The sequence below is a fragment of the Vipera ursinii genome, assembly GCF_947247035.1.
Source record: "Vipera ursinii genome assembly, chromosome: 2".
NCBI lineage: Eukaryota > Metazoa > Chordata > Lepidosauria > Squamata > Viperidae > Vipera > Vipera ursinii.
In genome coordinates, this window is record NC_139513.1 from 7,806,249 (window position 1) to 7,878,337 (window position 72,089).

The window sequence follows — 72,089 nt, forward strand, 5'->3', positions numbered from 1 at the left end:
GACTTTACACAGAATTCAGTAAATACACAGTTGTAAAAGGGGAGGGTTTTTTAAATCTTACTTCCTATGAGAGTTCTGTACATTACAGAGTATATCATTCATCTCTTAGGACTTCCTCCAATTTGATAGACCTTAGCAACGTCTGTGTACACACACACACACACACACACACACACACACACACACAGAATTATATTCTACCTTTTTTTTGGTTGTACCATTGACAAATGCTTTTGTGAAAGTGCTCATAGTGTCACCTATTAATCTACAAAGATTAACAGATTCATTACCTCTAATAATGCAGGCTTAATATGAAGGTTCTGCCCATTAGACTGGAACTCACCATGATCCCAGAACTTCTCCCAGTTTCATAGATTATTAGAAATATAGCTTTTTTAAAAGAAAAAAAGAAAATGGCATTATTTTCTTTCTCTGGAGATGATAAGAAATGCATCTTAAGAAACTTCCAGTTATCAGTTGATGTCCAAAGAAAGTATTTCTTGAAATGTAAAAGCACAGAATATTAAAGATTTTTTCCCCCTCAGATACAGAAAAATGTACCAAGTGTCCAGATAATAAATATCCAAATGAGGACGGAGTCCAATGTATCCCCAAAGTTAAATCCTTCCTGTCTTATGAAGAACATTTGGGCATCATCCTGGCCTCTATGGCACTACTCTTGTTTCTAACCACAAATCTTGTCTTAGTCATATTCATTAAATACAGAGAAACTCCCATTGTCAAAGCCAACAACCGGGACCTCTCCTACGTCCTCCTTGTCTCCCTTCTGCTTTGCTACTTGTCCTCATTTTTCTTCATTGGCCAACCAAGGAAAGCCACCTGTGTTCTCCGACAAACAATGTTCAGCATTGTCTTCTCAGTTGCCATTTCTTCTCTCTTGGCTAAGACAGTCACAGTGGTGCTGGCTTTCCTGGCCACAAAACCAGGAAACCGAGTGAAGAGATGGTTGGGAAAGAGCTTGGCCAACTCCATCATCATTTCTTGTTCTGCTATCCAAATTATCATCTGCTCCATCTGGCTTGGAGTATGTCCCCCATTCCCTGAATCTGACCACCACTCTCAGCCTGGAGTGACCATCCTGCAATGTAATGAGGTTTCTGATGTCATGTTCTACATTACCCTCAGCTACCTGGGCTTCCTGGCTGCCATCTGCTTCACAGTAGCTTTCCTAGCCAGGAATCTCCCTGGAGCCTTTAATGAAGCCAAGCTGATCACCTTCAGCATGCTGGTCTTCTGCAGCGTCTGGGTGACTTTTGTGCCCACCTACCTGAGCACCAAAGGGAAATACATGGTTGTTGTTCAGATCTTCTCCATTTTGTCCTCCAGTGTTGGCCTTCTAGGGTGCATCTTCATCCCTAAGTGTTACATTATCATTCTGAGGCCAGACCTGAATACAAAGGATCATCTTACAGCCAGAAAAAATGTGGGAATGTGAGATAGAGGCATTTCCAATAGGCCGGACCTAAAAAATGAGTAGGCTATCCATGAGTAGGCCATTAATTTTGCTTGAAAAAAAATTAAAGATTGGCTGGACAATCATATCCTCCATCCTTGTACTGTAGAATTGCAAGATGGTCACTGAGTTCTTTTGAGCAGTTGAGGTATCATATCTGTCCTGTGTCCTTAGCTTACCTGAGCCCTGAAATGCCCCCAAGATATTTTAAACAGGATACTTATGCAATTGGGGTTATGTGATGGGGGCTGTAAAAATGCCATTATGTTAGTTGCATGATAGTTTATCTGCAGTGTGTTTTTTGTGATATGGGACTCAGGTTCTTAGCATCATCAACATATGGAGAACAGGGAAACACCCTGTTTCTAGATTATACAACTGGTAGACTAAATTATTATGTAGAAGTTAAACAAGAGAAGAGCTAAAGTACAGCCTGGTAAGATTTCTAGAAAAGAATTCCTACAGAATGGGATGATTGACTATCTCATGAATGTGATGTAAGGAAAATGGGTGAGATTGGGCATGAACACCCAGTGAGAAGTTGGGATATATCATACATCTTCTGCTTGTGGACACCCCAAAACTATCTGGGTAGTCATTTTGATATGAAGATGGACACTGGCCTGATCCAGAAGACCTTTTCTTATCTTCTTAAAAAGGAACTTTTCAAATAGATCCTATTCACAAAAAGAAGTCATCTTGAATTCATCACATTTACTCTCAAATATAGTGGAAATATATGCGCCTGTCTATATCTTTCCTATTGGCTATATCTTCCTAACATCGAAGAAATTCTCAGCCTTTCTCCTCCTCCTCTTCTTGGACCTGTTTGAATTGCTGCATTTAATGCCCATGCCACAATCCACACTGTGAAGTTAATGAATTTTTTCAGGGGATGAGATCTTTTTAATTTCCTCCACTGTGGCCATTTTGTACAGCCAGCCACTGAGAATTAATGAAAGGAAAAAGAAAATGGAAATACTTTATCTGCAAATTGGAGAACAGAAGCAGAAAGGGCCTCAGTGACACCAGAGCAGGACTACAGGGCTGAATTTCTGCACAAGGTATTTTGCTGCCATATGTCCCTGTACAAGCAATGATCCCATCTCCATCTCTTTGACTTCTCAGCATCTTTCAAATGAGACCCTGTACCCAAAATTCTTCATGGGTCCCACAGAGGAGTCTTTCTCTCACTAAACATGGGTGAGGCTTGGCAGGCATAATAACAGGTTTGTTATAGGCTCTGGCCTTTTGCTGTTATAGGTATCCAGCTGAGTTACTCCTTGTATTGTGACCAGACATTCAATTTGTATTAATTTGTGAAGAATCTCACCTGCCAACCTTTCCTGAAATTAGTTATTCAGGGCAACTTCATTCTGCAAAGGTTGTTTTCCGAAGAAGAGTGTGCAAAAGAGCTCCATGGCTCAAGAGCAAGATCATAGTTCTCAGCTATTCCAATGGCCTAAGGGTCAAGAGAAAAATTCATACACACGGATCACACTGGAGATAAAGGTTGTTTCCAGCAAAGAGAAGAGAGGGAACAAAATCTCTTCTACAGGCTGACCCTCCTTGGAATGTGGCTGCAGCCAACTGTCACTGACCATAATCTTGACTGTGTTGCTAGGCAACTAACCTAATGAAACCTCACCTGCTGTTTTTTTTCTCCTGGGCCATGAAAAATCAATACCTCAAGAGCAAAAATAAACAATAAAGGGGACAAAGGACAACCTTGACTTGGCTCCTTCTAGATATCACACGGCTAATTTAGATCACAATTAACCATAATTTGAGCCTTTTGACACTAAATTTGTTGAATAAAATTCTCAGTAAGGTTATATTTTACAGAACCTTAAGCAAAAAAAGCCAATCCAAATTATCAAAAGCTTTCTCTGAATTTGAGAAGAAAAGTTGTGTCTTGTTTTTTTGTTACGTTATTGTAAAAATACTGACATCCTATGCAGCTTTCACATTGTTTTTTGTCATTTAAGTAAAAAAACAACTACATTGATCGTCTTGAACAAACTTTTGCTAATTGTTTTTAATCTACCAGCCATATTTCATGTGAACACTTTATAATCAGCATTCATAATTGAATGGTGGTTATAAAGATGCAATTAACATTTCCCTGGAGGCAACTCTCTAGGTTTCTGAGAAAGATCCATCCTTAGGGTCCCTTATGGCCCCTCCAGATGCTCCGGCTGGGCTCTCCCCAGCAGCCACTGCTCCCATTTGCCCCAAAGCCTCCACTTGAGGGAATCACTTCACGGCAGCCATTTTTAGATGTGGGAGACCTTCCAAGACTTAAGCCTCCCCTCCCTCTGGATTTCTGAAATCTTTTAATTTTATTCCCATCAGACTAAAATCTTTTAATTTTATTCTTTATTTTGACACTTCCTCCCCTCACCCATGCTTTTATTTTGTTTATTCAACTTCTTCTTCATGACTGGTGGCTGAGCTACCAGGCAAGCATTGACTTTTCCCTCCTGAATGATTGCTAGGTTACTATCATGACAGGGGCAGGCCAGGAACAGAGGCAGCCACTAGGGCAGGGGTGTCAAACTGCTGGCCTGTGGGCCGGAAATGTCATCAGGAAGCCGCACTCATCCCATTACTGCAATGGCAAAACCATCCGGATACATTGAGCGACATCACGTGACATCACGAGTTTGCCATGTATGCACTAGGGCAGGGGTAGGCAACCTCGGCTCTTTTATGACTCATGGACTTCAACTCCCAGAATTCCTGAGTCAGCTATGCTATTTATTATCAAAATACAACATGTATACATTGAGATTGGCTGAGCCTCCCTTCGTGCCCCCCCATCACAACTCACAGTAACAACAAACCCACCATCTTGTTACACCATGTGAGCTAATTGCACAACACACCGGCCTCGCAAGTCAATTATACATAAAGTTATTTCCCGTTCAAGAACCTGACAGTCCATGGATAGAAGCTGTTCTTCAGCCTGTTGGTACGGCTGGCTATACTCCTGTATCTGCTACCTGATGGTAGGAGAGTAAAGAGGTACCGAGCAGGGTGTGATTGGTCCCAGTTTTCTCCACTAGGAGTTTGTGATGCACTAGCAGTTGTGATGCAGCCACGTAAAAGACAAGCTTGAAGCTTGAGACTGGAAAAATTCTCTATAAAGTTTGGGGGATATATTTTTACTTTCAACCCATACAAATCTCAGGTCCAGGGAGAGATGAATTCAGTTCTAGGATGGTGAAGGAAATGGACTGACTGGTCATGCAAGACTATTCATGACAGACAGGGTTCATTGTTAGTCCAGCCATCCAAAACCACTACCAAGAAAGTGTTACAGCAAATTTTGTAACTGGGTAACTTTCCTAGGATGGACAGATCCTCTATATGGGCCCGGGTTATTTATGGGAGCACCTCTTGCCGGCGTTAACTTCCCATCGCCCTGTGTGCTCCCACAGAGAGGGCCTCCTCAGGGTGCCGTCGGTCAGGGAATGTCGACTGGCGGCTCCCAGGGGGAGAGCATTCTCTGTGGGCGCGCCTGCCCTGTGGAATCAGCTTCCAGTTGAGCTTCGGATGGCTCCCGACCTTCACTCGTTTCGCCGCAACCTGAAGACTTGGTTGTTTGAACAGGCTGGCCTGGACTGAGGGATTGGATTTTAGAGTTAAAATTTTAAAATTTTAAATTTTAGAATTTATTTATTACTTAGGGCTATTGATTTAATCTTATTTTAATTTTTATATCTTGTGTGTTGTTAGTGTTTTTGCCCTGTACACCGCCCCGAGTCCTTGGAGAGGGGCAGTATATAAATCTAATAAAATAAATAAATAAATGAAATGTATCAGGCATGTCAAACTACCAGCCTGCCGACCAAACTTGTCATCCCGAAACCGCACCCACCCCATTGCAGGTAATGGGGGAAAAATTGCAATACATAGCACGATGTCACATGATGTCATTTGACATTCCTGCTCTATATGTAATAAACTTTTAATTGAGTAACCCCAATATTCTAATTAACAAATGTGGAGTGGACAATAAGCTGTAGTGGTTATCAAACTGGCTAATAAAACACAGCCAAGGAAGGCTCATCAACAATTCCTCTTATAAAAACCATGAACTATTGAATTTGGCCACAATGATCTACTCTGGATATTGGATTGACCAACATTTGAATAAATGACTTCGATTAAAGGAGAAAGAGAATGCAGCTGTCAGAATCCATTGATATCACATTCATAAATGTATGGTTAAAATATTGTGCCTACCGGGATTCTGCCATACTTGTAGAAGGAGGGGGGGGAATTGTTTATTCCATCTAGCTGTAGCTGCTTTCAAAGAACCTTTGATCTGGGGGAATTAAGGGGGAAAAGTGATCTGTCTGTTTGGGGCTGTAGGAAGAAGGCAATCAACAAAGGAATGCATGAAGTTCCTTACTTCCCACGGAAGGACCTGACAACCAGTAATTGATGGGATCCTAACCAAATGGAGTTTTGAGGGGAGGGGCAACTGAGTCTGCAATGTAGTCATCCCTTGGGACACCATCAGGGTCCTGATTACCAGCCAGATGTTGCTCTGGAGACATATTTTGAGGCTTTTCAGGTTGTCTCTTCCTCAACTAGTCAATGTGTCTCCTCACCTCACGACCTTCCTCCACTTCTACAATGTAAAATACAGGCCCCATTTTGCCCACTACCACCCCCTAGATCCAGGTAGGCCCTAGACCATAGTTCCGGGCCCAAACCTTTTTACCAATGTGCAATTCTCAGGTGGTGTCTGGTTGCTCCTGTTGAGCTGATACTCTGTCTGGGTGTAGTCTTAGTAATGAGGCACTGTCCCCAATGCAACTCAGCAGGGCTCTTGCCCGTAGCTGTACATGGAGTGGTATGTTGTGCCAAAAGAAACTGAGCTAACCGGTGATGCCAATCTCCACTGATGATGTGCCTCACCTTGGTTGTCCTCTCCATTCGTTCTGCCAAACCATTAGTCGACGGGTGGAAAGGCGCTGATGTGACTTGTCTAATCAAGTTGGCTCTGGTAAATGCCTGGAAATCAGCAGATGTGAATTGTGGGCCATTATCAGAGACCAAGACATCAGGCAACCCATGAGTGGCAAATAGCCTCCGCACCACTTGAATTGTCTTTGCAGTGGTCATGCTTCAGACTGGGACTACTTCTAGCCATTTAGAGTGACTGTCAACCACTACCAGGAATGATTGCCCCTGAAAAGGCCCAGTGTAATCGATGTGTATCCTAGACCATGGGGTATGAGTTGCTTCCCATTTGTGAATGGGAGCCTGTGGCTGTTCTGGCCTTGACCTCTGGCACGTGTAGCACCCCACTACCTGCTCCTCTATGGCTTTGTCAAGACCAGGCCACCATAAGTAGATCCTAGCTAGTGCCTTTGTCCTTACTCTGCCAGGATGTCCCTCGTGTAATGATTGTAAGACCCTTTCCCTCAATTTCTCTGGAATAATAACTCTACTACCCCACAGCAAACATCCTTTATGAGAAGACAACTCGTGTCTCCTCATAAAATATGCCTGGAATTCCGGCCCATGGACTTGTGGGGTAAAAATGTGTGATAGAAATTAAATAACCCCAGAAAAGCTTGCAATTCAGCCTTATTTGTTGGGGTTGGAGCCAGCTTAATTGCTTTCACCTTAGAGTCATTGGGGTGAATACCCTTGGCATCAATCCTGAACCCTAAGAACTCAGTGGATGCCACACCAATGCTGCACTTATTTTTTTTTTAAGTTTAAGCCCAGCAGAGCGAAATCTGCTTAAGACAGCTTGCAACCTGTCAGCCAAGATCTCCTCAGATTCCCCAGCAATGAGGACATTGTCAAAATAGGGACATACACCAGGAATGCCCTTCAGAGTCCTCTCCATCACTTCCTGCAAAATCCCAGGAGCTACTGAGATACCAAACTGTAACTGGTTAACTTGCAAAGCTCCTCTATGTGTCACAATTGTTTGAGCATCAGCTGCTTCCTTATTCACTGACAGCTGCTGATACGCTTGTGCCAAATCAAGTTTTGCAAAGAGCGCGCCACCTTGGACAGCGGTGAGAACTTGCCGGACCATGTGAACTGGTTAAGCATGAGGATTTAAGGCTCGGTTTACCGTAGCCTTATAATCAGCACATATTCTAATTTCTCCATTTGCCTTTAATGGAGTCACAATTGGAGTTTCCCAGTCTCCCCCATCCACTGGTTCTAACACTCCCTGCTCCACCAGTTTGTCCAGTTCACTCTCAATCTTATGTTTGAGGGCGAATGGGACTCTTCAGGGCATGATACGAACCGGTGGGACGTTTGAGTTTAGTTTAAATTTAATGGGAGGACCCATGTACTTCCCCAGCCTGTCATCGAATACATCTGCAAATTCATTACAAATGGATTCAAGATGTTTGTGCTGGATGCTATTCACTCCCCCCAACCAAATGCCCAGGGCATCAAACCAATCCAGCCCTACTAAACTAGTTCTCTGCCCATCGGTCACCAAAATCTCTAAGGGACCCTGGAAGTCCTTAAACCCCCAGACACAATGGCCTTTCCCCTGATTTTAATAGGGGTGTGCTGAAAAGCTGACAGCTGTAAACTGGTGGGCTTTAAAGGAACCCTCTGCCTGCTCCGATCACAAATTCTTTTAAATGTCTCATAGGAGATTATTGAGACTGCAGAGCTGGAGTCCAGCTCCATTGTGCATGGTACCCCTTGCAGATGGACCTGTATTGTTATTTTTGCTTTGAGCAGCTGATGGACTTCCATGTGAGACACGGTCCATCTGCTCTTTCCAGGGACTGAGGGATCGTGCTGGGGTTTGTGCCGAGGGAAAACAGTACCTTCAAGCTCCGATGCCATAGCTTGTAATTTGTTCAGGCTGTCTCTGCTCCGATTCCGGCAGATGGCTGCAATGTGCCCTGTCTTGCCACAGGAATGACACTTTACAGATCTAAACCAGCAGGTTGCACGCAGATGGTTTCCTCCACAGCTGGCACATTTCTGATTGGATGTGTTGGCTCCCCTCGGTCCCTTGCATCCGCAGCTGCATGCTGTGATCTTTGTGGCTGATGATTGTCTCCGCTGGCCCCCATCATTGTCCCGCCGCAGTGGATGCTTCCCAGGTCTGTGCTGTAACACATCTACCTCTGCCTCTCCATCCAGGTCACCGCTTCCACCGCTCGAAGCACACTCGTGATGTATGGTCACTCCTAAGCTGCTGCTATTGCGGTGTGTGTGTTTGTTAGAGTCATTGGCTGCCTCGTAAGCCATCACCTCATCTAAAACCTTCCACAGATTCATAGGTGGCTTTGCGAGGATCCTTTGTCGGCATTGCTGGTCTCTCAGTCCAAACATGACTCGATCCCTGATCCTGTCTTGCAGATCAGGAAATTTACACTGGCGAGCAGCCTGTCTTAGCGCCGAGACGAATTGTGAGGTCGGCTCACCTGGATGCTGGCTGCGCTGGATGAATTTATGCCACCAATAGATTGGAGCTCTCGCTGGCATGAAATGCTTCTCCAGCCTCCTTTTTAAATCAGCATAAGAGACGTTTTCAACGAGCATCGGCGAGCACAGACCAACAGCCACATCATACACGTCCTGACTGCTTAAGCACAGAAGCGCCGCTGCTTTCATTTTATCTTCTGTGATCTTGTTGATCATCAGGAACCCTTTGACTCTTCCCAGATGCGCTCCGGCTCATCGATGTTGAAACGAAATTCGCTGGTCACTCCAAATTTAGTCATGTTGCACCAGTCTTAGAATGCTGCTTCGTTAGGAAGGTCTCAGATTTTTTTTCCCTGCCTTTCCCGCTTCAGAGTGACTTCAGCTCTGATTGAAACAGCATCCCATCCTCGTCGCCACTGTTAGATCGTGGGCTCTGGACCGCATGGCCAAGATGGACGATGCAGGACAACAGGGTTCAGCATAACTTCCTTTATTGATGTAGCACAGACTTGGCAAACAAAGGGGCAACTGCCCCTTTTATATACCTAGCCAGGTATACTTGGAACCAATCCCATTCTCCGGATTTCCCACCAAAGACTGCCCTGCCAATCCTGACAGGGCACCCTGCCACCTGGTGGTGTCAGTGGCTATCTCTGTGAACATCTCCTATATACATATATACATAACAATTATTATTATTATTATTATTATTATTATTATTATTATTATTATTATTATTATTATTATTATTATTATTATTATTATTATTATTTTCTTGCCCCCAGAATGATTCAGCCTGATGCAGAAGCCAATCAGAGCCAGACAGGAGTGATGGACTTACAAAACTTTTAATGAAGTGCTTCAGCAAAACGGTTCCAGCTACTAAGGGAGCTGAGATCCTGAACAGAAGTATAGCACAATTTTTTATAGAGTTGATTTCCAAAAATAGGGAAATAAAATTTCACAGGGCTATTGCCTTTTTTGGAGTCCTACCTTGCTTTTAGTCTACATGCCCATTTGTCTATGGGGTTGCACCTTATTTGAGCATACTTGTCATCTTGCTCCTGTAGAGACATGCCTTGGTTAGATCTACACGTCCTTTTGTTCCAACTTGTGGATTCTGCTGCTTATCTTCTTGTTACCAAATCTTGTCATTTTATCTATTTGAGTAGGTATTGTTACATTTCCTTTATTTCCAATTGACACATTTATCCAGTTACATTCCTCTCAGTTATCAGTCCCTCCCAAAATAAGAATATATTGTTTCTTAGTAGGTGATCCATCAGTATTATTTACAAATATGGACTGATGAATCATTTTCTCCTTTTGCATCATTTCCCCTCTTTTTTGAAATGTATATTTATTTAATTTATTTAATAAACAAATTTATATGGACACCCAACACACATAGGTAACTGTCAAAGTTGAGTTACTAAGATGCTTGCTAACCTCTGTTGCTACTCAACTTGCCCTAGAAATGGGGGGAGGGAGAACCTGGGAAAGAAATGGGAGTTTCAAGAAGCCATCCATGGACAGTGAGACCCAAGGACATCCAAAGCAGGTGTCGGACAGAGAAGTGGACCATTCTCATAACAAAGAGAAAGGATGTGATTGGGCAACATGAATAATGTGGTAGGTGTGGGTTATGAAAAGGTATTGCTAACTAATCAGATTTTCAAGTGGGAAAATTAGAGTTGATTTTGCTTCTTCACTGCCAGGATGTCTATTCAATAAAGATTATCTTGTATGGCACCCCAAGACCGTACTGAATTCACCAGCCAGATGCTTGACAATTATTTTGGATGGCTTATAACTTTAAACATAACAACATAAAAACTCATGAAAAACACGTCACATTATGAGTGGGATGTGAGAGTATGACACGAGTTTATCTCTTTGTTTGAAGGAGTTTCTCATCACTATTCTTTTGAAAAATAGTATTTAAAACTCAAATACTTTGGCCACCTAATGAGAAGGAAGGACTCACTAGAGAAGAGCCTAATGCTGGGAAAGATTGAGGGCAAGAGAAGAAGGGGACGACAGAGAATGAGGTGGCTGGATGGAGTCACTGAAGCAGTAGGTGTGAGCTTAAATGGACTCCAGAAGATGGTAGAGGATAGGAAGGCCTGAAGGAACGTTGTCCATAGGTTTATGATGGGTCGGACACGACTTCGCAGCTAACAACAACAACAATTCGTTTGAAGAAGACTCCGCTCCCAGTATATTTTTCTTTTTTTCAGCATCCAGCCAGATTTGACTCTATTTGTTTAATGTTAAATTTATTTGATACTTGGGTCAGTGTATTATCTTTTTTTGTTGATGTTAGTGCTGGATGTATCTTTTTTGTTTTGTTTTTCTGTTTTGTATTTTATTTTTTCATGATAAAACAAAATAAATATATTGCACAAAGAATTATAAACTAAGCTCCAATTTAGGATTAATATATGGAGATCTCATAGAAAAGAAAAGCATAAAAAAGACCCTACTCTTAACATTAGGGAGGGTTCAAGGATACTGATTACCTCCTTTGCAATAGAAGACAGGATGGACTAGATTTGTGTCATCAATGTAGAGTTTAATTAAATTCCATATTTCAGCAGTGTCTGGAGACAAGACACCAAGGATGAAGGACAGCAGAAGTCAATACCCTGGGTGTTGAACTATTTTCCCCCAGCATCATTTTCTGCACATGTCCTGACTGGAAGGACTACAACACCTCCAGAGATATATGTGACTTTTCACTTATATTCTATTCTCCATCTGATCCTCCACACATGGAGTCTTGGAAGAAATTCAGAATCCCTATAGAGGAGAAGTTGTTTCTCACTGTAATTATCACCATCCTGGATTTTCAGACCTCTTCTGTTGCTTCTCTATTAACTGACTTTGATGTAAATATCAGACTGCAGCAACATGAAATGATCCTGTATCAGAAAAGTATAAATGTCTGAGGTCACACTGTATGGCACAAGTTTATGAGGTCACACTGTATGGCACAAGTTTAAGCCACATATTATGCTTCAGACTGTACCTTTCTTCTCTTTCCAGGTGAGGATTGATTTATGTCTGAATCAGGAAACTGAGGATGATTTGAATTCTTCTGATCCTTCTTTTTGCTTTTGTTTAGAAACAGGAAGGGGATTGATTCAGCCCTATACATTATGAAGCTTCTGCTTCTGATGGTTCTGGTGTCCCAGGGAGTCTCTGAGAAGCTTAGAATGAAGTGCCCACTAAATTTTGAGATCCGGGATGAGAAAAGACCATGGATCTATTACAGGCCAGGAGACCATCTCATTGGTATAGTCACCTCTATGACAAGAGGATTGCATGAAATGTTGCCTTTCAGCCTGGCTCCTACTAATCAGCCTCATTCGTAAGTTATTCAGTGTGATGGAGTTGCATTCCCTCCATCACATTGCAGTTCTAACACTCTTATTTTCTTTTTATTTTACTTATTCCTATGTTACAGGACCTGTCTAATTTTCTTGAGTTGTTTTGATTTCTATGGCTTTCCTCTTTTGTGGAATAGACTCCAAATATGAGGCATATAAAACCTGAAACTCATCCAGATTATTTATCCATTCCCATCCAATACTGAGTTCATCACTTGAATTCTGAGGTTCGTTTAAAGTAATGATTGAAAGCCAGCCCTTTTCCATATTTAAATAACTACTCATTGATATCCAATGCCTGATCCTTGAAGGAATAGACTTTTTTTTACAGTTGCTTTTATGCTGGTTCTACTTTAATAACTGAATGATTTTCAATACAGATTACTGGGCAAATGAAAATGTAGGAGTGCTACAAATAATGATGTATTTGTGATTCTTAATTGTGGAGGAAGACTATCTCCATCTCATGCTCTCAATGTTCATAAAAATTATATGATAGCAATAACACTTACTTATATAGTGCTTCACAGCATTTTACAGTCCTCTCTAAGCAGTTTACACAGAGTCAGCATATTGTCCCCAACCATCAGGGTCCTCATTTTTCTGACCTTGGAAAGATGGAAAGCTGAGTCAACCCTGAGCTGGGTTGACTCGAACTGCTAAACTGCTTTCAGCTGGCAATCAGCAGAGGTCGCCTACAGTACTGCATTCTAACCACTGTGCCACCACATCTCACGGTGGCAATCATGGGTGGTTATCATTTGCCTTTGGCTTTGGATCTGTATTGCCTTGAGATTCAGTAGGCCTGTGGAGACAAAGAGGATTAAATAGAAAAAAAAGTGTTGTTTCTTTTGATGATGATAATAACGTGAATATTTTTCACAGTACAGTAAATAATTTTAAACTGCGAATCCTGATTTTTGCCATTCAAATGATCAACAAGAATCCCCAGCTTCTGCACAATTTCACACTTGGCTACAACATCCATGACAACTATGTCAATCCTCTTGGCACCTCAGATGCTTTGCTGGACATGCTCTCTACTGGAGAAGCCAATGTTCCCAATTACAGCTGTGGAAGGAAGGAAAACCTTTTGGCTCTTGTTGATGCAGCTAAGAGGGATAACTCCATCCAGATGTCAACATTAGTAGGCTCCCACAAAGTCCCACAGGTTTGTGTGTGTGTTTCTGTATCTGGCAAAGTGAGTGGGGTTGTAGTGAGTGAGCCAACCATATTTTGTGCATAAAGAATGCTGTGGCCTAACAGATTAGTTGTTGGTCTTGTTAATTGGAAAACTAGAAGTTGGAGACCCAAGCACTATGCAGTGGAGTGAGCTCCTAAACTTGTCCTAGCTCCTGCCAACCTAGCAATTTGAAAGCATGCAAATACAAGTAGATAAATAGGTACCACTTGGCTGAGAAAGTAACAGTGTTCTGTGTGCCTCGGCTTATAGTCATGCTTGTCACAGAAGTCAGTGAAGCATCTTCAGAGAACTGTGGCACCTCTGAACAGAGGAAACTTTTACCGTTATCTTTATTTTGTCTATGGAATTTCAGAGCTACTTTTCACCAGGGCCTTTATAGGTATCATTGCTGTGGATTAGGATACACAATGGCGAGGGGGTGGGAAAGCACCCTATTGCTTTGGGAGCTTCTTCTGCACATTTGTGAAGGTGAGGAGATGCTATATATTGAATCAAAAAGATCTTCAGTAAAAAAGAAAGGTGCAGCTTTGAAGGGAAGTTTTGTACAAAATAATGATATTTCCTTGGTGAACAAATCCATGATTCATAAAAAGGAAACCCAATGATTATCTTACCTACATTTGAGAAAACACACATGACTTATGGACCTGAGTGTTAACCACTTCATTAAAAAAAAATACAAGCACATTATCCAACATGTCAACTATTTTTCACCCTAATATATTCCCAATTAAATTCATCATAAAAGACTTGGATGATAAATGGAGCCCCAAGGGAGGATTTTCCACTAGCAGATTTTTTAAAAAAAAAACTAATCCAGACTGGTGGGATCCTCCATTGGCAGGTTCATTGACAGATGCAAGCAATATCTACTATATCCAGTTTGGTGGAAGATGGCAATCCTAGTTCCTATTTTTGAAGAAGAAATAAAAAAGGAACTTGGAATTTTGCTAGTTTCCTCTTGAGGAGAGTTGAGGGCAGGTGGATGAAAAGTGCAGTCTTTGCAGAAGAACAAGCAGGCTTTAGACACAGTAGGTTCACTATTGGCAATTGCTTTGTCTTGAACCTTCTAATTACAAAGAAATGTCAATCCAGGGAAACAATTGTTTGTTGCCTTTATAAATCTTAGTACAGCTTTTGACACAGTAAAGAGAATACATTAGGGATGAAATTGGTTTTCCATAAAATGGAACTCAGACTGTTTGCTCTGATCAAAATCCTCTCCACAAGCACTTATTTGAAAGTCCAGTTTGGGCTCAATGGAGGCATAAAAAGAAGGATCAATGTTTACCAAGGTGTAAGACAATGATGAATACTTGCTTCATTTTTAGTCAGTGTACACATTAATGACTTACCAGAATTAATGAAGGATTTTGAAGTACATATGCCTAAAAATAAGGAGCTCATCCCATCCCATGATGCTACCAGGGATTGAACCACAAGAGTGTTGACTATTTTTGGTTGGCAGATCCAACGTCCTTAAGTCACTCAGCCACCATGCCTTCCAATGAAATGGATAAGCTGCTACAAATGGACCCTCCAAACACCAAGTATTCCAATGCAAAAATGTACAAAAATGGTATTTATTTGAGCAAGTTTTTTAAAAAACAAGTTTTATTAGTTTTCCAATTTAACATCAAAATATTTAGAAAGCATCATGGTGACTGGGTAATCAAAGTTTCAATAACGGAGTTTTTAGTACCTATCTCAGGTTACATTATTAGAACATCCATCTCTATTTCCCTTAACATTTAATATAACATGCTTAAAGTAGAAAATTTCTAACAATAACATGCTCAGTTAAAACAATTATCAGTCTATTTTTAGTTATATATATCCATATCCTGTTTTTAAATTTTACCTAATTTTTAATTTTGATTATAGTATTCAAGTTTAGCCTCTAACATCCATAATAGCATCCATAACCAAATTTCCCTTATTTCACTACACAACAATTATAACATCTAAAATAGACCTAATACCTATATAGGTAAATTCTAGTTTTATTTCATAAACATTTTATATTTCTCATCCTGATACATCACACTTACTAATACAATAACCTAGATTTGTCAATCTATTTTTACTTATGCATATCCATGTTCCATTTTGAATTCTATCTAATTCTTATTTTTTAGTTAAAGTATTCAAATTTAACCTTTGACATTCATAATAGCATCCATAACCCAAATTTCCATTGTTTCACTACACAAATTATAATATCTAAAATAAGCCTAATAAATAGATAAACGTATTCTAGTTTTATCTCATAGACATTTTCTATTTCATAACCTGATAGATCACTAAAGAGCTAATAATGAACTGTTAGAGAGCTACTAAAACAATAGCCTTTAGTAGCTCTCTAACAGTTCATTATTTCTTTTAAAAAAAACTAACTCTAGCTTTCTTTTTCTGCCAACCAGGTTTCCAGACCAAAAACGTTGGGTTGTCAGATAGGTCTCCCTTCATTCGAGCACATATTGCTTGAATCAAGGGAGACCATCTAGCCATCAATGATCCAGAAAAGCTAAACCATATATAATCATTAAGTTGTTGCACTGATGGCTCAAATCTCTGTATTTGCTCTAGCATCTTTATCTTCTCTTCAGTCTGGTCTCTTCCTTCCTCTGGTATGTTCTGATTTAAGTAGAAGGTCGTATCCAATTTTGTAATTATTGCTTGGTTGTCCAGGTTTTCAATAAGGTGTCTTTGTTGATATTTAGCATCTTCTATTTTGGTATTAGGGACATGGTGGCTCAGTGGGTTGGGACGCTGAGCTTGTCAATCAGAAGGTCAGCAGTTTGGCGGATCGAATCCCAAGTTCAAAATTGGGAAAGGAGTCCGGCAAGGCTGTATACTGTCGCCTTGCCTATTTAACTTATATGCAGAGCACATCATGAGAAAGGCAGGGCTAGATGAATCAAAAGTTGGAATTAAGATTGCCGGAAGAAACATCAACAACCTAAGATATGCAGATGATATTACTCTAATGGCAGAAAGTGAAGAAGAACTAAAGAGCCTCTTGTTGCGGGTGAAGAAGGAGAGTGCAAAACTTGGGTTGAAACTAAACATTAAGAAAACCAAGATCATGGCATCCGGCCCTCTCAATTCCTGGCAAATAGATAGGGAAGAAATGGAGGTAGTGACAGATTTTATTTTCCTGGGCTCCAAGATCACTGCAGATGGGGACTGTAGCCAAGAAATTAAAAGACGCTTGCTCCTCGGGAGGAAAGCCATGACAAATCTAGACAGCACACTAAAAAGCAGAGACATCACCCTGTCAACAAAAGTGCGTATAGTCAAGGCTATGGTCTTCCCAGTTGCAATGTATGGCAGTGAAACCTGGACCATAAGAAAGGCTGAGCGCCAAAGAATTGAAGCCTTTGAACTATGGTGCTGGAGAAGACTCCTGCGAGTTCCTTGGACTGCAAGGCGATCAAACCGGTCAGTCCTAGAGGAGATCAACCCTGACTGCTCTTTAGAAGGCCAGATCCTGAAGCTAAAACTCAAATACTTTGGCCACCTAATGAGAAGGAAGGAGTCACTGGAGAAGAGCCTAATGCTGGGAAAGATTGAGGGCAATAGAAGAAGGGGACGACAGAGAATGAGGTGGCTGGATGGAGTCATTGAAGCAGTAGGCGTGAGCCTAGATGGACTCCAGAAGATGGTAGAGGATAGGAAGGCCTGGAGGAACATTGTCCATAGGGTCGCGATGGGTCGGACACGACTTCGCAACTAACAACAACAACAACAATTTTAAAACAAGAGTCAGTAAATATTCACCTCCACAATTCTTAGAAGCCAAATTCATCTCCCAGCTGTTTTAAGTTTTTATATTTAGCTAATGCCAAGGACAGATCTGAGTTACAAATAGATTTATTTGCCAGGGATATTCGCTTACTGTACCATGCTTAACCACAATATGTCCCCAGTGTTATTTAAAATCCTTTTCAGAAAGAATAGGCTTTTATCAAATTTAAGTTCTTCGTTTTTTTTCCTTTTTTTCCCTTTTTTGTCAAATGCATAAAATAGCCAGATCCCGTGAAAATAGGAGCTTTTTAGGTCACCAAATGTAAGAGGGATGTAAGTCCAATTAGTTAATTATGTTTTTTCAAGGTGCTTTTTTCCCCCAGTGTGTTCAAACACTGCCATTTAAGAGGGTGGGAGGAAAAAAAAATCCATTCCCTCTCTCCTTGCAGAGGGAAGCAATTTCAGAGGGCTTTTAACAGGCAAAGAAAAGAAAGTTGGGACAGGGAGAAGGCAGTTCTCACCCAGTTCCTCTGCTGGGCTTTTAAGTGCTAGGTTGTTAGTTTGGCCTCTGCTGGAAATAGCATTAACAATGGGCCATGGGAGTGGCCAATCCTTTCTTCATTGGTCCGAAGAGCTGCTCCAAGTTGAAGGGGAGGGCTGCCACCCTCCCATGATCGATTGGAGAATCCTCTTCCCTGTTCAATGCCCCTCCAAGGTGACTTTTGACCCCCTTTCAGGGGTCCCCCGGGAAAAGAAAGCCAGACGGTGGGATGAGTGATTCCCACGTGTCTGCCAGTGCCGAGATCTGGAACCAGAAGCCTATTTGAGCAAGTTTGAGCAGTTGTGCACAATGGTTAGTAGTGGAAGGTATAACTAAATCCCTTTTACAGAATGTGCAATAGATCAATTACCTATTGGGATCCATATATAAATGTGTGGTCACAATTCAAAAACAATCTATAATAGAAGCATTTATTTGAACAAAACGGTACAGTTGAGAACTGCAAATATGGGTCTGTTTGTGATAAACTGGAGAAGTGATACAGAAATCTGAACTGCATTGTTTATTCTTATTCTTTTAACTTGTTTTTTTATTTTATTCTTATGTACAGTCTTGTTAAATTCTGTGTTTTATATTCTGTACCTTGAGAGGGTTTAATGAGGAACCAACAATAAACTCTTCTAATATGTTCATGAGAAGCCAGTTGGATTTCTTCAAATCTAATATTTTGGACTTGGTCTGACCTCAAATATACTATAGCATTCTTCATTGCTTTTTCAGATCAGTGATGCAATTGTTTCAGAGGCTCTCAGTGATAAAAGTCAATTCCCTTTTTTCCACCGGATGCTCCCCAAAGAAGGGATTATGTATCCAGCAATTGTCCAAGTGCTTCTCCATTTCAGATGGATTTTGATTGGGCTCTTTACTTCAGACACAGAGAAGGGGGAGAATTTCATGAAGACTTTTACTCCCATGCTTGTCAGGAGTGGAATTTGTGTAGTTATATCACAACGATTCTCAGTGACTGGACATACAGCACCCCTCAGTGATGCCATCACTAAATGGAGACAGGTCAATGTCTTTGTTCATTACATAGAATATACTAACATTTGGGACCGAGTTCTTTCTTTCCATTTAACGCTTGAAAGTATGCCAGGACCCATTGAAGGGAAAGTCTGGATCATGGGAACCATTGAGCATTTGATAGTGAAACAGGAGAGCCTTTACAAATATGTGCATAGTATTTGGACTTTTGCTTTTCAGGGGGGAAAAAAGGAAACAGATGATGCTTTTGGAACCCAACTTCTTGGAAAATTTGAAGATCAGTGTTTTCACTGTTCTTTTTCAAAGCACAGTTTTTCTGTCAAAGGTCGGAAAAGATGCACCCAGAAAATGCCACTTGAGCCTGAAAAGGAATGGAGGAGTACATGGATCCCATTTCACCTCCATTTACACAGTGTTATCAAGACTCTGGCCTATGCCTTGAATGCTGCGTATTCCTCCAGATCCAGGCGGAGAAGCAAGAAGGGTGAAGAGAGGTTGGGGGCTCCAAAGCTGCAGCCATGGCAGGTATGGAATCCCAACCAGGATCCATAAAACTCCAAGGGAGAGGGAGAGGAACCTTTTCAACCTCCTTGTGCTACAAAAGGCCAACGGCTTGGCCAATCTAATCACTCAGGGAATAAAGTTGTAGGGATGGGAGACAAGAGGTTTTGGCTGAACCCTGGCAAGACCAAATAGCTTTAGTTCCATGGATCTTTATGATCTGGTAATTTAACATCACTAGTTCTGAATAGCATTGCACTACCCCTAAAAGATCTGGTCCATAATTTTAGGATTCTCCTGGAGTTCTGACTCCTAGTTGAAGGTGCATCCTGTGGGTCCCATTGGTCAAGGATTTTTGGTTGGCAGGGTCCAGGAAAAGAGCCTTTTCTATCATGGATACTGCCCTTTGAAACATCCTTCCCCCTGAGATGAGATCCATAGCCACCCTTCTGATCATCCCTTGGGGTCTGAGAAGTGGCTCTGCCACGTGTCCTGGGGCCCTCCTGCATTTGTATCATGCTGGAAATGGTTGATAGATAAAGACAAGATCCCACCTTTCCCTATGACACCAATAACATCAACATATATGCTAATTTTAAAACAATGAATGCATTTGATACTGTGTGCCCAGGGAGGGGAATTCAGTTTTTGGCTTTGATTATGTAGTGCTGATATTATGCTACTCAAATAAAAGATCCTTTAAGGTAAACAATGCCTCGAAGTTCTTTTGAAGAGTTTCATCTGTCGGAACTATGACATTAACACATCTTTTCCCAACTTACAATAGTTGAAAGTTAGATAATTGGAGATGAGAGTTTCAGATGTGAAAACACCAACTGGGCTAAGAAACCAAATTTTCTGCTTTTAAAATTCCTGGATGTTTTTGTTCCAGTTCCATCCCTTTCTGAAGAAGAATAAGTTTTGCAATATTTCCCATTGGAAATTGTACTTGGATCGACATGAAGACATAACAGCAGATCTGAACATCATAAGCTGGGTGCTTATTCCCTGGCTGGATCCCAGTGATGAGCAACTGGGGAGTTTTGAAAGGCAGAGATTTACAGCCAATAAAGATACTCTTTTATTGCTAAAGTTGCTCAACAAGGTGGGAGAAATATTGGTGTCCATTTTCTAACTCCAAAAGTCTGAGCACCCATGTCAAGTTGGCCAAACTAAATCTCCAAGGTGGTTGACCTTCGCTGAGCATTTAATGTGAGGAGTAGAAATCTGAGTCTTCTTAGATTGCTTACTAGTACTATTGATCAGGGTCTTCTTTAAATGTTAAAATGTGGAGCACTGTTTTAAGCTGATTCCACACTGTCCAACATGAGGTACTAGATGACAAATTTGCAGGACACAGGCCAAGTGCTTTTATGCATCCTCTGCAATCTGGAGTTTTCATAAAAGTGGAGAAAGAGGCCCTCAAGTCTGCTGTTCGTAGTACTGATAAACTCAGATTTGCTTCTTTCTTATTCTAAAATAACAAAGGAGAATGCAATTCTGTTAAACAGTTACCAAGTTTAGGTTTTGGCTGAAGCAAATGAAATTGAATCAATATTGGATAGATACCTTCTTGGTCCCTGTGGCAAATATGCTTTGGAATTCACATTATTGTGGCTTGGGACAGTGTCTATGGAAAGGGAAGCTCCATAGTGAGTAAATAGGGTGGCCATAATTTTGTGACCACCATTATTGATAGTTTCCTTTCACCTCATTAGAATAGAGCAATAGGCCTTCTGCTCATTGCAAGGAGGTCCAAAGCATTCACTTTGCCTCTAGTCACAATGACTGACCTGAGGTGAGACAATGCCCAGACCCCAGAAAATTGGAGCACCAAAACAAGATCCAAAGAAAAGCCATTCTTGATGTTGGAAGTAAGAAGGGACAATTCAAAAGGAAATATTACTAAGATTTGGCCTTTGGTTTGTAAGAGGGCATTTCATCTGATAACCCTCAAATGATATTGTTTATTGTGATTGTTTCCTACATTAAGTCTTGCTGAGCAGAAAAGAAGCTCCAAATTTACCTAATAATAAATGTGGGTCTGTGTCAGGGCCCACTTCAAAACCTCATCCCAAGAAAGCAGAACTCATGGAAACGAACTCTTCCAAAAGGAACTTTTATTAGGAGAAGCTGATAGCAGGCATAATAGACAGGATCTGAAGTTTTCCCGCATGAATCATCTGGTCGATTCATCCTGGCCAATCCCCACATGTTAAGTCCATTGTGGGAAAAGGGAGATAACGTCAGGTCAGCTCTGGTTGTAACAGCAATGTTTAGGCGGCTCTTTGCTCCTTCTCCTGAGAGCATTGAGATAAGCCAGTTGCTGGAGGTTACATTCCTTTTGTCCTCCCCCTTCGCTAGCTGACAGTTTAGGGAGAAGAAAGTTCAGAGAGAAATAATGCAAGAAAGCAAGTGTTACATTGTAATGATAGCGGAAGTCAGGGCAATAAACCCATAAGCATTCCCCCCTCCCCTCCAGGAGTTTGGCAAAACCCAAGAAGAGAAAAGAATGGAATCTGGGTCAGGGGAAAAATAGGATCTGTAGGAAATATAGGAGATATAGGCAAGCAAGAAATATATGGGTTCTGACAGTCTGTCTTTCCATGCCAGTTGGTGTCACCTAACTGTAGTTCTTCAACAGAAAGGACCTTTTCTTGGATGTCTATCTGGGCCTTAGAAATAACCTTTTCCAACAACGGGTCATGTTCATCTCCTGCAGTGAGAGATGTTTGGCCTTTTGAGGGACATGTTTTGCACTGATGACATTGCCTAGTTTGGGTAATGAAACATCTGCAAGAAAACAAGCAAGCTCAGACAGCACCAAAGACTACTCATTCCAACTCTGAGCTACAGATATTCTCCTTTATTGGGACATGTTTTCATGACCGTACCTCTCTGTCATCTAATTGCAGTTTAGACACTAGGCGCTTGGTTTTAGTCTCACATGACTAAGATGGCAGCCATAGAAATGAAAGAAAATATATACAAAAAAACAAAGACCCTCTCTTTTAAGGTTGTCAGTTCTAATTTGTAAGGACCTTTTCCTATTTATCATAATTGGGAGACTATTTTAGATAACTTCCAAAAGGGAGGAGCTTTGCAATCTGACTGTTCTTTAGAAGGCCAGATCCTGAAGCTAAAACTCAAATACTTTGGCCACCTAATGAGAAGGAAGGACTCACTGGAGAAGAGCCTCATGCTGGGAAAGATTGAGGGCAAGAGAAGAAAGGGACGACAGAGAATGAGGTGGCTGGATGTAGTCACTGAAGCAGTAGGCGTGAGCTTAAAAGGACTCCAGAAGATGGTAGAGGACAGGAAGGCCTGGAGGAACATTCTCCATAGGGTCATGATGAGTTGGACACGACTTCGCAACTAACAACAACAACAAAGAAACCTTTGCAGAATCCTACCAGTTATAGGTTTCTTCCTTCATCACAGTTTTATTCTATTTTCATATATTTAATAGAATAAATATTTAATAAATCTTTTAGAATAAATTTTATTCTAAAATTTAACATGAATACATCACCCTACTTTAAAATAATGGTTACTCGAAGAATGGAGGAATCAATTTTAATGCAGCCATGAGAGCGAAACTGCTGATTGTCACTTAATGCTTAAATCTTTTCTCAATTCTATCCCTCCTAACTATATTAAGTAGAAAAGTCCTTTATTTTAATATGACATTCCAAAAGCAAAAGGGATGAACTAATAAAGAATCTGTCAGTACTTTTATCTCCTGCAACTATTTGGAACTAGTTAGGCAGATCACACTTACCTAAGTGAAGGCCAGAGACGCTAATGCTAATATACTTTTTGACCTTTATTTTCCATGGCTGGTGAGTACTAACATATTTTCTTTGGTATTGCTGTCTTTTCTGCTTAGACTCTGCCTCAATCCAAATGTGTGGAAAGTTGTCATCCTGGATTTGTCAAGCGGGCTCGAGAAGGAGAGCCGGTTTGCTGCTATGACTGTGTCCCTTGTCCAGAGGGGACCATCTCCACTCAGGAAGGTGGGTCACATCAAAGAAAAGGGCAGGCCTTGTGGTAGTGGACTCATACAGAGCATTTTCATGAAAGTGCAAGTTAAAAGACAAATTGAAGCTCTACTGTTTTCTATTTGCTCAATTTATTATCTAAGAGCAGGAATAGTAAAAAGAACTTGAAAGAGGGGTTAATTAGAGATAGTAAGTTTTGGAAGACTGGGCAAGCTTTACTACTACCACTTTTTAAATTTGGGTTTATTTACTGAACAGAACAGAATAGCAGAATTGGAAGAGACCTTGGAGGTCTTCGAGATCAACCCCTGCTCATTTCAGACAAGTGTCATGGTTCCGATAGATGAAACCAGTAAAAGAACTTCAAGGCAAGAATTTTTCCTTAAAGATTCCCTCCTCCCAGATACAAAGTAACAAATTGCAATTCCCACTCCACAAAAGCTGTCATAAATCACATTCCCCAATTAGCACAAAATGCAGGCTTTTCTCTCCAGCCACTCATCCCACCAAAACCTTATCAGAACATGTCCTTGAGTTCCCAGACTTCTACATTGTTATGGCTAGCTAAACCCTCAGGCATTTACCCCATCCCCTCTTCTACATCTGAACTCTAAAAGAACAGAAAGGCACATTAAAAGCAAAAGTAGAAATAGCTGCTGGTTCTCAGTTATCAGAGCAACGACATCCATTGTCACAGCATTGACAACAAGTGGTTGTCCAGTCTCTTCTTAAAAGCCTCCAGCAATGGGGCACCCACAATTTCTGAAGGGGATGAGACAACATACAGGGCAGAGGTACAAAAACTATCTATATGGTCTTGTAACAACAACTTGCACCTGAACATCGGCAAGACGAAACAGATGGTGCTACACTTCCGGAGGAAAAAGGAGGAACCTGCCCCACTTTACATCGGGGAGGACTGTGTAGAGAGAGTTTCCTCCTTTAAATTTCTGGGAGTCTACCTCTGCAAAGATCTGACCTGGAAAGTTAATACAACCCAGGTGGCCAGAAAGACCCAACAGACTTTCACTTTCTCAGGGTCTTGCGGAAGAACAGGATAGAACAATGGCTTATGATCCTCTTTTACCGGTCTACTATAGAGAGCGTCCTCTCATATGGTATTACAGAGGGTGGTGAGCACAGCACAAGACATTGTAGGCTGTTCCCTGACACCACTGGATGACATTGTCAGGGCTCGCTGCCTTGGAAGAGTAAGGAAAATTTTCAGAGATGACTCACACCCTGGATGGTATATCTTTACTCTCCTACCATTGGGTAGGAGATATAGGAGTATAGCCAGCCACACCAACAGGCTGAAAAACAGCTTTTATCCATGGGCTGTTAGGTTTTTGAACGGGAAATATTTTTTATAAACTTTATGCATAATTGACTTGTGAGGCCAGTGTGTTCTGCAGTTAGTTCACATGGTGTAATATGCTCCTTGGTGGAGCAGTGGGCTAATGCCTCCTTAAGTAACACCAGCTGCCTGCAATTAGTGCAGGTTCGAGTCCCACCAGGCTCAAGGTTGACTCAGCCTTCCATCCTTCAGAGGTAGGTAAAATGAGGACCCAGATTGTTGGGGGCAATTAAGCTGACTTTGTAATAATGCTGCTTTGGGGTGTGTGTGAAAGCCCTAATAAGCAGGCATATACATAGAATGAAGGCTACTGCTAAGCTTGTAAGCCGCCCTGAGTCTTCAGAGAAGGGCGGGATATAAATGGAATTAAAATAAAAAAAATAAAAAATGGAGGGTTTGTGTCACTGTAAGCTAGGGGGTGGGGGCACAAAGGTAGGCTCAGCCAATCTCAATGTATACACGGTTGTACTTTGACAATAAAGGTTCATTCATAATTGTTGTAACTGATAGAAAATTTCTCCTTAACTGATTTATTATTAGCCTCTAATACTGAATATTCCTATGGAGGTTCTGCATATTAAACATGAAATCCTACAGTTCCTAAGATTTGCCCAAATTCCATAGATCTTAGCTATATACTTATATATTAGAAAATGGTATTCTTATTAACTTTATTCTGAGATGTTAAAACATGCCTTTGAGAAAATATTTCTAGTACCAGTTGTTGTCCCAAGAAGCTAGCTCTTTAAATATGGAGAGATTGTTTTAAAAAAATCATTTTGATATTCTCAGATACAGAAAAATGCACCAAGTGTCCCCCTGATCAATATCCAAATGAGGACAGAATCCAATGTATCCCCAAAATTATAACCTTCCTTTCTTATGAAGAACATCTGGGCATCATCCTTGTGTCTTTTGCCCTATTCCTGTTCTTAACCACAACCCTTGTTTTAATTATATTCATTAAATATCGAGAAACACCCATTGTGAAAGCCAACAACCGGGATCTCTCTTACATCCTCCTCATCTCCCTCTTGCTTTGCTTCTTGTCTACCTTACTCTTCATTGGTCAACAAAGGAAATCCACCTGCCTTCTCCGACAAGCAGTTTTCAGCATTGTTTTCTCGGTTGCCATTTCTTCTCTCTTGGCCAAAACTATTACAGTGGTGTTGGCTTTCTTAGCCACAAAACCAGGAAATCAAGTGAAGAGGTGGTTGGGGAAGAGCCTGTCCAACTCCATCATCCTTTCTTGTTCTGCTGTCCAAATTATTATCTGTTCCATCTGGCTGGGGGTTTCTCCCCCTTTCCCTGACTCTGATCTCCACTCCCAGTTTAGAGAGATCATCCTGCAATGCAATGAAGGCTCTGTTGTCATGTTCTATATCACCCTCAGCTACATGGGCCTCTTGGCAGTCATCTGCTTTACAATGGCTTTCCTGGCCAGAAATCTCCCTGGGGCCTTCAATGAAGCCAAACTGATCACCTTCAGCATGCTGGTCTTCTGCAGTGTCTGGGTGAGTTTTGTGCCCACCTACCTAAGCACCAGAGGAAAACACATGGTAGCTGTGCAGGTCTTCTCCATCTTGTCCTCCAGTTGTGGTCTGCTTGGCTGCATCTTCATCCCCAAATGCTACATTATCATCCTGAAGCCCCACCTGAATACAAAGGAGCATCTTACAACCAGAAGAGATGTAGAAATGTGAGAATCAGGAATTCCTAGTCTCAATAGTTTCCATCATTCCACATCTAGAAGATGATTCAAGCTTCTCTCCATAAATAAAAGGGCCAATGATTTTTCTTGAAATAATTAAATGGTGTTTGGAAGATAATGTCCCCAATCATTTATTGTAAAATTCCAAAATGTCCACTGAGATATTTTTTTAATTCTCAAGGCAGCATATCTGTCTAATACCCTTAGCCTATTTAGGCCCAAGATGCTTCATCCAACTTTTTGAAATATCACACTTGTGCAGTGAGAAACTTGTTGATATGCCAGAAATATATAGTTGGGTATGGGTGGGGGCTCTATAGGTAAAGGTAAAGGTTCCCCTGCACATGAATGCTAGTCATTTCCAACTCTAGGGGCTGGTGCTCATCTCCATTTCAAAGCCAAAGAGCTAGCGCTTGTCTGAGGACATCTCCATGGTCATGTGGCTGGCATGACTAGACACCAAAGGTGCATGGAATGTTGTTACCTTCCCACCATAGTGGTCCCTATTTTTCTACTTTCATTTGTATGTGCTTTCGAACTGCTAGGTTGGCAGAAGCTGGGACAAGTAACAGGCACTCACTCTGTTACGCTGCACTCGGGATTTGACCTGCCAAACTGCCGACCATCTGATCAACAAGCTCAGTGTCCTAACCCACTGAGCCAAGACATCCCTATACATTCTATACATTCCATTATTTTAGTTGTAGTATCAACACCGCAAATGAATATGGTTGAAACCTTTTTTCTTTGTTCTTGGTTGCCATGAAATGGGAGGGGGGAGTGAGTGTTTTAGCTTAGTCAAAACAATGAATGGTTCTATGGGAACCAAGGTCATTGTTGATAACTCTTTGGTGGGCAAAGGCTTCCATTAGAAAGCCCACAAAAGCAGTTAATCGGGGAATGTGATTTGTGACAGTGTACTGGGGTGGGAAGTTCAACTTGGCAACATTGTAACCTTTGGGCGAGGGTTTTCAGTGTTGGGTTCACCTTTGTTTGTGCCGATACTATGTAGCCAAATAAAAAATGTTCTTTAAGGAAACTTTTTTGCCTTGAAGTTCTTTTGAATGATCACGTCTATCGGAACCTTGACATTAACCCAAGACTGCAAATCTACTTTAAACTTTTGGGATCCTGAGCCCCGGTTGCCTACCCTAACCTTTGGGATGATGACAAAGATTCAGGTAATATACCAAGATGGAGAAGAAGGGAGAGTCAACAGCAAGCCTTGGAGTTGCTGCAGCAAACAGAATGCAGACTACAGCTCAAACAGAAAACTTGGCTCTGGGAGCCAGTGCAAGGTCAAAAGACCAGGAAGGTCCATAGGAACCATTGCTGCAGCAAGAGGGAGCCTTATCCATTCCAAAGAAAGGCAATGCCAAAGAATGTTCAAACTAACACACCATTGCACTCTTTTCACAAGCTAGTAAAGTTCACCATCCATTGTTCCCCTGTCATGGTCTGATCATCATCTCCTGTGGCTGGTCTTCCGTTATGCCATCCCCCACCGCTGGGCTGCGGAACCAACCTGGTGGTTCCACCCCAGGCGCCTAATGGACCCGGAACAGTTCCAGATGGCGCTTGGTTCTATATCGATCGCCCTCACTCACAGCCCAGTCGATGCCTTGATGGATGCCTGGGAAAGAGCGACTGCCAAGGCACTTGACTGTGTTGTACCCTTGCGACCCCTGACCCGGCGCAGATCCCGCTGGGCTCCATGGTTTTCTGCAGAGCTCCGGGAGATGAAGCATTGGAGACAGGGTCTACAGAGCGGTTGGAGGTCCAGCTGATCCGAATCTGACCGATTGCAGCTAAGAACCTTTATAAGGTCTTATCTTGCGGTGATGAGGACGGCGAAGTCTAATTACTTCGCTGCCCTCATCGCATCTGCAGATAATCGCCCGGCCACCCTGTTTAGGGTGACTCGCTCCCTCCTTAACCAAGAGTTGAGGGAGGATCCCTTACAGGGACGGGCCGAGGAGTTTAGTCATCATCTGATGGACAAAATGAGCCTTGGTGGAGCAGTGGGCTAATGCCTCCTTAAGTAACACCAGCTGCCTGCAATTAGTGCAGGTTCGCATCCCACCAGGCTCAAGGTTGACTCAGCCTTCCATCCTTCCGAGGTAGGTAAAATGAGGACCCAGATTGTTGGGGGCAGTAAGCTGACTTTGTAATAATGCCGCTTGGGGGTGTGTGTGAAAACCCTAACAAGCAGGCATATACATAGAATGAAGGCTACTGCTAAGCTTGTAAGCCGCCCTGAGTCTTCGGAGAAGGGCGGGATATAAATGGAATTAAAATAAAAATAAATAAAATAAAATCACTCAGATCCAGACCAGCTTGGACTCTGACTGGGCGGAGTCTGATGTGGAGGAATCGGACGGTCTTGAGCATGTTATCTGGACTGAATTCGATCCTGTTTCCCCTGATGATGTGGACAGGATCATGGGGAGGCTGAGCTCCACCACCTGTTTGTTGGATCCGTGCCCTTCCTGGCTGGTTTATGCGGCCCAGGACCAGACATGAGGCTGCTTCCAGGCAGTAATAACTGCTTCTTTGAAGGAGGGTGTCTTCCCTGCCACCTTGATGGAGGCGGTGGTGAGACCCCTCCTCAAAAAGCCTGTCCTGGACCCGGCTGTTCTAAATAACTATCGTCCAGTCTCCAACCTTCACTTTTTGGCAAACGTTGTTGAGAGTGTGGTGGCGCATCAGCTTCCTCTGTTCCTGGAGGAAACTGATTATCTGGACACGTACCAATCGGGTTTCAGGCCCGGACACAGCACGGAGACGACATTGGTCTCTGTGGTGAATGATCTCTGGCGGGCTCGGGACAGGGGTTGTTTCTCTGTCCTAGTCCTATTAGACCTCTCAGCGGCTTTTGATACCATCGACCATGGTATCCTACTGCGGCGTCTCAGGGGGTTGGGAGTGGGAGGCACTGTTTTGCAGTGGTTCTCCCCCTATCTCCTGGGCTGCTCGGAGTCAGTGTTGATGGGAGGGCAGAGATCCACCCTGAGGCCTCTCGTTTGTGGAGTTCCTCAGGGGTCGGTTCTCTTGCCCCTCCTGTTCAACATCTATATGAAGCCACTGGGTGAGATCATTCGTGGTTTCGGGGTGGGGTATCATCAGTATGTTGATGATACCCAACTTTTTCTCTCCACCCCGAACCAACCCAGCGATGCCCTCGCCATGATGTCCCATTGCCTGGAGGTGGTCCAGGTCTGGATGGGGAGAAACAGGCTTCATCTCAATCCTGCCAAGACTGAGTGGCTGTGCATATCGGCATCTCGGGTTAACCAGACTATTCCACCTTTAACGATGGGGGGGTGAGGTGTTACCCCCCCATTGATAGGGCTCACAACTTGTGCGTCCTCCTGGATTCATGGCTCAATTTTGAAGACCATATAGGAGCTGTGACCAGGGGGGCTTTTGCCCAGGTTCACCTGGTGCGCCAGTTGCGACCCTACCTGGACCGAGATGCCTTACGCACAGTCACTCATGCGCTCATGACCTCCCGTTTAGACTACTGCAACGCTCTCTACATGGGGCTGCCCTTGGGGACCACTTGGAGGCTTCAGCTGGTGCAGAATGCAGCCGCGCAAGTTGTGATGGGGGTTTCCCGATACTCCCATGTAACTCCTCTACTGCGCGAGCTGCATTGGCTTCCAGTTGCCCTCCGGGTGAGATTCAAGGTGCTGGTGATTACCTATAAATCCCTAAATGGCTTGGGTCCGGGATATCCGAGGGAACACCTGCTGCCACACATCAAGTTCCCTTCGTCCAGTGTGGTCCCACAGGGAAGGTCTTCTCAGGGTGCCATCAGTAAAAGATTGCCAGTGGATAACACCCAGGAGGAGCGCCATCTCAGTGGGTGCACCTGCCCTCTGGAACCAGCTGCCCGTGTAGCTTAGGACTGCCCCCAACCTTCGTTCCTTTCGCCGGGACCTGAAGACCTGGTTCTTCGAGTTTTCCAGGCCAGGCTGAGAATTTTAATTGGGGTTTTTATTTTTTTTAGGGACTGATTTAATCTTTTTAAATTGTTTTTAACTTTTGTATCGATCTTTGTTTTAAATACCCTGTAAACCGCCCTGAGTCCTTCGAGAAAGGGCGGTATATAAATCCAATAAAATAAATAAATAAACCTATTTGCGGGACAAGAAGCAACAGTGAGAACTTGACATGGAATCACTGATTGGTTCAAAATTGGGAAATGAGTCCAGCAAGGCTGTGTACCGTTGCCCTGCCTATTTAACTTATATGCAGAGCACATCATGAGAAAGGCAGGGCTAGATGAATCAAAAGTTGGAATTAAGATTGCTGGGAGAAATATCAACAACCTGAGATATGCAGATGATACCACTCTAATGGAAGAAAGTGAAGAAGAACTAAAGAGCCTCTTGTTGCGGGTGAAGAAGGAGAGTGCAAAAGTTGGGTTGAAACTAAACTTTAATAAAACCAAGATCATGGCATCCGGCTCTCTCAATTCCTGGCAAATAGATAGGGAAGAAATGGAGGTAGTGACAGATTTTATTTTCCTGGGCTCCAAGATCACTGCAAATGGGGACTGTAGCGAAGAAATTAAAAGATGCTTGCTCTTTGGGAGGAAAGCCATGGCAAATCTAGACAGCACACTAAAAAGCAGAGACATCACCCTGTCAACAAAGAAGCATATAGTCAAGGCTATGGTCTTCCCAGTTGCAATGTTTGGCAGTGAAAGTTCGACCATAAGAAAGGCTGAGCGCAAAAGAATTGAGGCCTTTGAACTATGGTGCTGGAGAAGACTCCTGTGAATCCCTTGGACTGCAAGGCATTTGAACCAGTCAGTCCTAGAAGAAGTCAACCTGACTGCTCCTTTGAAGGCCAGATCCTGAAGTTGAAACTCAAATACTTTGGCCACCTAATAAGAAGGAACGACTCACCGGAGAAGAGCCTAATTCTGGGAAAGGTTGAGGGCAATAGAAAATGGGGAGGACAGAGAATGAGGTGGCTGGATGGAGTCACTGAAGCAGTAGGCATGAGCTTAACTGGACTCCAGAAGATGGTAGAGGACAGGAAGGCCTGGAGGAATGTTCTCCATAGGGTCACAATCTGGTACTATTATTTTTTTTGGTTTCTTGTTGAGTCACAGCACAGAGAAACCACTGAATGTCCTAGTAAATTAATTCTGGTGGAACCTAACCCTCTAGTATTGTATTCATCTTGCCTCTGCTCAAACTCAATTTCATTGAGGGCCTCATCAGGTTTGTGGTTGACCTCAGGGAGCCAAGTGGGCATGGTTGGGGTGTGTGTGATCAGGGTGGGCATGGTCGAGGTGGGCATGGCCAGCTTGACATCGCTTGTGTTGGGGGGACACCTGTGTGGTCTGGGCAGGACTGGCAGGATCCCCTGTCTCCAGTGGAGAAAGACAAGACCAGGGTGAGTGCCAAACACTTGTCCACCAGAGGAGTCTTGCTGTCACTCTCAGGCCATGGAGGACCTCCACTATGATGCTCTCCCATTGGTGCCTCAAACTAACTGGTACATGACTAAAAAGCAGGGTGAAAAGATCTTGGAGAACTAGTGATGTGCAGGTTCTGAGGTTTTGCTGGTAAAAAATACAGGAAACCAAAAGTTGCCTTCAAGCTTTACGTTTTTTATTCAGCTGAACAAAACGACAGGCTCCTCTAAATGAGAGCAGCCCCAAAAGACAAGAAATCCTTGTATTTATTCTTTCTGATTACATAAGCAGGCCATCCAGCAAAGATGACACGCATATGATAAAGATTTCACCTAGTAAGACTGGCACACTGAAGATAAGAGAGCAGAAGTAACAAACATGTTCCCTTTTTGGGTGTTTCCCTAAAGATATCATATGTTCTTTTGTTGGTTAGAACATTGAGTATTTTCCTTGCTGGCCTTTCATGACCCTGCATCCAAGACTTTGCAAGAGCCCAAAGACAGTAGGGCCATCTGCACATTCACAATTGATATTTCCTATACTGTCCCCTAATTCCTGGTCAACACTAGTGGATAACCACCTAAATATCAACCAGCAGTGTACTGCACCTGTCAGAAAACCCGATGTAGTTCTAGGCTTCAATAAGAAAGGGATAGTGTTCTGGACCAGTTCTAATTTTCAGATGGTTTTCAAGGTTAGCCCCATATAGAGCACTTTGCACTAATCCAACATCTGGGGAAGACCAATCAAATAGGCATTGTCTTCCTGCAGTGAACTGAAAGCGACCTGGAACAATCTGTCCATGGCAGGAGACTGATATTTACGACTTCATGGCAGATCATGTCTCAATTACTCTGAAACAAAACAAAAAACAAACAAAAACAGGTCTAGACAGGTCTTTTTTTCTCATAGAATGCTCAGAACAGCGTTCCGGCACCTTTTTTTGCACAAAAAACAAAAAACCTTTTGCAGAAGCTGTGCTACTCCCTCTATTGGCTTTTGAAAGCCTATTGGCTTTCAAAAGCCAATAGGAAATGCTGCTGAGTGCACCAAAAGACCTGGCCAGCAAACTTTGCACAGGCAAGTTGTCTGTAGTGAAGGAGAGTTGGCAGGAACTTTGCACCCCTCCCTGCTGCCCAACTACACCATCTCAAGTAGGTAAGTGAGAACAAGGAGTGGGAGATGGGTTCTGCAGTGTCCATGTGGACTCCTTCCTTGTGCTCACTTGTGTCAGCCAGGCTGGTGGCCTACCCAGTGCTGGACCTGCGTCCCTGCTGCTGCCTCATCCTGCGCACCTACGTGACCACCCTGGAGTGCCTGGCCCTCAACACAATGCACACTTCCACTGTGTTCTGTTCCTTCATTTTGTAGAAACGTGTGACTGCTGATTCCTGAGTGCTGAGGGAAAAAAGAGGAATCTCTAACCTTGCACAGCTAAATGTCAATTTCGACCTTAGCATTCAGCTTGAAGCAATGTCAAACCACTGCACTGTCAGGGCGTGGCTTTGGCACCCTCTCGAGGTCTGTGATGGTGGTGGCTGCCGTGAATTCCAACGAGGAGGCCATTGCTATAGCAACCCCGAGCACACTAGTTCTTTCCTGGAATCATTTGCCTTTTCTGCGCCCTCTCCCATGAGGGGCCTCGACTTGGAAAGGCAGCCCTGCTCTCACGTCAGGAGAAGTGAGAAATAGATGCCTCCACTTTCCCCCCAAAAGCAGGCATACCACTCAAAGCAGAAAAGGAGAAGAGAGGGAAATATTTGAATACCTTTTTCTTAATTGGCTTATACTCTTTGGTTGTGCTGTGCCCTGTTTGCAACTCTGCTACTTACTGAGAGAAAGTTGGTGAAATCGCTTCCCAGGGGCACAAAAGGAGGAAAGATTGTCGAGAAGTGATCTTACCTGTCTACTGGCATTGTGAAGATTCTGGATTTCCCTCTCAGCCTCCCTATCCTAGGAAGATCCAGCAGAGATTGACCAAAAAGTTCATCTCGGGTCTGAATTCCCATGCAGTGAAAAGGAGAGGGATTGCAACTTCTTGGTGTTGTTATCCACGTTTCTGCACACTGAGATAATCAGCCACTTGTACAAATACAGAGCCTATCATGCTTATGGATTACTGATTCACATTTCCCATGGATTGTCTTCTGTCCATGGGAGGGAAGCTTGGTAGCTTCTAAATTTCATAATTTTAGTTATTCCTTTGGCAGGGTATATATGAGAACAAGCTGCAAAGGTCTTTAAAAAGATGTTTCTCACACATTTATATTTTTGAATCATTTTTTTTTATTTTAATTCCATTTATATCCCGCCCTTCTCCGAAGACTCAGGGCGGCTTACAAGCTTAGCAGTAGCCTTCATTCTATGTATACGCCTGCTTATTAGGGCTTTCACACACCCCCAAGCAGCATTATTACAAAGTCAGCTTAATTGCCCCCAACAATCTGGGTCCTCATCATAAATATTAAATCTTTGTTCTTTTCAATGATCCATACTAATGCTTTAGAAATGGTGGAATGTGCTGTGGTGACTCCATATCCTGCCTCGCTTATCCCCCCCCTGTGATGAAACTGGGACCATCATAATGAAGTTCAATTGTGCAATATAAAGGATCAAATCTGATGTGTGTATGAAAGCATTATTTTTAAAAACCCTGAAGACGGTATCTGGTGGTCAACTTCCAATGCTTTTCTTTGGAACCATTGCATTGTGTCACCCCTTTTCCACTTTCTCCTCTTCTTGTGACTTTCAATTAATGCCTCACACAGACATGAGACAGACATGGAAATAGCAAACTTTACAGAATCTGGAGAAGGGGGCTTTGAGCTTGGGAAAGGTTAAAGCAAATAGGAATGAGGGGGGGGAAAAACTCTCACGCACTTCAAACAATCGAAGTGAAATATCAGAAAAGAAGGAAAAAACCCCTCTAAACCTCATACATTCGACAAAACTCAATTCACTTTTAGGCAGACTGTTGCCACACACAGCCTCATAAGGGGTTCTTATGTTTGGAAGTGGAAAGAGACGTGGGATCAACCCATCCTACAGGACACACCACCTATTATCCCTGGGGGCAGTAAGAAGATTTTGAATCTCATTGCTGACACCAGTTTATGTAAAAAGAAACATAAAGGTAAAGGTAAAGGTTCCCCCGCACATGCGAGCTAGCGTTTCCGACTCTAGGGGCCGGTGTTCATCAACGTTTCAAAACCGAAGAGCCAGCGCTTGTCCGAGGACATCTCCATGGTCATGTGGCTGGCACGACTAGACATCAAAGGCGCACGGAACGCTGATACCTTCCCACCGTAGTGGTCCCTATTTTTCTACTTGCATTTTTACGTGCTTTCGAACTGCTAGGTTGGCAGAAGCTGGGATGAGTAACAGGTGCTCACTCTGTTACACGGCACTCGGGATACGACCCACCAAACTGCCAACCTTCTGATCAACAAGCTCAGCATCCTAACCCACTGAGCCACTGCGTCCCTTTAGAAAGAAACATAAGACCCCCAAAGAAACAGAGTTATTCTTTATTCAGTGGACATTGGGGGAATTTCCCTCCAAAACATAGTGGCAGGAAATCCTACAGACAAAAGGATGCACTCATGTTGATACATTTCAGGAAAGAAGGACAAAATGATAATACTACATATTCATATTTAATCCATGATATAAGTATGAATATTCATAATTAGCAAACCTCAGCTTGTTTCCCCATCAATCTAATGTTACTATCCTCAAGAAAGTGTGATTGTCTAAATAACAAGAAACATATCACTTACATTGCCGTAGCAGTTTTGGTAAAATGCATTGAGAAACAAGGATGCCATAGTTGCCACTTGCAATCCTTCCATATTTCCAGCTTCTTAATACTCTCTCACTACTCCAAGAACTAGCTTTCCTCACAATCCTATCTGCCACTTGCCCATTAGTGATTTGAAGCAAAAAAAAAAAAGATAGCCTAGACTCCCTGCAGAAGAGCTTGGAACATTTTCCAGGTTTGGTCTCTTGGAACAAGGTGAGGGTTGATATTCCCCTGTCTCTATATTTCTGCAGTTCTTCTGGTTGTAAGCTGATCCTTTTTATTCAGGTCTGGCCTCAGAATGATTATGTAACACTTGGGGATGAAGATGCAGCCCAGAAGACCAGCACTGGAGGCCAAGATGGAGAAGACCTGAACAGCCACCATGTATTTCCCTTTGGTGCTCAGGTAGGTGGGCACAAAACTCACCCAGACACTGCAGAAGACCATCATGCTGAAGGTGATCAGCTTCGCTTCGTTGAAGGCCCCAGGGAGATTTCTGCCTAGGAAGGCCACCATGAAGCAAATGGCAGCTAAGAAGCCCATGTAGCTGAGGTTTGTGTAGAACATGACAACAGAGCCTTCATTGCATTGCAGGATGATCACACCAGGTTGAGAATGGAAGTCAGAGTCAGGGAATGGGAGAAACACTCCCAGCCAGATGGAGCAGATGAAAATTTGGACAGCAGAACAAGAAAGGATGATGAAATTGGCCAAGCTCTTCCCCAACCATCTCTTCGCTCGGTTTCCTGGTTTTGTGGCCAAGAAAGCCAGAACCACTGTGATAGTTTTGGCCAAGAGAGAAGAAATGGCAATGGAGAAGATGATGCTGAAAATTGTCTGTCGGAGAAGGCAGGTGGCTTTCCTTGGTTGACCAATGAAGAGAAAAGAAGACAAGAAGCAAAGCAGGAGGGAGACCAGCAGAATGTAGGAGATGTCCCGGTTGTTGGCTTTGACAATGGGAGTTTCTCGGTATTTAATGAATATGATTAACACAAACATTGTGGTTAGGAACAAGAGGAGGGCAAAAGTGATCAGGATGATGCCCAGATTTTCTTCGTAAGACAGGAAGGATATAACTTTGGGGATACATTGAATACGATCCTTATTTGGATATTTATTATCTGGACATTTGGTGCATTTTTCTGTATCTACAAAACCACAAAAGAAACATTTCTTTAATATTCTATTCTTTCAATTTTCAAGAAATAACTTCTTTGGAAAACAATTGATACCAGGAAGATTTTCTAAGATGCAAATGGTTATTCGCATCCTTGATAACATTCATGTAAGGAGGTACACCCATAACTGTAATCATCTCATTTTGGACCAGCAATTCCTTTTAGTGATACTCAAGGGGAGACCTATATAGAATAAATTGCAAGGATCCTTCTAATGGATTGACCTAAGACAATTCCTCAAGTTTCAAAGAATTCAGATATTCATAAAAAGATAAAGGTGGAAAGAAAGATCCAAAATAAAAAGCAGAAGTGATATTTTCTTTGGCTATAGTAAAGCATGCACCAAATGCCATAGACTCCAATCTATATCTAGCCCCTTCTTCAATGTCTTTTAGCTATTCCTCCTTTTAGGTAAAAAAACTGAGCAGTTTCAAAAGAAACAAAAACATTTGACTTAAAACATCCTTTAACATTGACTTCCATAAAAATGTTCTAGAGGAATCCCAGAAATCTTCTCTTTATAGCAATGTTCCAGTATTTGAGGCGCTGCCAGGAGGCAGAGGGGTTGTTCATCAAAGCACCAGAGGGAAGGATGAGAAACGATGGTTGGAAACTGATCAAAAAGAGAAGCAACCTGGAATTAGGGAGAAACTTCCTGACAGTGAGGACAAACAACCAGTGCAACAGCTTACCCCCAGAAATCATGGGCACTCCATCACCGGAGATTTTTAAGAAGAGAATAGACATTCACCAGTCTGAGACAGTGTAGGTTCTCCTGCTTGAGCAGCAGGCTGGACTAGAAAGCCTCCAAGATCCCTTCCAGCTCTATTCTATTCTATTCTATTCTATTCTATTCTATTCTATTCTATTCTATTCTATTCTATTCTATTCTATTCTATTCTATTCTATTCTATTCTATTCTATTCTATTCTATTCTATTCTACTCTACTCCTATTCTATTCTACTCTACTCCTATTCTATTCTATTCTATTCTATTCTATTCTATTCTATTCTATTCTATTCTATTCTATTCTATTCTATTCTATTCTATTCTATTCTATTCTATTCTACTCCTATTCTATTCTATTCTATTCTATTCTATTCTATTCTATTCTATTCTATTCTATTCTATTCTATTCTATTCTATTCTATTCTATTCTATTCCACTCTATTCTATTCCACTCTACTCTACTCTACTCTACTCTACTCTACTCTACTTCTATTCTATTCTATTCTATTCTATTCTATTCTATTCTATTCTATTCTATTCTATTCTATTCTATTCTATTCTATTCTATTCTATTCTATTCTACTCTACTCTACTCTACTCTATTCTACTCTACTTCTATTCTATTCTATTCTATTCTATTCTATTCTATTCTATTCTATTCTATTCTATTCTATTATTCTATTCTATTCTATTCTGTTCTGTTCTGTTCTGTTCTGTTTTGTTCTATTCTATTCTATTCTATTCTATTCTATTCTATTCTATTCTATTCTATTCTATTCTATTCTATTCTATTCTATTGTGTCACCCACCTTCCTGAGTGGAGATGGTCCCCTCTGGACAAGGAACACAGTCATAGCAGCAAACTGGCTCTCCTTCTCTCTTCTGCTTAACAAATCCAGGATGACAACTTTCCACACATCTGGACTGAGGCAAAGGCTAAGGAGAAAAATAAGGAATGCCAAAGAAAGTGTATCTGGACTAAGCATCCATGGAAAATGGAGGTAGATATGAAATTTAGCTGAGTCGTCCCTCTGGGCTTTACTTGAACAAATATGAATTCTCTAATTAGTTCCAAATGGTTGTAGGAGATACAACCACTTAAAGATTCTTCATTTTGTTCTTCCCTTTTACTTCTGGCATATCTCATGGCAATAAAGGACTTTTCTACTTAATAAAGTGTAGAAGGAAGGAACTGAGAAAAGATTTTAGAATTAAATAACAAGTAGTGGGTTGCTCTTCATGTCTGCATTAACACGCATTCTTCCATTCTTCACATATTCATGATTAAAAGTTTGATGAACATATTAAATTTTAGAAAACAATATTATAACACATTTTTATTGTATTAGATTTGTTAATACACAACAAATCTCTGATGAAAGAAATTTCTGAATAGTTGAATCTGGAAAGGTTTTTTCTGGAGTATATAAAACATTGCAAAGCTAATCCCCTTTGATAGATATTCAAAACTATCCTTCAATTAAGGTATAAAGGAAAAAATCCTTACCAATTAGAGCTGTTAATCTCTAGAAACTGCCTAGTTTCTAGAACTGGAGTGAGATGAGATGGAGGTGAGGTCATGAGAACATGTCCCTCAAACAAACTAACTCAGGCATATTTTGTCCCAAAGGTGTTTTCCCAAAAGGCAAATTGATTTTATTATTATTATTATTTTCCTGAAAATGTTTTGCTTCTCATCCAAGAAGCTTTTTCAGTCCTGACTGAATGGTGGGGAATGGAAATATTTCTATTCTTTGCAGTCATCTGGTCATTAACTCTCTGAGAGTGGTTGAGGTCATTTGGGGGCAACGGTGGGATTCAACCAGTTTGCACCAGTTCAGCAAAACCGGTAGCTAATTTTTTATTGCCCAGGCCCAGAATGGACTTCCGGAAGCGGCATCCACATAGAGAACCAGTTGTTCACATATTTGAATCCCACTACTGCTTGGTGTGTGTGGGGGGGATTAACCCTCAGTGTCACCTAAATCAAAGTGCAAATGGATGTGAGAGCTTCTTGGGACTGCTGAAATGACTGTGTGGTGGATAGATAGGTGATGTTGTACCTTTCCTCCTCTACTGAGACAGGGCTGTTCAGTTTTAACATAGATGGTCTCTTTGACCCCTCTTTCAAACCAGTGGTCCTCTCTGTCCAGAATGTGAATTTTGCTGTCTTCCAAAGAGTAAACTTTGTCTTTCAGATCTGCATCTTATTTCCCACATGGACCAACAGGACCTCCAACCAGTCATGATTATATTCATCTCATTCAGTCCAAACCTAATGCAGACACTGGTTAAAAGTCTTTGAGGCTATCACCAACACAAATGCCAGCACTTGAGGGTTTCTCACCAGTCTGAAGGAGATTCTAACTTATAGAAGAGATACAAAAAGAACCATGGTTTGTAACCTAAAGAATTAGGCCAAACAAAACATCTGATGTTGAACATGGCTGAATCAGTTTAAAAGAGTATTTCATATCATAGCATCTGAGGGACACCTTTGTGAATACTACTGAAGCCTTTCCTCTCTCAAGCAGTCTAAGAAAACTGTACATTTTCTCCTCCATACATTCAACTCCCACTGAAGATCATCCACCAGTGTGACTAGAATTAACCCACTTGAAATGGGTCCTCATTTTTAGAAAAAAGAGAGAACATCGCAATATTTTACCTACCCTGTTGAGCAACTTTAGCACTGAAAGAGCCCTTTGGTTGATTATAAGTTTCTGTCTATCAATACTTCCCAGTTTCCTTTTCATCAATCTCCTATTGGATGAAACCACCAAGCACTGGATGTCCATATCTGCGCTTACTTCTCCATTTTGGTCCAGGTGGAGCTTCCAATGGGAAAGATTGTAGAACTCATTCTTCTCCAGAAAGGGATGGAACTAGAATGGAAACATTCAGGAAATTCAAAAGTAGACACCTTTGTTTCTGACACGACCTGATATTTTTATCTATGAAACTAAGTTACCACTATGTTCATAAGTGAACAAAAATGTTTCAAAAAGAATTGTCAATCATATAATGTGATTATAAAAGCCAAGTCTAGCACAATATTAATGAAGAAGAAAAATAAAGTTCTCAAAAGAAACCAGCATGGCTGTATAAAGAACTCTCTGATATGTTGAAAGACAAAAAAGAAAAAAAAAACAATATAAAAAATGGAAAGAGGAGCAAATAACTAAGGCAGAATATCAGCAAATAGCCCAAGCTTGCAAAGATGAAATGAAGAAAACTAAGGCTAAAAATGAACTAAGGCTTGTGACAAAAGTCAATAATAATAATAATAATATTAGTAATAATAATAATAACAACAACAACAACCACAAAGGCAGAATATAAGGAAAAACAGCTGGATGATAGATTAAATATGAGCCTTGGTGGAGCAGTGGGCTAATGCCTCCTTAAGTAACACCAGCTGCCTGCAATTAGTGCAGGTTCGAGTCCCACCAGGCTCAAGGTTGACTCAGCCTTCCATCCTTCCGAGGTAGGTAAAATGAGGACCCAGATTGTTGGGGGCAATTAAGCTGACTTTGTAATAATGCCGCTTGCAGGGTGTGTGTGAAAGCCCTAATAAGCAGGCATATACATAGAATGAAGGCTACTGCTAAGCTTGTAAGCCGCCCTGAGTCTTCGGAGAAGGGCGGGATATAAATGGAATTAAAATAAATAAATAAAATAAATATTGACAAAATAGATATTGAATTGCAAAGGGAAACTCCTCCCCAGAAACCAAATATTCCCTCCCGTCTTACCATTCCAAAGAATCACCATAAGAATTAAGCAGGAAGCTTCCCGTCTTTTTTCCCACTAAAACAGTTTCCAGTCTAAACTTAGGGAAATTATGTTTTATTCAGAAGATACAATGTTGCCCATTCAAAAAAACCATTCACAAAATACTAAATAGTGAAGCGCTCTCCAAAAGGGCTGAGCTGACCAAATAAGAGACAGGAACTGTTGATTCAGGCTAAGGCTAAATTAGAAAATCAAAGGCACCCATATGTACACTTCCCTTTGTCCTCAAGGATCAGCTACCACACTTTACACAAGAAAAGGAAAACTTATAATAAAGGCAAGAAATACTTCCCCCAGTTCCAGAAACATGGAAAGAGCCCATCTTCACACCTATATGCAAACACTTTGGAACGAAGGACACAAAGCATATAAAAACTCAATAGGTCTCCAACCTTTTTTTTTTGCTAGTTACCCACTGTTGCTATTGTTGTTACTGAGAAAATAAATGAAACTTCTTTTCCAAACAGTAGCAAGTTGCTCTTTTCCCAGCTGATAAAAGAAATGGACCCTAAATGGAATCCACGCTCCTTCATGGGTTGATATGATGCAATTGCTACATATCTTCCTCACAAAGGTCGAGATCCTGAACCTGTTTGAAAAGACCAAGGAAATTGCCAGATGGGCAGCCATAATAACCACCGGGGCTGTTGCCCCAGTGAGAGTCACCTGGCCACTGATTCGTCCTGACTGGGATTATAAAATTGCAATTGGGATGATGAACATAAGGGAATTTATTGGAGACTTTTCAAGAAATTGCACACAAGCCGTTAAACTGGTCCGAGTTCCAGTAAATAATGCAAAAAGGGAAGGGGAAATACCAGATGCCTTCTGGGTTCGCCTCCTGGAAGCAGGGGTTGCCTCTGCCCATTGAGATATGAACAACCCCAAAGACCAACAAATCCTGGCCTCTGCCTTTGTAGACCAGTCCGGCAGTGACAATAAGGGGCCATTTCCACCAGATTGTATCTAACTGGTCTACTTTGGAGCTCCCGGAGTTGTACAGAATTGCCAACTTTATGTTCGATCAAAGGGAAAAAATTAAAGAAGGAAGATAGAGAAAGGAGGAAGAGAAAGAAAAAGAGAGGCAAAGCAAGAGAAGGACAGAAAGGAGGGAGGACTTAAAAATGTTTTGCTACCCTATAGAAGACACCATGGCTACCAGACTGACAGCCATGGTGCTTCCAAAGCAAAGAAGGGGAAACTTTTTAATAAGAACTGTCCAGATGGTTTTAAGCATGGAAGAGAGGGACACATCAGAAGGAAATGTAGGGAAGCTTCCTTTAAGCCTCAAAACCACTATGGCCCACCAGGAGCCATAGACTTTTGTCCCCCTTTTTTAAAGATGGGAACTACATTGGCCCTTTCCCAATCATCTGTAGTTCCCCACTGCTCCAGGACCTTTCAAAGATATGGTTCAGTGGTTCTGAGATTACGTCTGCCAGCTTCTTCAGTGCCCTGGGTGTTATGGTTCCGATAGATGAAACCACTTAAAAGAACTTCAAGGAAAATATTTATTCCTCAAAAAACAATTTATTCAGGAAACAAAGTACCAGCACTTACATAGTTGAACCCAAGACTAATGTTCCCTCCCCCTGCTACAAAGTAACAAGTTGCAATTCCCACCCCAGAAAGATTGTCATAAATCACATTCGCCAACTATTTCAAAACACGGGCTCTCCTCCCAACTTTTCAATCCATCAAAACTTTGTCTAACATTGACCTTGATTCTTTCACCGTTGCAATTGTTATGGCTAACTGAATTAGCACAAGCGTTCCCCCTTTTTCCCCTTCTCCAACTGTGAATACCAAAAAACAGAAAGAAGCAGAATGAAGCAAAAGGTAAAATGGCTACAGTTTCTCAGTTGTCACAGGGCTGACATTGGGTTGTAAATCATCTGGTCTTGGCAATTTGAACTCGTCTATAGTGTCGTACCATTTTCTTGATTATTTTGATTTTGCATTCCTAAACTGCATTTTACTTTTTTGGGGAGGACTCCATTTTATTATTATTTTTATTTCTAAGAGAGATGCAAAAAAATGGGTCATGGAATTCTGCTTTCTCTTTGCTCCTCATCACTGTGTTGTCATTTTCTCCCATTAATGGATCACTTGTTTCCTTGATTTTTTTTTCTTCTTCTTTTTACATGTGGACAGAAGAGGAGATTTTTCTTCTTGTTGTTGTTTTTAATTTTGGTTACAAGCCTTTGTTGATTTTGAGCTTTAGCTTTCCTGGCTTCCTTTTTGCAGGTTTGGGCTATCTGCTGATATTCTGTCTTAGTTATGTGCCCTCTTTACACTTTTTATACTTGTCCTTTTTATCTTTCAGTTTATCAGAGAGTTCTGGATTGTATAAACAGAGGCATAGAATCAAGATCACATCAAGTATTAGTACCACTTTATAAAACCCTAGTAAGACCACCAATTTTGGTCACCATGCTACAAAAAAGATGTTGAGACTTTGGGAAAAAAAAATCAGAGAACAGCAACTAAGAAGATCAAGGGCCTGGAGACTTAAATGCCTGCAGGAATTGGGTTTGGCTAATCTAAAGAAAAGAAGAAATAAGGGTGGCATAACAGCAGTATCCCAGTATTTGAGGGGCTGCCACAAAGAAGACAGGGTCAAATTATTCTCCAAAGCACCAGAGGGAAGGACAAGAAACAATGGTTGGAAACTGATCAAAGAGAGAAGCAACCTGGAATTAAGGAGAAACTTCCTAACAGTGAGGACAATTAACCAGTGGAACATCTTGCCTTCAGAAATCATGAGTGTTCCATCACTGGAGGTTTTTAAGAAGAGACTAGACCACAGGTCTGCAACCCGCGGCTCCAGAGCCGCATGCGGCTCCCAGTCCTCTGGCATGTACAGTCCCCCCCCAAAAAAAGTGGGACTAAAAAAGTTCAACCAATCAATTCAAATATGCAGGGTAAGTGCATATCTAGCCTTGGCTCCACTCTTCAGTCAAACCCTGTTCTGTGCATGCACGCATGTACGCACATGTGCACACATTTTTTTGCGGCTCCCAGTTTTTCCTTTTGTGAGGGAACCGGTTCCGAGTGGCTCTTTCACTGTTTCAGGTTGCTGAACCCTGGACTAGACAGTTACTTATCTGAGATGGTATAGGTTCTCCAACTTGAGCAGGGGGCTGGATTATAAGACCTCCATGGTTTCTGTTCTGTTATGTTCTGCTCTAATCATTACATTTCTGTTAGTGAAAGTTATGTCTGGTATGGCTGATCTTCTAGTTCCCTTCTCTACCTTTTCCTTCTTTATCTTTGAATTGATCGAGTCATGTATAAACAAGCCATCTAAAGTTAGAATTGATTAAATTACCCAGTGGTTTGTCTAAGTTTCCCCTTCATTTGCCTGTTTCCTTGCAGAATTGAGAAAGAAACTACAGATATGCAGCAGAAAACTCCTGGGAATGATAGGATTAGAAAGGTTTTGCTATCAAAAAGAAATTTTGTATAAATAGCTAAGATAATTTTTATTCAGGGCCCTTCATTTGGACCTCTGTCCCAAGTGAGGGACTCTCTATTCCTGCAGGAATAATGATAATGGCAATGACGATGACAACAACAACAACAACAACAACAACAACAACAACAACAACAATAATAATAATAATAATAATAATAATAATAATCCCCCAGTGAGGCACTACCTTGATGTGATTGTGGGGCTTATGTAGTCTAAGGAAAATGAGAGCTATGCCAGAGGTTCAACCATACTTGATAGGTCTCATCAGAGGAATCAGACAAAAAATATGGTGACAAATAAATTTCAGAAAGCCATATGGGCTCGGATGTCACCTAGGTTAACAAGGTCTGCACTAGATGTTGGAGTTCTTGGATATCTGGTGAAAAATTGGTTACAGGACTCAGGGCCAGCAGCTGCAGAACTACTGGAAGAAAAGGTGTTTACCAATCACAAATATGCAGTGATTGAAAACAAAGAAATTATGATCTGTTATTGCAGTTTAAGTCCAACAAGAAAAGGATATCTGAAACAAATGCACCAGTTCTGAAAAGAACAACATCCAGAATCAGAAATAACAGAATAGAGACTAGCCAATCAATGCCAATTTATAATATGAAATAAAGTATTCACAGAAACAGAATTGGACGAACTGCAAAGGTTTACCCAGGGTAATGAAATCAAAGCCTTTCCAGAAGTAACTCAAACCAGAGAGAGTTGGCAGTGAAGGAATCAAGCAGAGATATACAACTGTTCTCATTTGGAAACCAGGCACCTCTTCCTCAGGAAGAACAAAGCCCTCTAACTAAAGAAATAAAAGAATTGAAACAAAAAATAACTGAGTATCTAGAACAACACAAAAACAAGAGAATAAGGCTGCCTGCATTGAAGCTTGTTACAAAGAAACAGCTAGCACAAACATTAAAAGATGCAAATACTGCAATATCAAGTATAAGCACCAATTCATTTCAAGAAACAAACCAACTAATGTACAGCACAGCTGCAGTTATAACTGAGTACCTGGGATGCAAAATCAACAAAGAAGAAAAAAAAATCAAACACCAAAAAAATGGAATGTTAAACTGGAAAATAAGATCAGCAAGTTAAGAACAGATGCAAGCAAGCTAAAACAGATGAAAGAAAACAAGCTGAAGAACAAGAAAACCAAAGAATACCTAATCAAGAAATATCACTTAGAAACAAAGAAGATCAAGGAATCACTGGAAATAATAAAGCAGCAAATAACAGCTATAGCCAGGAAGATCAGCAGATATGAAGCTCAAATTGCAAATTATAGGCAGAACTTCCGATTTCAATCCAATCAGAAACATTTCTACCAATCCATCAATGGAGAAACTGCAATGAATCAGTCTGTACTTGACAAGGAAGAAACAGTGCAGTTCTGGATGCAGATATGGGATAACCCAAAGAAATGCAACAAGGACGCAGCTTGGTTAAAAGAGGTGGATGCAAATAAAACAGAAGTTGAAATGAAAGAACTAGTAATAACAACAGAAATGGTAGAAAAAAGAGCAAGAAAGATCAAGAATTGGTCAATACCAGGTGAAGGTGAAGTGCATGGGGTTTGGTTGAAACATCTAACTGTTATATACCCACTCATTGCCAAGCAGTTCAACAACATACTACAAAGGAATTTAGTTTGCTGGATCCTTGTTGGGACCCCATACCTGCCATGGTTGCAGCCTTGGAACCTCCAATGTGTCTTGGACCTTCTTCCTTCTCCTCCAGGATCTGGACAAATATGCAGCGTTCAAAGCATGGACCAGAGTCATAAATATAATGTGATCAGAGTCACTGTTTTCAATCCGGATGCTGCCCTTTTTCTCTTGAGTCTCCATTATTGCTTTTTGGCTACACCTTTTCCGGGATTTGACAGAAAATATATGTTTTGAAAAAGAACAGCGAAAAAACTGCTGTTCAAACTGTGGATCTAGAGAGAAATAGGGTTCAAAAGCATCATATTTTGGATTATTTTTTTGCAGAAAATCAAAGCTCCAGATACTATGGAGGTATTCGAGATAGTCATGGTGATACATCAAATATTTTCCCAAAATTGTGGTGATCCAGACTTTCCCTTCAATGGGTCTTGATAAATCTTTAAGTGTTAAATGGAAAGTACGAAATGTGCTTGAAACAATAACATATTCTGTGAAATGAACAAAGACATTGACTTGTTTCCACTTAGAGCTGGAACCCCCTAGGGGTGCTTGATAAAGATTCATTGGAATTTGTTGTGATATAACAACACAAATTCCCCTCCTGACAAGCAAAGCAGGAAATGTCCTTAGGAAATTCTCTCCCTTTTCTGTTTCTGGAGCAAGGAGACCGATCAAGGTCCATCTGAAATGGAGGAGCAGTTGGACAATTGCTGGGTACTGAAACCCTTCTTTGGGGAGCATCCGGTGGAAAAAAGGGAATTCTCTTTTATCACTCAGAATCTCTGAAGCAATTTTATCCCTGATCTGAAAAAGCAATGAAAAATGCTGAAGTTTGTTTTGACAAACATATTTGAATAGTCTGTTGATTAGTTACTGTTTAAAATATTAAACACAGAATATTAACAAAACTGTATATAAAACTGGAATACAAGAAATAAATTAAGTGTATTAGAATAATAATAAAAATGCAAATCATATTTCTCCACCACCCCTACAATTTACCACAAATAAACTCAAATAAGGAGATGTTAACTTAAGTACATTGTTCCAATAAAGGGCAATGTTATATTTAACGCTTGAAGATTTGCTACATCTTTCTTCACTTCTATATCCAAGATTCTTTGGGCAGCAATTTTTTTACCTTCTTCTCCAGTTGTACAAGAGACAGGGAGAACACAGCTCTTCATATAATTTGTCAGTTATATAATCCAAGAGGTCTTTAATTGAAATTCTGTCTGTTTTAACAGACACAATTTTGAGTTTCCATATATTTAACTTTACAACAATAATTTTATGCCTTGATTTTAGAAAATTGTGTCAATTACAAATTCATCTCTTATGGGAGCAGCTGAAGTCCATGGGACTGATTCCCAAGATACTTCTCAAATGCTGTCTTTGAGTTTGTTTTAAGTCCCAAACACCAGCTCAGTGAAAGAACTTGGAGGTTACCTGGGCCTTATAACCTCCAATAATTGAAAGCTGAATAACTATGAATTTTTAATTTAAACAGTAGATTCACTCATGTCCTTGCTCTAAATGAGCTTCTTCAATGATGAGGTTCTTGCCCTGTTATCTGGTAATAGTTGATCCTGTTCTTCCTGAGGAAGTGGACAGGAGCCTAGGGAGTAGTTCTCCTGGCTTGTGAAAGCATCCTTGGAGGTGACGTGTGGTTGGACTCTAGCAGAGATTAATGCTTCCTTACAGGAGGCATTAGTAGCCCAGTACTTTTAAGAAGTCTGTGGTCCACCCTCTTCTCAAGAAGCTATGGATTTCCCCCCTGTTGGATAATTCTCAAATCTGTCTGCAATCTTCCTTTCTGGGGAAGGTGGTTGAGAAGGTGGTTGTGCAGCAAATCCAGAGATTTCTGGATGAAATGGTTACCTAGACCCCTAACCAGTCAGGATTCTGGTCTGGATATGGGACAGAAATGGCATTGGTCACACTTTTTGATGATCTCTGGCGGGAGTGAGATAGGGATTGTACATCCATCCTTGTTCTACTTGACTTCTCAGCGGCTTTCAATAGCATCAACCATGGTATCCTTGTGGAGCAGGTCCTGTTGTTGAGAGTGGGGGGCTTTGTCCTATCCTGTTTTACTTCCTTCCTCTGTGGCCACTCTCAGCTGGTGTTAATAGGAGGCAAGTGATCCAGCCCTCACTCAATGCTTTGTGGGGCCCCACAGGGATTTGGTACTGTCCTTGCTTCTATTCAACATCTATATGAAGCCATTGGGTGAGATCATCCATCACCATGGACTAAGATATCATCAATATGCTGATGATATTCAGTTGTATATCTCAGCCCATGGTGAGTTAAATGATGGTGTGACCTCCCTCTCACATTGCCTGGAGGCTGTTTGAGGCCTGGAGGCTGTTAAGGAAAGGAAAGATGTTCCTTGCTCTTTTGGCTTGCCATCAAATAATCTTGAGGATTGATTACTTGCCTAAGTAATCTATGGCTATGATGTCATTTTCCAAAGGCCACAACTTTTGAATTTGATTCATTAATAATCATACAATTATTATGACAGTAGAATCTAAGTCTTCTTTACAACCTACACAATCCACATTGTGAGTGTGAGAAAATTATATTGTCAAATTACAGGAAGGCATTACAATAGGTACTTAGGGTTCTAGTCATATGTACTTGAGGTTTGTTCATTAGTGCAGGTAAATTGTTAACACTGAGATAGAATAACCATTGTTCAAGTATGAACTCTTCTGTTACATGTTGGTAAGCATAGATCCTCATTGCTCCATTGAACCCAAAACATCCTCTCTGATAAGTGCTTGTAGAGAGAGCCAGTTCCATTTTAAGGGCAATCAATTTCCTCCATAATATTTCTCTGTTTATTGTGTCGAATTCTGCACTGACATCTATAAAGACCTTAATTGTTTCCCTGACTAAAATATGTTGTAATTGGATGATTCAAGAAAAAGTAAATAGTGAATCAGCTAATAGAATCACAGGGATAGAAGGGACCTTGGAGGGCTTCCAGTACTAAATCCTACTTGAGCAGGAGACTTTATACCATTCCTGCAAGACCCTAAAGACCTGGTTCTGCCAGTTGGTTTGGTGCCCCAATGGGTTAATAATAGGTAATAATGGATCAATAGCAGAGCCTTGGTGGAGCAGTGGGCTAATGCCTCCTTAAGTAACACCAGCTGCCTGCAATTAGTGCAGGTTCAAGTCCCACCAGGCTCAAGGTTGACTTAGCCTTCCATCCTTCCGAGGTAGGTAAAATGAGGACCCAGATTGTTGGGGGCAATAAGCTGACTTTGTAAAAATGTTGCTTGGGGGGGAAAGCCCTAATAAGCAGGCATATACATAGAATGAAGGCTATTGCTAAGCACATTGATTTGTGCTTCCTAGATTGTAAGCTGCCCTGAGTCTTCGGAGAAGGGTGGGATATAAATGGGATTAAAAAAAAAAGATTCCACATTCCCCTCCCGCCCTCCCCATCTCATAGTTATAGTTGGTAAACTTTTAATTTTATTGCATTTTTAGTGTTATTACATATATGCTTTGTATAGTTTTATCACTTTTAATATTGTAAGTTGCCCAGAGTCATCTCACAGTGAGATGGGTGGCAAACAAATTAAATAAACAAATAAATAAATAAATAAAGCCTGCTTGTTCTTCAGTTACAAATTCTTTGTTCATCTATCTACTATCAACTCTACTCAAGAGGATCTGATCATTTATTTTATGCATAATATCTATTTGACCAATGGGACAATAATCACTAGGACGCTTGTTATACCCTTTTTTAAATAGAAAATATTATTCCCCCCAACTATAGGGGGGTAAATCTACCTACTAACAGTGGGACTCACAACCTGGAATATTCATTGAATAGTTCAGCTGATAGAAAGACATCTCCAGGGTCTTTATTATTCTTCAAGCCTTTTATGATGCATTTGATTATGAATAAAGGTAAAGGTAAAGGTTCCCCCGCACATGCGTGCTAGTCATTTCCAACTCTAGAGGCCGGTGCTCATCTCCGTTTCAAAGCTGAAGAGCCCGCGCTTGTCCGAGGATGTTTCTGTGGTCATGTGGCCAGCATGACTAGATGCCAAAGGCGCACAGAACGCTGTTATCTTCACACCATAGTGGTCCCTATTTTTCTATTTGCATTTTTACATGCTTTCGAACTGCTAGGTTGGCAGAAGCTGGGACGAGTAACAGGCACTCACTCTGTTACGCTGATCGACAAGCTCAGCGTCCTAACCCACTGAGCCACCGTGTCCCTTTTGATTATGAATACATTAGGGTAAAAAGTTGTTGGCTCATAGCCTTGTAACTTTTTTAATAAAGTGTTTAATTACTGATAGTGATCACTCTGAGTCTATAAGACATATTTATGTTTTATCAAGTATAGGTAAGACTGATAATCTTTTCATAAATATGGGACTTGTTCAGCATTGAAAAATATGTTTTTTCCCCTAAGATTATGTACAAAATGTGAGTTTTCCATCAGCGCTGCATCTTCCTATTGTACAGAATGGGTTTTTTTTGATTGAACAGAGAGCCTTTCCTCATCTTCACAAGTGTGCAACAAAAGCCCTCAAAGCAATGGGGATGGTGTCATGAAAAGATATGTCTGCTTTGAACCATGCTCCCATCCTAATGTTATCTCAATACCCAGCCATGATACCTACTATGGCCATAGTAAAAAAAAGTTCTTGAATTCCAGAGAAAGATATGGCTGGAGCTATCATGCACTCCCTACCATCCAACTCACTTTACCAGGTACAAAAACAAACAAACACACCTGTGGGACTTTATAGGTTCTTACTAATGTTGACATCTGGATGGAGATCTCCCTGTCAGCTGCATCAACAAGAGCCAAAATGTTGTCCTTCCTTCCACAGCTGTAGTTAGGAACATTGGCTTCTCCAGTAGAGAGCATGTCCAGCAAGGCATCTGAAGTGCCAAGTGTGTTCAAATAGTTTTCATGGATGTTGTACCCAAGTGTGAGATTATTTAGGAGCTGGAGTTTCTGGTTGACCACTTGAGTGGTGAAAATAAAGCATGCTTTCTCCCTGTTATCATAAGGTACTCTATTGTGAAAAAAGGTGCTCCAGTTAATATCAGCATAATCAATATCATCAAATATCTTTTTTTCCCAACTTCATCCCCTTCGCCAACACATGACTATAGAGTCTGAAGCAAATACTCATTCAAAACCAGAGGCAAATTACCTACCAACTTTAAATATTTGTGAATATTGAGAAATTGGATGGGAGATAGTTCTCCACTAAGGTTAAGAATCACAAATAGCCTATCATTAGTAGCAGTATCATAAGGAAGTGGGTAATTCTTAAGTGACCAAAAATATCATTCTAAATTCAAGTCATTCTCTATTCCTAAAAGAATCAGCCATTGAAATAAATATCAACAAGTGGTTATAAAAATATGGAAATGAGCTGATCAAGAGAAACTACAACAATTGCCCCTTTAAATCCTAAATCCTTTAATTTGTTGGAGAAAGGAAAATAGCATGGATTTCTTTCAGACATTTTTTATGTCCTGACTTTGCATTTGTGTCTCTTCCTTGAAGTGTTGTGAAATGCTGTGGAGATAATTTACTTGGGCTTCAGTAAGCATTTGATAAAGAAGAACACAACCTACTACTTGATAAGACAGAAAATATGGGTTAGACAGCATCACCACCAGATGGATTCATAACTGGCTGACCAATCACGCTCAACAGGTCATCCTTAATGGAACTGCATCTACATGGAGGGAAATGTGGAGTGGCATATCCCAAGGCTCTCTCCTCGGCCCAGTACACTTTAACAATATCACAAATGGTTTAAAGGAGGACTCATCAAATTTGCAGGTGACACCAAGCTGGCAGGAATAGCCAACACTTCAGAAGATAGGATCAAGATACAGAACAATCTCAACAGATTTGAACATTGGGCCCTAACTAATAAACTGAGAAAAGTAAGGTTCTAGGGAGAAAAATAAAATGCACCAGTATAGAATAGGTAGCACCTATTCAATATTAGTAACTGGGAAAGGGATCTTACACAATCACTTAAATATGATCCAGCAGTGTGCTGCAGCTGCCAAAAAAGCCAACACAGTCTTAGGCTGGATTAGAAATTGTGGCTGCTCTATCACTGGAGGTTTTTAAGAAGAGATTGGACAGCCACTTGTCTGAAACAGTATAGGGTCTCCTGCTTGGGCAGGGATTGTCACAGAACACCTCCAGGGTCCCTTCCAACTTAATTATTCTGTTACAGTATATTTCTATTTCAAAAAACAACAGAAGAGGGAGCCCATCAAAATCAGATTCAAGAAATTAGTCAATTCCTGCAATATAGGAGCAAGTGGAATAAAAAGTAAAGAAGGAGGGTGTTAGAAATGCAGATGGAGGGAACACAACGCTAGTACACTGAAAGACTTACAAGAAAGACTCACTGTAAGGAGCCATGTTGAAATTCAAAATTTTATGTCCCATAGTAAATGCACTGGTGACTATACTAATGAGATGGTCTCCTGGCCTGTAGTAGCTCCATGGCCTTTTTCCATCCAGGTGCTCCAAATTCAGTGGGCACTTCATTCTAAGCTTCCCAGAGGCTGGCTGGGATACCAGCAGCAGCAGCCCCAGCAGCAGAAGCAGGGGGTCCATAATTCACGGGACTGAATCAGTCCCCTGTTTCCAAAGGAGAGTTAGATGAATTCAAAGCACTCTCACAAAATGGAATTTTGTGGCTTTCCTCTTCCAAACAGAGACAAGCTGAGCTTCCTCCAGAAAGGAGAAACAGTGCCTTCAGCAGCACAGTCCCTGCCTCTGTCCTAAATCTTGTGCAAAACCATTCAGCACGAGTAGGAGCTTTTATCTTTCTCTTTGATGCAAGATCCATGCCATGTTGCTTCTGTCTACATCAACGGCAGTCACTGGAGAAGTTGCAGCAGATGTCTCAAAGTCTGGGATCGTGATAATTACTGTGAGTGATAATTTGTTCTCTGGGGCTTCTGAACGTCTTCTAGGTCTCCATGTACAGCTGGAGCAAAGCATGTCGCAGATACAGCCCTGGGGACCCTCTTCTACAGCGGTTGTCATCCTTCCTGTCAGAACATGTCCAGAAAGTGATGCTGGAGGAAGATAGTTCAATATCCAGAGAATTGACTTCTAAAATCTTCCATTGTGGTACGTTGTCTCCCGAAACTGCTGGGGAAGATCACCCAGAGCTATGGAGCTTTGTTCCAGTGTAGTGGTGCTCTAGTCCTCCCTGTCTTCTTAACACCAAGGAATCACCCTTGAACTCTGCCTAATATTAAGAGTGGGTCCTCTTTAGAATTTTCTTTTCTATGACATCTCTATATATTAGTCGTAAGTTAGAAGTGATTTTAAAATTCCTTCCACCCGAGGTGAAGGTTTTTTTTTATTTTCCATCTGTTCTAGAAATATAATTTTTTTAGATGAGAGCTGAAGAAGAGGCAGGAAACTGTCACTGACATATTAGGACATCATAACTGAAAACCCCTGCAGTGACCAGATAACTGAAGGTCAAGAAGGCAGGGGGGGGAAGGATAAGTACAAAACACTTCTGGGCAGGGAGGAAAGAGATAAACTTTCTTTTTTTTTATTAAAGAGTTTTACAAAAACAAAATTTTACAATATATCCCCAAATCCCCCCCATCCCAAACCCGCCCACTTCCCTCCCCCCACTTCCCAAAGCTAAATACAGGATTATAGTTATAATAATCATATTCTAAATAAAAATTATACATAATATACAATTAACCAAATTCATAATGTGCTTTAACTCCCCTTTAACATAACTACATACGAAATACCAATAACAATATCCTACTAAAATCTACTCATAAGATAAATGGAACTTTTTAGTCCCATATTTGTTCTGAATATAATTTATCCATCTCCTCCAAACTGAAATATATCTTTCCTGTGAATGATCTTTCAAGTAAGCAGAAATCTTAGACATTTCTGCAAGATTCGAAACTTTAAGCACCCATTCTTCTATAGTAGGCAAACTATCCTTCTTCCAATATTGTCCCACCAGTAACCGTGCTGCTGTTATCATATTCAACATCAAATTAGTTTCTTTAACATCACAATCTACAACAATACCCAATAAAAACAATTGCGGAGAAAACTTTATCTTTCTCTTAAAAATCTTTTGAATGTTCCACCAAATTTTGATCCAAAAAGCTTTTATATTTCTGCAAGTCCACCACATATGAAAATAGGTGGCTTCTAAACTACCACATCTCCAACATTTATCTCCAACAAGAGATAAACTTTCAAAGGCAGGGAGTGGAGGACTAAGAGCAAAGAATCTCCTAAAAAATAGTCAGAGTTTTCCAGCCAAAAGAAGTGCATATCACTTCATAGAGGGCCAAGAAATTTTGTATTTTTTTTTATTTTTAAAATCTTTGAATTTAAAAAACAAATCAAATTTTTAAATTTTATTTTTTAAATTTAAAATTTCTTTTTCTAATTTTTATATGCGTTTTTCAATATTTTAAAATTCTTTTTAATGTTTTAAAATTCTTTTTTTTTTCAATTTTTTGCCCGTGTGACCTTGAAGTGGCCACCTTTGGAAGTACCAAGGCTCGAGCCGGGCAGAGCGGGTGATGGGGGAGGAGCGGGCCGATCGGCTTGCCAGTAACTGGGACTCCTTCCCTGCTATGTGTGTCTTGGATGGGGCCGTGCTTCTCCCAGGGGGCGGGGTGCCTGGGCACAGGGCCAGGGCACAGCCCTGTGAGGGGGTAAGCACTGGGAGCTGTAGTTGAAGGGTGAAATGGCTTCAGCTGTAATGTTGACCTGGAATGAGGGGACAGTATAGGAAACATCAATTGTGAATGTGCAGATGGCCCTACTGTCTTTGGGCTCTTGCAAAGTCCTGGATGCAGGGTCATGAAAGGCCAGCAAGGAAAATACTCAATTTCCTAACCCACCCAAGAACATACCATATCTTTAGGGAAACACCCAAAAGGGAACATGTTTGTTATTTCTGCTCTCTCTTTTTTTTTTAATTGAAAAGTTTTACAATACATTTTTGAATACAAAAAAAACCCCTCCTCCCCCTCCCCTCTCCCCAACCGCTCCCTATTTCTGGTCTCTTATCTACGGTATGTCAGACCTACTGGGTGAAATCTTTATCATATGCATGTCCGCTTTGCTGGATGGCTTGCTTATGTAACCGGAAAGAATAAATACAAGAATTTCTTGTCTTTTGAGGCTGCTCTCATTTAGAGGAGCCCGTCTTTTTGTTCAGCTGAATAAAAATGTAAAGTTTGAAGGCAACTTCTGGTTTCCTGTATTTTTTACCAGCAAAACCTTAGAACCTGCATATCAGTAACTGCTTGCACACGTTTGTGTGTGTGAGAGCAGGGATCAATGCTGCTTTCCAGGTGATAAGTGCTTCTTTGGGACTCAGAAGATGCACCGGGATCAGTGCTGCTTTCCAGGTGATTGGTGCTTATTCGGGGCTCAGCAGAAGCACCAGGATCAGCGGCAAGCTCCAGCTGGAGCCTGGTGCTGATCCTGGCATTTCCTCTGAGACCGGACAGCCCCGAAGAAGCACTGAACAGCTGTAAAGTGGTACTGATCCTGGCGCTTGAGCCCTGACAGCCCTGAAGAAGCGCCAATCAGCTGCAAAGCGGCACTGATCCTGGCGTTTGAGCCCTGGCAGCCCCAGCACCAGGCCACCACCTCCCTCTCAGCCTTCTCACTGGCTGGGGCTGCCACCGGGAAGCCGTTGATCCACTGGGAGCTCTCTGTGGACTGGAGCCCATCGGTGGAGGTCGGTGCTGGCCGTACAGAGTCACCAGCTGATTGGTGCATACGGCTGGCTCTGACCTCCACCGACAGGCTCAAGTCCATGGAGAGGTCCCGGCGGGTCAATGCAGCAAGGCCCGTGCATGGGCATGATGCCGTGTGCCCGGGAGGCCGCATCCAGGGCCACTGATCAGCTGCACCGCCCTTACTGCATTGACCTGCCAGAAGGTCTCCATGGACTGCAGCCCATCAGCAGAGGTCAGGGCCAGCCATACCCTCTGATCAGCTGGCAACTCTGTATGGCCAGCCCTGGGGAGGGTGGGGCCTCGCTCTGCACCTGCACACTTTATGCGGCCTAGGGTTCCTGCAGGCCACCACCAAGCAGCATTCTTTCTGCAACCAAGTGAGCTGAGAAGCAGCGGAGCAGGGGGGAGGAAGGCCATGCTGTGTATCACCAGCCCGGTCTCACAGATCACCAGTGGTATGCGTACCACCGGTTGAAAATCCCTGTGCTAGATTATAGAATAAAATACAAAAATACAAAAGCAAATAGTAGGACATAGTGGGGAGGAAAAAGGGGGGAAAATTGAGGGGGAGAAGGGAAAAAGAACAGATATCCTCTGTTGCAGTAGAAGGAACCATTAACACTGAACCTCAACTTTTTACTTTTCCATAATATTATAAACTAGCCATTTCTATAACAACAAATGAATCTAACCAGTAGATCCCCCCCCCCGCTTTTTTTAATCATCAAGTTTTTGACACCTACCTAAGCACTGGTGGTATTCAAATATTGTCATGTCCTAAAAGTGGTACACTATGTGAAAAGGTTGAAAAGCCCTGCCCTAGGCAGCTTTTGGAGAACGTGGGCTCTCCCTGCAATTCCCTGTATAGTTATCCTCCTGATATTTTCTATCATAGATTCTTTTCCCATTGACATTCCCTAAGGCTGAAAGCTTTCCATTTGGTGGCCCAGAGTAACTTGTGACTTCTTTGGATAAGAGACCAGTCTGGTATGCTTTCTTTTTTCTTCCCTGAACAAGTTTTCACAGAGGTTGTTGAGCTTTACAGATGCTGTTTTGCAGTGGGTCATTACTTTGGGTTTATATCGAGAAAGGGTGTTAGGATGGCCGGCATGACTAGACACCAAAGGTGCACGGAATGCTGTTATCTTCCCACCGTAGTGGTCCCGCCAAACTGCCGACCTTCTGATCAACAAGCTCAGCATCCTAACCCACTGAGCCACTGTGTCCCTCACATGTTAATATAACTATCTTATTCCTTATCCTGTCCATCTCTACCTACATGATAATTTTAATTATCTACACAATTATATTACTGTTTGAAGATTATGTTGAATTTTAATTTCATTAGTTTTAAACTCTTCATATTTCTACTCCATTTGATTTATTTTTAATAACCTTAATTGTCAAATTGATGCAAAGGAAGCATACAAGAACAATAACTGCAATGAAAAATGAAATGTTATGAACCTAAAAACAGTTTCACTATTACTTCCCTACATTTATCACTAGATGTTTCTTAGTATTTAGATCTGGCCTCAGGACGATAATGTAGCATTTGGGGAAGAAGATGCAGCCCAGAAGCCCAGCACTGGAGGCCAACATGGAGAAGATCTGCACAACAACCATGGATTTTCCTTTGGTGCTCAGATAGGTGAGCAGGAAGGAAGCCCAGACACTGCAGAACACCAACATGCTGAAAGTGATCAGTTTGGCTTCGTTGAATGCCCCAGGCAGGTTCCTAGCCAAGAAAGCAACAGTGAAGCAAATGGCAGCTAGGAAACACATATAGCCGAGGACAACATAAAACATGGTGACTGAGCCTTCGTTGCATTGAAGGATGATCTCTCCAGGCTGAGAATGCAGGTCAGAGTCAGGGAATGGGGGAGAGATTCCCAGCCACATAGCACAGATGAAAATTTGAACACTAGAACCAGAAAGGATGATTGAGTTGGCTAAGGTCTTCCCCAACCATCTTCTCACCCTGTTCCCTGGTTTTGAGGCCAGGAATGCCAACACCACTGTGATTGTTTTGTCCAGTACAGAAGACACAGCTATTGAAAAGACAACACTGAACACTGCTTGTCGGAGAAGGCAGGTGGCTTTCTTTGGTTGACCAATGAAGAATAAAGGAGACAAGAAGCAAAGCAGGAGGGAGACCAGGAGGGTGTAAGAGAGGTCCCGGTTGTTGGCTTTGACAATTGTAGTTTCACGGTATTTAATGAATATGATTAAAACTATGCCTGTGGCTAGGAACAATAATAGGGCAAAGGAGACAAGGATAATGCTCAGATCTTCTTGATAGGACAGGAAAGTTATTATTTTGGGGATGCACTGGACTCTGTTCTTGTTTGAATATTGATCATCTGGGCATTTGATGCACTTTTCGCTATCTGAGAAAATAGAAAGTGGTATTTATTTTACAGTCTCTCCTTTCACATTGCAAGAAAAACCTTCCTGGAATGACAGTTTATACCGAGAGACAGGAAAGCCCTAATTAATAGTAAAAAAAAACCCACAAACTTTTACATACGCATATAATTAGGTATACAATTATATAAAGAATTGCAAAAATAATACCCAAAGGAGTAATATCTGGCACCACCGTTATGTTTCACTAAGTCCATCAACATATTTATCCTTTTCTAACCTCAGTTTATCCCAATGCAACATGGTGGCATCCTAACCCACTGAGCCACCGCGTCCCTTATATCTCCTTAGTACATGCTTTTTAATGTTTTGTGTGCATTTCATTTACACCACTAGGACTTCTTAAAGCCTACTGGTGTTACCTTACTTTCCAGCTCTATCGCTGGGCTTCATATAGCAAGCGTCTTTTGTATTTTTATTTTATTTTTTTGCTATTCACATCCAGCAAAAATTTAGATTCTGTGTAATTGTGACAATCCAAGGTTAGACTGTGACGAACCTCTTGTCTCTAATTACTTCATTTTTCTGCTTGCTACCTAATATTAGTAGTAGTAATACTAATAAAACCCTAATATAGTAAAAAAAAAGAAAGAAGAAGAAAGCATTCACTCTAAGCTGACATTACTTCCATTTTACAAGTGACTTACAAATCATACAGCCTTGGACTTTTTAGCCAGCCAAGGAGGTGTCTGTGAAGGAGTTAACACCAGTTGCTGCCCATATGCTGACCAGTAGAATGAGATTCTCACTGGAATTCTGGAATTTTGGAATTCTCTTCTCACTTCTGGGTCATCCATTGTTTGTTGGGCTTTCATCTTTAATTGTAATTGGACTTATGGCCTATTTCTGCATTCAGTGTCTCCCTAGCCTGATGTCCTTTTATAACCAAAAGATTTTAGGATTTAAGGCTAAGAGAGCCCCCACCCCCTCCATCACTGGAGGTTTTTAAGAAGAGACTAGACAGTCATTTGTCTGAAATGATATAGGTTCTCCTGCTTGAGCAGGGGGCTGGACTAGAAGACCTCCAAGGTCCCTTCCAGCTCTATTCTATTCTATTCTATTCTATTCTATTCTATTCTATTCTATTCTATTCTATTCTATTCTATTCTATTCTATTCCATTCCATTCCATTCCATTCCATTCCATTCCATTCCATTCCATTCCATTCCATTCCATTCCATTCCATTCTATTCTATTCTATTCTATTCTATTCTATTCTATTCTATTCTATTCTATTCTATTCTATTCTATTCTATTCTATTCTATTCTATTCTATTCTATTCTATTCTATTCTGTTGTAGTGAGTCCTCCATTTGGTTTCCTCATATCCCTTGAACCAAACCTCTCTCCCACTAAGGTCCTCCTAATTAGATATTTCTGCTTATATATCTCTGTGATCTAGATGGATTAGACAGACAGACAGACAGAAAGATTTTGCCCTGGAAGGTAAATTTAGTATGGGTGAGGAAAAGCCATTGACCTGAAACCGTTGTCGTGTTTCAAAGAATTCAGTTGTTTCTAAGAAAGGGCAACCTAGAAGGACACTTCCAAACTGACAAGTAGAAGAGAGATTTCTTCTGTCAGAAGAAACCTTGCCCAATCCACCACGTCTGTCTATCTCATCCTGCCTCATCCTTCAAGATCTTTTTTTCTTACTCCTCCCATAATCAAAGACATCGGGCAAGTTGAAAATAAACAGCAACAAAATAATCAATAATGTGCTTCCTTTAACAAGAATGCTCTGGATGAATCTAGTACTCTCTCCTGTGGTTTCATTTACCTTCTTGAATAGAGATGGTCCCATCCGGACAAGGAACACAGTCGTAGCAGCAAACTGGCTCTCCTTGCCGAGTCTGTTTGAAAAATCCAGGATGACAGTTTTCCACACATTTGGACTGAGGCAGAGGCTAAACAGAAAAAACAATGAATGCCAAAAAAAAAATACTTTAGCATTCATGAAAAATGGTGCTCAAAAATAATCTTAGCTAAGTAGGTTACAGGACTCCCTTTGATAAATGTGACATCTCTAACAATTTCCAAATGATTGCAGAAGATACAACTACCATTTTCATTTATTTCCTCCTTTTTGCTTCTGGAATACCTCATTGCAATAAAGGAGCTTCTGCTTAATAAATTCTAGAAGGATGGAATTGAGGAAAAGATTTAAGTATTAAGTGACAACCAGTGAGTTCTTCCTCATGACTGTATTAACCAGAATTCCTCCATTCTTCATATATCCATGGATTTAAACTTTGATGATGATTGTTCCAAAGATGCTTTTTCATGAGGCAACTGGACTTTGTTTTCTTTGAAGATATTTTACTTCTCATCCATGAAGCTTCTTCAGCTCTGACTGGATGTTGGGGAAGGGAGGGATTTAATTCCTTGCAGGCAGCTGGTTCTTTGCCTTTTTTTTTAAAGCATACATGTCAAAGTCACGAAATCACGTGGCATCACACAAAATATCAGGACAGTTTTGCCATTGCCAGCAATGGGGTGGGCGTGGCTTCTGAATGATGTGTCTGGCCCGTGGACCAGCAGTTTGACACCCCTGTTTTAAAGAGTCATTGAGGCCAATTGGAGGTTTGTCTGTATCCTCAAGGTCCCCTGAATTGTGCAAATGGGTGTGGAGCCTTCTTGGAACTCCTCTCGTTTCTGGAGTTTCTCAGGGGTCGGTCCTCTTGCCTCTCCTGTTCAACATCTATATGAAGCCACTGGGTGAGATCATTCGTAGTTTTGGGGTCGGGTATCATCAGTATGCTCGGGCCGGCTTGGACTCCGACTGGGCAGATGGGGAATCGAGCGGTCTTGGGAATATTACTTGGGAAGAATTCGATTCTGTGACTCCAGAAGAAGTGGACAGGATCATGGGGAAGCTGAGTTCCACCACTTGTTTATTGGACCTGTGCCCCTCCTGGCTGGTTTTTGCAGCTCGGGAGGGGACACGAGGCTGGCTCCAGGCAGTAATAACTGCTTCTTTGAGAGAGGGTAGCTTCCCCGCCACCTTGCAGTGGTGAGGCCCCTCCTCAAGAAGCCTTCCCTGGACCCGGCCATTTTGAACAACTATCGTCCGGTCTCCAACCTTCGCTTTTTAGTGAAGGTTGTTGAGAGTGTGGTGGCTCATCAGCTTCCTCTGTTCCTGGAGGAAGCGGATTATCTGGACCCCTACCAATCGGGCTTTAGGCCCGGGTGCAGCACTGAGACGGCATTGGTCGCACTGGTGAATGATCTCTGGTGGGCTCGGGACAGGGGTTGCTCCTCTGTCATAGTCCTATTAGACCTCTCACCAGCTTTTGATACCATCGACCATGGTATCTTACTGCGGCGCCTCAGGGGGTTGGGAGTGGGTGGCACTGTTTTACAGTGGTTCTCCTCCTACCTCCTGGGTCATTTGCAGTCGGTGTTGGCAGGGGGACAGAGGTCGGCCTCGAGGCCTCTTGTTTGTGGAGTCCCTCAGGAGTCGGTCCTCTCACCCCTCCTGTTCAACATCTATATGAAGCTGTTGGGTGAACTCATTCGTGGTTTCGGGGTGGGGTATCATCAGTACGCTGATGATACCCAGCTTTTTATTTCCACCCCAGATCAACCCAGTGATGCCCTCTCTGTGATGTCCCATTGCCTGGAGGCGGTGAGGGTCTGGATGGGGAGGAACAGGCTTTGTCTAAATCCCGACAAGACCGAGTGGCTGTGCATACCGGCATCTCAGGTTGTCCATTCTATTCCATCTTTATCTATAGGGGGTGAGGTGTTACCCCCCGTAGATAGGGCTCGCAACTTGGGTGTCCTCCTTGATTCACAGCTCAGTTTTGAAGTTCATATAGGAGCTGTGACCAGGGGGACTTTTGCCCAGGTTCGCCTGGTGCGCCAGTTGCAGCCCTACTTGGACCGAGATGCCCTACACACAGTCACTCATGCGCTCATGACCTCTCGGATAGACTACTGCAACGCTCTCTACATGGGGCTGCCCTTGAATACCACTCGGAGGCTCCAGCAGGTGCAGATTGCGGCCGCGTGAGTTGTGATGGGGGTCTCCCGATAGTCCCATGTAACACCTCTGCTCCGCGAGCTGCATTGGGTTCCAGTTGTCTTCCGGGTGAGATTCAAGGTGCTGGTGATGACCTATAAAGCCCTAAATGGCATGGGTCTGGGTTATTTATGGGAGTACCTTTTGCCGGCGTTAACTTCCCATTGTCCTGTGCGCTCCCACAGAGAGGGCCTCCTCAGGGTGCCGTCACTCAGGGAATGTCGACTGGCGCCCCCCAGGGGGAGAGCATTCTCTGTGGGCATGCCTGCCCTCTGGAATCAGCTTCCTGTTGAGCTCTGGATGGCTCCCGACCTTCGCTCTTTTCGCCGCGACCTGAAGACTTGGCTATTTGAACTTGCCGGCCTGGACTGAGGGACTCGGATTTTAGATCTTAAATTTTAAAAATTTTAAATTTTAGAATGTGTTTTATTGTTTAGGGCTATTTGGTTTAATTTCATTTTAATTTTTGTATATTATGTGTTGTTCATAGTGTTTTCATTGCCCTGTACACCGCCCCGAGTCCTTCGGGAGAGGGGCGGTATATAAATCCAAATAAATAAATAAATAAATAAATTTGGGTCAGGATGGAAATTCAGTAAAGTATTTTAACCTGTTGGATTTCTACTTGACTTTTCAAAGATGCCAAGTATATTTTCAGCTAGCCCGCTTCCAATCATTTCCCCAGTGACAAAAGGCTTCGAAGAGCAACTAATCCTTCATAGTGCTTATATGTACAGCTATCAATATCAGCTTCCACTGCATGGAGTTAGAGACACCCCATCCAATCATGCAGCTGCCTCCATGCTCCCCACCTACTCACCTATCTTTCATCTGTGCCACATGGGCCCCCTGCAGCAGTGCCTCCTCTGACTGGCCTCAACAGGTGAGAATTCTCTCTTGCTATCCCAACCAACAGTTCTCACTTGTGCCCAGGTGAATTGTTGTGCAGGACAATTAGCTGTTCCTCCTGTCAGCCAGGAGGGGTGGGCAATGGCCTTGAGCACCAGTCAGTCCTGCACAAGAATTCGCCCAATGATAGGTGTCTTTGTGTGAATCGCATGGGAAAAGGGGGTGGGGAGGTGTGCTGGTGGAAGCATTGCTGGGGGAGGAGTACCAGCATATAAGCCCATGGTGGGTCAACTGAAGTGGGGGGCCTGCAGTGAAGTGAGTCTGACAATGTGGCTGCTGTCAATTGTTTTAGACCCTGCTGGTGAAATAAGACTAAAACAAAAGTATTTAGTGAAAGTCATCCTTCTTGGTGACTAGGTTTAGACCACTTGAAATGGGTCCTAAGGTTTTGGAAAACATAAAAAAGACACCAATATTTTGCTCACCTTATTGAGTAACTTTAGTTGTGAAAAAGCATCTCGGTTGATTATAAGTTTCTGCTTTTCAAAACTCCCCAGGTACTTTATGATGTAATTCTTCTTCATGAGAACCACCAAGCTCCAGATGTTCACATCTGCTATCAGGTCTCCATTTTGGTCCAAGTACATTTTCATCTCAGAGAGATTGTGAAATTTATTCTTCTGCAGAAAGGGATGAAGCTAGAAAGGAAAAAATAAATAAATGGGAATTTTAAATACAAAAACCTTCATTTCCTATTCCATATGATCTTTTCATATTTGAATGTGTCTAATACAGTTTTCTAACTTGCAAATATGCAAATATTCTTGTTGAGGGAACAAGTGTTACCACTATAGCCAAAGGGAAAAAGAAAGGTTCAAAAATTGTCAATCATATATTGACTAAATATATATTAACACAATATAATATAATTTGTCAATTATAGGGAACATTCAAGAACAGGTCAAAGATAAATTGAACCTAAACAAACAAACAGAAAAATTCAAAAGAAGAAAGTTGCCAGGCTAATCTTCTGCCATGTTAGCCAGATGGGGAGCACTACCAGATGAGGTAATTCTGTTTTAGTGTAACACTACTGTCAATGCTGCTAACATTGAATGTTCTTGCTTTGACAATAGATGAAAAGACAGCCATTTTCTCTATGGTTTTAGAATTAGTTGATGCTGGGAGTGGGATAGGGATGAGAGTCCAGTTAGTCATAACAATAATAACTTGGCCATGGGAACCCAAGGACATTGGCCCAGAGCTGAAAGCATTTTGGCAGGCTGGAGATCTGGGGAGGAAGCCCACACTTCAGGTTAATTGGGGAATGTGATTTATGACTGTTTATTGGAGGTGGGAATTGTACTTTGTTACTTTGTATCCAGGGGAGGGGAATTTTGGTTCAACTATATAGTGCTGATACTTTGTTTCTTGAATAAAAGATTCTATAAGGTAAGCAATGCCTCAAAGTTCTTTTGAAGAGTTTCATCTGTTGGAACCAGGACATTAACCCCAAAACAACAATTTTTACCTATCCACTCTGGAGTTCTGAGCTCCAGTCACTATCCCTAGAATCGAGGGATAGACTGACAAAGATTTGGGGAAGATTTTAACATGGAAAAGGAAGGGACGCCTGAAACCAGCACCCCAGAAGTGGCTGCAGCCTCAGAGGAGGGAGCGTAGGCCAGTGCGCCGGCAGATAAGGAATCTTTTCAGATGGTGGCAAGACCCAAGCTGTGGAGACAACTGATCTGGTTATCAGACTGGACTTTACCCAGTGGAGATTCCAGACACCTCAAGATGGCCTTGCCACAATCAAGTACTTTGAAGGCAGATGAGATCAAGCTGCAAAGAGGGGCTTCTCACAAGTCGTGTTCCCTGGACCGATGGAGAGCCACAAAATCAACTACTGCTGAGGACTCTGGTGAGTGGAAGTTCCTGTCCTCAGTCCATAGTCAATCAGTGGAGAAGTTGGTAGAGAGATTTGAGGAGCTAGGGATGAGAAGTGGGGAACAACCCTCACATTCTCCATACGTGATCAATCATGATGATCAGTGGGACAGCTATCAACTCATGCCAACTCATGCTATCAACTCTAGACCCACCTGTGTGGGGAAAGTGGTTTCCCCAACCACAAAGCCACCTACAATAGCCTCCAGCCCTGCAGAGAGGGAAAGCCCCAGTCACTGACATGGCAGCCCAGATCACCGCTGGCAAGATAAGAGCCAAAGCTGTTACCGGGACAGCCGAAGCCCACACCAACGTGCCTACTGGCCACCCAGCCCAAGGCCTCTACATCAATGTGGGATGTCACAACCCCCACAGCTGGGAGGCCAACAGCTGTCGGCAGTGCAACAACAGCATTGGGGGTGGCCACAGCCCCCGAATGTGCAGCAGTAGCAGTGGGGATGGCCACCTTCTCTGAATGTTCAGCAACTGCTGAGAGGCTCACAATCACTGGGGAACCTGTAACAACCACAGCTGGGGCCACAAGTAGGCCTACCACAACCGGGTGACAATGCTGCTAACATCGGATGTTCTTGCTTTGACAACAGATGGAAATGTAGCCATTTTTCTCTATTGCTTTTGGGGTTAGTTGATGCTGGGTGGGGGAATGTGGATGAAAGTCCCGCTAGTCATAACAAAAATAACTCATCCATGTGAACCCAACTTCATCGGGCCCAGAGTTGATAGAGTTTGGGTGGGCTGGAGAGCTGGGGAGAAAGCCTGCATTTCAAGCTAATTGGGGAATGCGATTTATGACTGTTTATTGGAGGAGGCAATTGTGCTGTGTTAATTTGTATCCAGGGGAGGGGAATTCAGTTTTTGGCTTTAACTACGTAGTGCCGATACTTTGTTTCTCAAATAAAATATTCTTTAAGGTAAACAACGCCTCAAAGTTCTTTTGAAGGGTTTCATCTGTCGGAATCATGATAGCTACATTAAAAGAATCTTGCAAGTCTGATAGGACAACTCTACCACTAACTCTTTTAACAGCCTGAAAAGTTAAGATCCTTTCTGAATTTCTTTCTCTACTGTTATGCAGTTCTGCCCCCCTCTTATCAAACCATTTCCTTGGGAACATATCTTCCCCCAATCCCCTGAATCATTACTACATATAATTACACTTTCTTATTAGATTGTGGGAATGCTGATGACATAACTTGATTTCAGCACAGTATTAACCAATTACTTCCCGATGTCCTGATTGGAAACTTAGTTAAGAGAAGGCTGGATGGTGCAATAATTGAATGGATAAAAACCGACTTACAATTGTACTCAAATAATTTTCAGTATTACTCATAAAACTGGGGACTTATAAATAAATTAGTCTCCTATTATCTATTCTACATTTGTATTAATACAGACAGGTAGAGTTCATAAATGATGATTTTGTGATGCAAGATTAATACCATCTTGTAGACAAAGCTTGTAAGAAAACCAAGATCATGGCATCCGGCCCTCTCTATTCCTGGCAAATAGATGGGGACGAAATGGAGGTAGTGACAGATTTTATTTTCCTGGGCTCCAAGATCACTGCAGACGGGGACTGCAGCCAAGAAATTAAAAGACCCTTGCTCCTGGGGAGGAAAGCCATGGCAAACCTAGTTGTTGTTGTTGTTGTTAGCTGCGAAGTCGTGTCCGACTCATCGCGACCCTATGGACAACGTTCCTCCAGGCCTTCCTGTCTTCCACCATCTTCTGGAGTCCATTTAAGCTCACGCCTACTGCTTCAGTGACTCCATCCAGCCACCTCATTCTCTGTCGTCCCCTTCTATTGCCCTCGATCTTTCCCAGCATTAGGCTCTTCTCCAGTGAGTCCTTCTTTCTCATTAGGTGGCCAAAGTATTTGAGTTTTAGCTTCAAGATCTGGCCTTCTAAAGAGCAGTCAGGATTGATCGCCTCTACGACTGACCGGTTTGATCGCCTTGCAGTCCAAGGGACTCGCAGGAGTCTTCTCCAGCACCACAGTTCAAAGGCCTCAATTCTTTGGTGCTCAGCCTTTCTTATGGTCCAACTTTCACTGCCATACATTGCAACTGGGAAGACCATAGCCTTGACTATACGCACTTTTGTTGACAGGGTGATGTCTCTGCTTTTTAGTGTGCTGTCTAGATTTGCCATGGCTTTCCTTCCCAGGAGCAAGCGTCTTTTAATTTCTTGGCTACAGTCCCCATCTGCAGTGATCTTGGAGCCCAGGAAAACAAAATCTGTCACTACCTCCATTTCTTCCCCATCTATTTGCCAGGAATTGAGAGGGCCAGATGCCATGATCTTGGTTTTCTTAATGTTAAGTTTCAACCCAACTTTTGCACTCTCCTTCTTCACCCGCAACAAGAGGCTCTTTAGTTCTTCTTCACTTTCTGCCATTAGAGTGGTATCATCTGCGTATCTTAGGTTGTTGATATTTCTTCCAGCAATCTTAATTCCAACTTTTGATTCATCTAGCCCTGCCTTTCTCATGATGTGCTCTGCATATAAGTTAAATAGGCAGGGCGACAGTATACAGCCTTGCCGGACTCCTTTCCCAATTTTGAACCAATCAGTGGTTCCATGTCCAGTTCTCACTGTTGCTTCTTGACCCGCATATAGGTTTCTCAAGAGACAAATAAGATGGTCTGGTACTCCCATCTCTTTAAGAACTTGCCACAGTTTGTTATGATCCACACAATCAAAGGCTTTAGCATAGTCAATGAAGCAGAAGTAGATGTTTTTCTGGAACTCCCTAGCTTTCTCCATGATCCAGTGTATGTTGGCAATTTGATCTCTAGTTCCTCTGCCTCTTCGAAATCCTGCCTGTACTTCTGGTAGTTCTCGATCCACATACTGCTGAAGTCTAGCTTGTAGGATTTTAAGCATGACTTTACTAGCATGAGAAATGAGTGCAATGGTGCGATAGTTTGAACATTCTTTGGCACTGCCTTTCTTTGGAATTGGAATGTAAACTGATCTTTTCCAATCCTGTGGCCACTGTTGAGTTTTCCAAATTTGCTGGCAAATTGAGTGTAGCACTTTTACTGCACTGTCTTTTAAGATTTTGAATAGCTCAGCTGGAATACTGTCACCTCCACTAGCTTTGTTGTTGCTCAGCTTTTCTAAGGCCCACTTCACTTCACATTCTAAGATGTCTGGCTCGAGGTCAGTGACCACCTCATTGTGATTATCAGGGACGTTAAGCTCATTCTTGTATAGTTCTTCTGTGTAATTTTGCCACCTCTTCTTAATCTCTTCTGCCTCTGTTAGGTCCCTGCCATTTTGGTCCTTTATCGTGCCCATTTTTGCATGGAATGTTCCCTTCATCTCTCCAATTTTCTTGAAAAGATCTCTGGTCCTCCCTATTCTATTGTTTTCTTCTATTTCTTTGCACTGTTCATTTAAGAAGGCATTCTTATCTCTTCTAGCTATTCTCTGGAATTCTGCATTCAATTGGGCATATCTATATTTTTCTCCCTTGCCTTTCGCTTCCCTCCTTTCCTCAGCTATTTGCAAAGCTTCCTCAGACAGCCATTTTGCTTTCTTGCATTTCTTTTTCTTTGGGATGGTTTTGGTTGCTACCTGTTGTACAATGTCGCGAACCTCTGTCCATAGTTCTTCAGGCACTCTGTCTATCAGATCTAATTCCTTAAATCTATTTGTCACCTCTACTGTATATTCAACAGGGATATGATTTAACTCATACCTGAGTGGCCTAGTGCTTTTCCCTACTTTCTTCAGTTTAAGCCTAAACTTTGCAAGGAGAAGCTCATGGTCTGAGCCACAGTCAGCTCCTGGTCTTGTTTTTACCGACTGTATAGAGCTTCTCCATCTTTGGCTGCAGAGCATATAGTCAATCTGATTTCTGTGTTGACCGTCTGGTGATGTCCATGTGTAGAGCTGTCTCTTGGGTTGTTGGAAAAGAGTGTTTGCTCTGACCATCGTATTCTCTTGACAAAATTCTATCAGCCTGTGCCCTGCTTCATTTTGTACTCCAAGGCCAAACTTGCCTGTTATTCCAGTTATCTTTTGGCTTCCTACTTTAGCATTCCAATCCCCCATGATGATAAGGACATCATTTTTTGGTGTTAGTTCTATAAGGTGCTGTAGGGCTTCATAGAACCGGTCAATTTCATCCTCTTCAGCACTGGTGGTTGGGGCATAGACTTGGACTACTGTGATATTGAATGGTTTCCCTTGGATTCGAACTGAGATCATTCTGTCATTTTGAGGATTGTATCCCAGTATTGCTTTTCCTACTCTTTTATTGACTATGAAGGCTACTCCATTTCTTCTGAGGGATTCTTGCCCGCAGTAGTATACCTGATGGTCATCTGAATTAAATTCACCCATTCCTGTCCATTTTAGTTCGCTAATACCTAAGATGTCGATGTTCAGTCTTGACATCTCTTGTTTGACCACGTCCAGCTTTCCTTGATTCATGGATCTTACATTCCAGGTTCCTATGGAGAAAAAATCTTTACAGCATCGGACTTTCCTTTCACCACCAGACACATCCACAGCTGAGCGTCCTTTCGGCTTTGGCCCAGTCGCTTCATTCTTTCTGGCGCTACTAGTACTAGCCCTCTGTTCTTCCCGAGTAGCATATTGGACGCCTTCCGACCTGAGGGGCTCATCTTCCAGCATCATATCGTTTTGCCTTTTGGTACTGTCCATAGGGTTTTCATGGCAAAGATACTGGAGTGGGTTGCCATTTCCTTCTTCAGTGGATCACGTTTTGTCAGAACTCTCAGCTATGACCTGTCCGTCTTGGGTGGCCCTGCACGGCATAGCTCATAGCTTCATTGAATTACGCAAGCCCCTTCGCCACGACAAGGCAGTAATCCATGAAGGGGGGCAAACCTAGACAGCACACTAAAAAGCAAAGACATCACCCTGCCAACGAAAGTGCTTATAGTCAAGTCTATGGTCTTCCCAGTTGCAATGTATGGCTGTGAAAGTTGGACCATAAGAAAGGCTGAACGCCAAAGAATTGAAGCCTTTGAACTATGGTATTGGAGAAGACTCCTGCGAGTCCCTTGGACTGCAAGGTGATCAAACTGGTCAGTCCTAGAGGAGATCAACCCTGACTGCTCTTTAGAAGGCCAGATCCTGAAGTTGAAATTCAAATACTTTGGCCACCTAATGAGAAGGAAGGACTCACTGGAGAAGAGACTAATGCTGGGAAAGATTGAGGGCAAGAGAAGAACGGGATGACAGAGAATGAGGTGGCTGGATGGAGTCAGTGAAGCAGTAGGTGTGAGCTTAAATGGTAGAAGATGGTAGAGGACAGGAAGGCCTGGAGGAACGTTGTCCATGGGGTCGTGATGGGTCAGACACAACTTCGCAGCTAACAACAACAAGAAGAAGACAAAGCTATTTTGATGTCTTTTAAAAATACCAAACTTTCAGAAAAATATTTAGGATCTTCTGGAAGGGACTTTGGAGGTCATCTAGTCCAATCCCCTGCTCAGGCAGGAAACCCTATACAACAACAACAACTTTATTGATTAGCCCTTGGGCCATATCAAAGTGCAAAGTTCCAGCAACAAACTGTCACCAAAACTGGGAAACCCTTAATCTCTTTTTAATGTTTGTATTTAGTATTTTATTCTGCCCTGTGAACCGCCCTGAGTCCTCAGGGAGAAGGGCGGTATACAAATATTATTAAATTAAATTAAATTAAATTAAATTATTAACACTTCACGTGATCTTGATTCTATCCCTCTGTTAATGCAGCCTTGCACTGTGTTGGCTTTTTTGGCAGGTGCAGCACTTTGCTGGCTCATATTTAAGTGATTGTCAACTAGGACTACGAGATCCCTCTCACAGTTACTACTATTGAGCAAGGTACCACTGACACTATACCTGTGCATTTGGTTTTTCTTGCCTAAATATAGAACTTTACTGTTTTCACCACTGAATTTCATTTTGTTAGATAGTACCCAATGTTCAAGTCTGTCAAGTTTCTCCTGTATCTTAAGCCTACCTTCTGGAGTGTTGCCTATTCCTGCTAGTTTGGTGTCATCTGCAAACTTGATGAGTTCCCCATTTACCCCCTCATCCAAATCACTGATGAAGATTTTGAAGAGCACTGCGCCCATAACAGAGCTCTGGGGCACTCCACTACACACTTCCCTCCATGTACATGCAGTTCCATTGAAAATTAATGTTCTGGTTTGGAGAGACCCCAACTTAACTACCAGCTCACCTTGTGGGCACCATGCTTGAGGGACACTTTGCATAAAAACTGGATTGGCATTACAGAAGGGCAATGAAGCCAAGGCAGAGATCAAAGGAGCTGCTCTGAGTTTTGAGTTAAAACAACAAGGAGAAGGATCATGTTTGTCTACAGAAGCTGAAAATAAAAAAAAGAGTCTGGGAGCACTTTTCAAACTAACACAAACTCTCAAGTTGAAAACGGAGATATAACATTTCCAATTATCAAAGTATATATCTCCTAGTTCCTGCTCTTGTGAACTCAAAAGTTCATATTGGCCAAACTTGTTGGATTCTTGTAGGACAAGATTGATATGGTTCCCCTGCTTTTTCTTTGGATT

The 72,089-nt window shown here is 41.9% G+C and overlaps 2 protein-coding genes across 2 annotated transcripts; one reads left to right on the top strand and one right to left on the bottom strand.

Moving 5' to 3' along the window:
• Positions 1-13,234: 13,234 nt before the first annotated feature.
• On the top strand, positions 13,235-26,365 carry LOC310633287 (vomeronasal type-2 receptor 26-like; the record flags this gene model as incomplete). Its single annotated transcript, XM_083350986.1, has 4 exons — positions 13,235-13,480; positions 18,540-19,328; positions 23,194-23,320; positions 25,455-26,365. 4 exons carry the CDS (start codon positions 13,235-13,237, stop codon positions 26,363-26,365), a joined length of 2,073 nt encoding a protein of 690 aa, XP_083207112.1.
• Positions 26,366-35,846: 9,481 nt separating this feature from the next.
• Positions 35,847-56,406, bottom strand: LOC310633288 (vomeronasal type-2 receptor 26-like; the record flags this gene model as incomplete). The annotated part of the gene is made up of 5 exons (XM_083350987.1): positions 35,847-36,757; positions 38,327-38,453; positions 40,328-40,402; positions 55,056-55,272; positions 56,153-56,406. 5 exons carry the CDS (start codon positions 56,404-56,406, stop codon positions 35,847-35,849), a joined length of 1,584 nt encoding a protein of 527 aa, XP_083207113.1.
• Positions 56,407-72,089: the final 15,683 nt, after the last annotated feature.